The sequence below is a fragment of the Eretmochelys imbricata genome, chromosome 2, assembly GCF_965152235.1.
Source record: "Eretmochelys imbricata isolate rEreImb1 chromosome 2, rEreImb1.hap1, whole genome shotgun sequence".
Classification (NCBI taxonomy): domain Eukaryota; kingdom Metazoa; phylum Chordata; order Testudines; family Cheloniidae; genus Eretmochelys; species Eretmochelys imbricata.
Window position 1 is genome coordinate 229,101,860 of NC_135573.1, and position 72,089 is coordinate 229,173,948.

Below are 72,089 nucleotides of genomic sequence, written 5' to 3' on the forward strand. Positions count from 1 at the left end.
TTTCAGGTGGTAGAATGTGTCGGTCTTAAATAAAATAGCCCACTTTTAATCAAAACAGGACACCTTGGGGAATCCATCACAAAACACAGAAGACTGGCGGGCACAGATTTGGGGCAACAGAACACTATTGATAGACTGCGTTGTGGCAATCATGGATGGTGCTGCCAATCCTTCATGTATGCAGCAATGCACCCTTCAGAAGTTGACCATGTGGAAGAAAAAGCTGGAGTTGACCCGAACCTTTGGTACTGTACATGTAGGCAAAGCAGTCAATCCTCCCTCTAACTCTCATGGACTCTCTGGGAATAATGTGCATATCTGGGGAACAGCACCCGGTTGCAGAAAAGGCAGTTTTGCCCTGAAACTTAAACGGAAGTGTTTTATCTTTGAGGAATCTGACGTACCTTTTTAGTCTGAGTCACATCTACCAAACTGCAGCTTCACAATGCCCTTCCCATGAAGTTGGAGAATCTGGTTGTATTCTTTGGGCATCGCGTGGAAACCCGGCTTGGGCAGTTGGTTGTCATAATAGTGGTGACTGATTGGCATCTCCTCTGTGGTTTTAGAGAAAGGCCAGAAGCCATACAACTTCACATTCTCACACAGTTCAATAGCAGCACTAGCAATCATAAAACCAGAAGATAATCGGTATGCTTTCACGCCCTTAGTTCTCCAGAACTGGGCTAGACTTTTCAGGTACCTGGGATGAAAAAATATCGCCCTCTGTTTTGCTCTGAACTCTTGTAGAGTGTGGTATACTTTGAAAGAAGCAGCTGTGTTGCTTTTGAAGGAAAACGCTGGCAATAAAAGGAAAGCATTTCCATAACTTGCAATGTTCTCCAGAAAGGTCACCTTCTTTTCATTCAGCTTGTTGTATCTGTCAAATAAAATGACTAGTGAACTTATCAGTTTTAGAGGGAAAAAATGCTTGAATTCAATATTCAACAATTTATTATTGCAGGCCAGATTTTCACAACTGCTTGAGCATGTAATCTGTGAGCACTATTACTACATGTACAGATTAAATGGCAGTAACTGTAAATGATATGATCACAGTTTTGCATGTGCTATTATGAAAATCTGGCCTTATATGAATTATTTAATAATCACAAATTCACTATGCAATTTACTTAATTTCACAGGAGTTGCCATACCAAATCAGACCTGTGGTCCACCTAGTCCAGAATCATGTCTTCAAAGGAAGGTGCGAGAAACCCCACACATTTAAAAATGTGCACATTAGTATATACCATAAAAATCTTTATGCAAAGTAGTCACTACACGTGTGATAGCTGCTTTACAAATGTAGGCTGCAACCATGCAAAGACTTGTGCATGTGCCTAACTTTAAGTATGTGAATAGTCCTCATGGAGTTAAAGTTAAGCACACGCTTAAGTCTTTGCAGAATCAGAACCGTAGCTGCTTTTTAAATACTACTGGACTGATTTTCCAGGCTGATGACACCCAAAGCTCTCACTGACTCAGCACTTTTGAACATCAGACCATACTTCTAATGAATTGCCAGATCTCATGTCAAACTGTTGAGCCCTCCAAAATTCTGCAATATAAGAAAAATGGTCAAAGTGATTTTGCTTTGGGACTTTGTTTCAGCCCTGCAATAGTTTTTACATCTGTACTGTAAATGCCTTGAAAACACAGTTCATAACAGAATGGCTGATATAACTTCAACTACAGTGTTGTGAGAAGAGCCCCACACTTAGCTTGCTAATTAGAAGGGATTAAAATTAGAGCAGTTCTCTAGACAACCCTTTCCCTCTCCTCCTTCTAAGGCACTTACAGCTTTCCCTGAAAAATACAATCATTGAAATGGCCAAATCCCAAAGTCCTGACTCATTTTTACTGAGTCCTTATGAAGGCTGATGCTGTTAACTTCAGTCGAGATTTGCCTGAATAAAAACCGGAGTAAAAAACTTAGTGGAACATCATGATTAAGCCCAAGAGCAATAAATAGCTTCGATAGCCACCAACGAAACTACCTTCTTATGCTAAACCTCTGCTTTTGCTTTTACTTGCAACCCCACTGAAGTCAATGGGCAAAATTCACTGCTGGTATAAGCCACTAATACAGCTCCATTTACATCAGTAAGGGTTGCGAGCGCATCAAAGCGGAATTTATTCCAAAGACTCCAGCTATCTCCTTGATTCAATGACAAACTTCTTTCAGAGAGACAAGATGGGGAGGTAATAGCTTTTACTGGACCAACTTCTGATGCTGAGACACACAGAAGCTGGTCCAATAAAAGATATTACCTCACCCACCTTCTCTCTTTCTAATATCCTGGGACCGACATGGCTACAACAAAACTTCAGTTTTCTGTGTATTCAATTGTTTTCGTCTCACTTTTAAGCTAGAGTCAATTTTGTCTGGTTGGTCTGTTTGAGGAATACAGAGAAGACAAACTGTAAGATGCTGTAAGATTATTAAGCAATAAATATCAACATACCACACTGATTCATTTGGCAGATAAGCACTAGCTAGAACAGCTAATGGCCCAATGTGAAACTGAAGGTTATACAATAATTAGCAAGTTCTAATCAGACTTTTGTTGTTGTTTTCTTCCCAAGAAGTGGAAGCAAGCAAAAACACTTTGGAGGAAAAAAAAGGGAGATCTACTTTGGGTTGGATTCTTTAGTGTTCAGACAATGCATTACAGAAATTTAGGCCCCAATTCAGGAAAGCACTTGAGCATATTCTTAATGATAAGTCCCACTGATGGGCCCTAAATGATAGTCAATAAGCAATAAGCTCAGTTTTTTGCTTAAGGGCTTTCCTAAATCATGGCTAGAATGCCAGCTTTAGAGAATGAACTTGAGATGAGAAATGCTGCTGTTGCTTCTGGTTAGGAACATGTGGTGGGTGCAAACAAAGGCACTGCTCATCTCTGTATTGTCGACTCATTTCTGTCCAAAAGGACTTGTTTAATGGGCTGCCATTCGCTTGTATGGCTTTTACCTGGGAATTAAGGATCACTAATGAAGTAATCAGAATGCATTGCCCACCGTGATAGCTTCCCAAAGGGTTTAAAAACAAAATCTAAAGCATGTCCAACAATTAAACAACATTTCACAGGAACAAAAATTGGGGTGATACTTACTTCTGTGCTATGATACTTGGATTAACAGTCACGAGATTTGTTTTATTGCCAACATCTTTGCTAACACTTCCTGTGGTTGGGGGAAGGTTACACCTGAGATTTAGAAACAGTTATTTAAACAGAACCCCAGCACAAATGCCCTGCTGTTATTCTATGCAAATTCCTCGACTGCACCATAACATTTATACGTCACCTCCCTCTAAGCACCCGATAAATAAATATTAATGAACCCTTACTACATGCCTGAAAATAAGTATTTAACCGGTTTTACAGATGAGTACACTGAGGTACAGAGTGTCACATTTTCTCCAAATTACACAAGTCAGTAGCCAAGCTAACAAAAACCCAAGAAGTCCCACCTCCCAGTTCCCCTGCTCTAACCACTAGACTATATCCTGCCACTGTGTCCTTCCAAGATAAAGTAATGCAGCTCCTCTAAAGGTTTTCTGTAGTTTTGACTAAAAACAGTGAGATTAATACTAAAGATGCAATTGGCATAGTGATATTATTGCCTGCATCAAAGATGAAAATGGAAAAGTGTCCAACTACTAATGCATTCCAACTACTGATTCAGTAGTAAATACTCAATTTCTATTAAAGGTAAAAAAAAAGTTTTAGTCTGAATTATGTTTACCAACACTTATGTTCTTTAAAAACCTGCTACATTTAGGTTTAGCATCACTTCTATTCAAGCCAATCATCTAAACTAGACATGGCAAGGCTTCTCTTTTGTTTTGTTTACAAGCACAGATGTAAGTCAAAAATAAGAAAGGTGACAAAATCCAGTGGAGATGGGTGTGGACTCAGAGGTCTGCCTGCAAGGTTGTTGCTCATTCACATATTGGAAAGTTTCTGGTGGAGAACAAAGCGGAATTTTACTTCCACAACCTGGAGTGAGACTCAAAAGGAATCTCTGCCACCCAAGCTCAGACCCACGGTGTCAGGTGGGCTCGAGAGCCCAAGCTGCCACCCAAGCTGCAACATCCACACTGCTATTTTTTGTGTACTAGCTCAAGCCTCACTAGCCCAGGTCTATCAGTTGCTCTCAGCTGCAGGATAGACATACCCTTAGGCACCTCAGGAGGCAGTTAAGTGCCTATAGGGATTTTCAAAAGTGCCGAGGTGCCCAACTCCCATTGGGAGTTTGAGAAGCTATTTAGGTGCCTACCTTTAAAACCCTTTCCACTCAGCATTGCAAGGCCTAAAAATCTTAAAAAACCTAAGCCCAAGGCCCCAATCCTGCAAAACATGTAACCATCTGCTTGACTTTATACCTGTGAGTAGTCCCCTGAATGTCAATTGGTAACATTTTTAAAAGTACCCAAAAAGTGACTTAGGCTCCTACAACCAGTTTTCAAAGATATCCGAAAAATGCCAGTAAGGGCCTAGGGGATTTTCAAAAGTGCTCAAGAAGGTTAAGGTGCCTAGCATGAAGACTAAGGCAAGGGTAAGCATGTAACATTTAATGCTAGCTTGGGTCACAATAAAAAAATCTCTTCTCCTGATCAAAAGAAAAATACCCCTCAACCCTAAATGATGCTCAATAAGCAAAAATTGGAGTTTCTCAGAGGCTCAACCCCCAAACTAGAACACATCCAGGTTCATACAGACTCAGATTTTATTGGCAGAAGGGACCATTGTGATCATCTAGTCTGACCTGCACATCGCAGGCCACAGAACCTGACCCACCCACTCCTGTAATAGACCCCTAACCTCAGGCTGAGTCACTGAAGACCTCAAATCATGATTTAAAGACTTCAAGTTACAGAGAATCCACCATTTCCATGACCTGTGCCCCATGCTGCAGAGGAAGATGAAACCCCCCCAGGATCTCTGCCAATCTGATCTGGGGAAAAATTCCTTCCCCACCCCAAATGTGGTGACCAGTTAAACCTGAGCATGCCGGCAAGACCCAGTAGTTAGACACTTGGGAAAGAATTGCTGACATTCCCTGAAATCGCAGGTGTGTGAATACATGTGCACTTTTCTCTGCTTCTGCTCTGTTCTTATACGCACTCAGAGTAGCGAAATTTACAGAGCAGAACATGATGCGTGGCTATTGTGTTGAAAAATGGGGCAGACAGGCTGAGAGGATGGGGATGGTGGGCATGTGCATGCCAACTAACCATAGCACAGCCATTTGGTTTACTTTTTGGCCTACCAATCTTGACAGTCCCTTCAAGCACTCTAATCCCAATAGTGTTTAGGAGCTCTTACCTAAATACAAAGTCAGACTTATCGATTTCAGCTCCGCAGCTGGAGTTTTTCAGAATGCCCCCATTTCCAACCACTGCACAGTGCTTAAAAGGATAGTCCAAAAGGGGTGGGGACTGAAAAGAACAAAAAGAGCATGAACAGAGTTTGGGGTGGGGTGTTTTTTTTTTTTTTTGGCAGTTCTAGTATATGGAATCAGAACGAGAACTACTTGCAGGCTAATGCCAGTAAATTGCAGAGAACGCACACAGAATGCGGTACATGTCTGCCACAGTCAGAGGTAACAGAGAGGTGCAATGAGCAAGAATGGACTGTGAGCTGCTATCTTTGCTTTCAACAGTTTGGGGAAGTCACTTTGCATTGTTAAAATTGAAAAAAAAAAAGATAAAAACTTGCTTTGTTTGTTTCTTTCCTCAGAACATATTTGATATATGTTTACCATATAACACTCCTGTTATGGACAGTATCCCCTCAGGGACACAGGGTATGTCTACACTGCAATGTAAGCCCAGGGTTAGCGGGACTCAGGGTTAGTGGGACTCGAGTCTACTGACCTGTTAAGGAATCCTGGGTTTAAGCATCTACACTGTTTTTAAAACTATGTTAAGACTTTTCTAACCCATGCTTCAAATTGGGGCTCTGGCATCCACACAGCTACACACAGACCTGAGCCAAACCAACCATATCCCAGAGTCACAAGTGCTGCTCTAGCCCTCTGACCGTGATGGACTGTGGGAAAAAAACTTTACTGCCCACCCTTCCTATTACAGGAAGTCTGAACAGCCTGAGCCTGTCGAGCAGTCATTGTGGTTTGTGCATTCCTAATGACTGGAGCCAGTGGCATGGAGGAGACGCCTTCTGAAGAACTTCTCTTGCTTGTACTTTCACTTTTGTGACTGGCAAAGCATCCATGAGGCACTGGTGGACATTTCAGCAGCATTTTCTGTCCCACCAAAGGTACCGGACGGATTTCCTGATGGAGTAGCAGGAGGAGTACCCTGGCATCGCAGACTCACACTGGCTGCTGCTTGGTACAACTGGCATAGCCACTGATGCCCCATATGTAGACCAGAGCTTCTGGCACAGGGCCATGAGCACATTGTCATGAATACCTGGGAGGACCAGCAGTGGGTCCAAAACTTTTGCATGAAGCAAGCTACATTTCTGGAGCTTTGTGAATAGCTTACCCCAACCCTCCTGTGTAAAGAGACAACTGAAGTCATCCTTGCTGGTCCAGACGCAGGTTTCTATAACTGTCTGGAAGCTGGCTATTCCAGACTGCTACAGGTCTGTTGCCAACCAGCTTGGGGTTGGAAAGTTGACTGTGGGTAAAGTGGTAGCAGAGATCTCTGAGGCAATCAGGTGTGGGGCTCTTTGGTGGAGGAGAGGGTTTCAGCGAGGAAGCAGACACTTGGAAAGCGGCTCCTGGAACAGGAGCGGCAGCTAAGGGAGGACAGAGCTCAGAAAATGGTTTCAGCAATTCCTCCTGCCGTTGCTCCAGGCTTCCATCCCTCTTCTTCTGGTACTGGACCTGCTGGTCTGCTGTGTCAAGAACATTGATCATAATGTATCATGGAAATGCTTTGTTTGGAATGGCCCGTGAGCAATTCCTGATGAACAGCAGGCAGTAGAGGTGGAGTGGCCTGAAACAGGACAAGAAACAGAGGGATGCTGTCTAAAGTAGCTCAGTGGAGGAGCACAGAATTAATTCTTGTGGAATCACAAGGACATAAAACAATACATTTCAAAACTGAACCGACATGTATTGTGAAGGGGATGCTTCAGTCCATATTCTCTCTGGCCACAGCCTGGTTATTTGCAGTTACAGCACCATGGTTAAAATTACAACCGTTTTCTGTTTTATAAACATTTTATAACAAGTGGCATATGGAGCACATATGTGGGGGAGGATAGTGCCCTTGCTGCAAAGGCTTCCCCATCATTTCAGGCCTTTCACACTTTGGAGGACATAAAACTCCACTTGTGGTGCCCTATTGCCACAGGGAGACGTTATTCCAAGCTGCTGGTGGGAAACCTGCAGTGTATGCAGCAGAAGTAGTCAAATCTACAGTGACGGAACAGCACATCTGTGAGTGGAGTGGGCTAGTCAGCTACTGAGGTCGCCTTTCGCACAGTGTAACTGCATATCTGGAGTTCCTGCTTCAGGAAAAAAGTTATCAGTAACCAGGACTGGGTCTGAATCCACGAGGGAACTAACAGGATGCTGTGTTAGCTCACACATGGCTGTGCCCAGTTATTGCTGCATGCAAGCATGCGGAACTCCACAGCCTTCTGCCTCCCTGCACCCACCACAGTTCTGGACAAAAACTGACACCCCACTTGCACTTGGGAGAAATAATTTGGTGACCCACAGACTGCATTGACTACCTATGACTGAAATGGACTAGATTTGGAAATAGAAAACTTTTTTTTTTCCCTCCCCCCACAGACAGTTTTCACTGTTTCCAGGTGGCTCCACAGAGCAAGGAGGAATGATTACGGAATGGCAAATTTCAAGCCCTTACTACTGAAAGGAAAAACATGCATGACCCTGACAAACATCTGTGACGACAGTGGAAATACCCTTTACAGCTGTTTATGACTGTCTGTTTGAAATTCCCAGTCTCCGTTTTGAACTCCACCTGATTGGAGGGGGCGGGGGAGAGAAAGGGACACCAAGGCGCTGTGATACAATCCATCATTAGTGAACACACACTGGTAGCCAGGGCTGATCATAACTTGGGCATTGCTTCTAGAGCAGAAATCCCTCCCAATACTGTAATAAACTGTAAATCAGAGTCATAAACTTACCAGGCTCAAGGGTGGCTTCTGTCTCCACCAGGTTTGCTGTAGACTCAGCAGTGGACTGTTCTCAGAGGGGGAGAAATCAAACAGCTCTTCTGAGTTGGGACCTTGAATTTGCTGTTGATCCTGATACACAGCCTCCTCTGGGATTGGTTTCATAAACAGTCACTTTATGCACCTCTCTTGAAGCCTGCTGCTGGCTCTCATCAGTCCCCATCCTGGATTCAGGGGCCAGCAGGGCACCATCCCAGCTCACCAGGTTATCATTCATGGTTGGCTCCATGCTGGGTGCAGTGCCACGCACACGGTCAAACTCCTCATAAGACATCCATGATGTTAGCAAGTTGCCCGAGGTGTGGTTCTTGTCTCTGGTCTTCCAGTACTTGCTTTTAAGCCTCTTACTACGCTCCCTGCACTGAGCACCCATCTAAAGCTGCCAGTTTTTTTTAAAGCTATCCGCTGGTACACATGGTCATTCCTGGTACATTTGCTGAAGTTCACCGTTTTACTGGCCTTGCACCAGAGATTCACCAAAATTGCGCTGTGCTCCCGTGACCACAAAGCAGCACGATTTACAAAAGTCTTGCCCTGCTCAGTCTCCATTGCAAACCCAGGAGGCTCTGACAGTGTGCTGGGAGCTTGGTGTTCAGAAGAGAAGGGGTTAACGCTGACCTGAGCTGCTACCATACGCCAAGTGGGGTGACTTCCATTTTCAATAGAGTCGACTGGAAATTGTTGAGATAGCAAGGACTAAGGAGGTTGGCCCATAGAATTGTGGGACACTTCTGGTGGACTCCCAGGACAAGACTGAAGCAAGGCTGCAGCTACACTGCAAAGCAATAGAGCTTGAACCTGGGGTCCTGGCTTGACTTGTGCTCAGACCCTGCAGCCCTGAGGGTCCTGGGACCCTAGGTCCATGCAGTTGCAGTGTAGATGCAAGGGTGGTGTGTTATATTTGATCCTGAGCTTAAGCATGGAACTGCAGTGCAGATATACCCTTAGTGGGACCATGTATCTAGGGAGACCTCCAGGAACTGCTACTGCCAGGGGGAAACTCAGGTGCCTAATGTTATCCTTCCCCTTTTCTCAAACTGGCTATGTGTGCTGGGAGGGAGAAGGAGAGAAACAGGAGAGGGTGCCATACAGGAAAGCAAGAAAGTGTGTGAAAGCTGGTAAATGCCAGTCCCTACAGAAATTTCTCTCAAGACAACACAATAAAAGGGCTTTGTCTGGAGAACAAAGGCACCTCTTTGATGTTGGAGAAAGAATTTGTTTTTTGTCACTCAGTTTCACTGCAGAAACACATTGTATTTGCAGGAGACAGACCCAAGGCTAAACTAGTCTGGCTGGGATAGCCAGTGCATGTATCTCTCTGATATCTGCGGATATGTACAAGGCTTGATTATCCTCTCACTTACCCTAGTTTTACACCACTGTAACTATCTACTTTAATGGAATTACTCCTGATTTACATCAGTGCGAGAGGAGGATCAGGTCCATAGTACTTGAGCATACATAAGGAAGAAGGTGAAGAGGTGTCAAGAGGAACCATTTGTCAGATACACTCAGGAAGGGAGAGGCACATGTGATCCAATGGGCAATGTTCCTTTCTGTGCTCCATCCACAGAGGATGAGTGTCTCTAACAGTCTCTTTAGCTCAACCTGTAACATAGTCATGTTTTCAGTTCTAGAGAGGTCTGGTTCAGTTCCTGAGATCTGTCACACAGTAACCGGGATTAGCATGGAATAAAAGAATACAAACCACCTATTGAAGACTGAAACTTTTCATAATCACCTGAAACTAGGTGTGAGAAGAGCAATGTTAATTTGCACAATGTCTATGGACTGAAGGCCCTGATCTGTTGCCCCTGGACTGGAAGTACTGCCGAGGCACATCTGGCTGCTGAGAGAGGTTGCAATTTGCAGTGTTCTGCAGTAACCCCTGTGGGCTGAGCTACCAGTGGAGTTCATAGATACTAACGGTACGTCTACACTGCATCTGGCAGCGAGCCTCCCAGGCCAGGTCCACTACCAGGACTTGTGCAAGCGTGCTAAAAATAGCTGCATAGACACTGTGGCTTGGGCTCTGAAGTCTGTGGGGGCTGAGTGGGCTTGAGAGCCTACGCTCCAGCCCAAGCTGCAACCTCTACTTAAATGCATTGGTGCAAGCCCTGCTAGTACAAACCTGTGGACCTGTGCTGTGAGGCTCTTTTCCTGGTTCAGTGTAGACATATCCTAATGGGAGTTCCAGCCAGCCCCTCTCCTTTGCACAAGAAAGTTATCAAGAAATAAGGAGAGAGTGTGGGAGTGTGTGTGGTGGGTCCATCCTCTGAAGAGCCAAATAAAACAGCTCTAGTTCTGAAAGATAAAGAAACTGTTCTTACCTCAGGCAGCATCCGAAAAATGTCCTCTGTGATGAGGAGAGTCTTTTTATTGTCCACCTCATAACTCATGTTACTTCCCAGCGCAGTATTGTTTTGAGAAGCAATAAAGTTGTGAACAGCATCACAGCAGGAAGCTAGTTCTAACCTGCAAAAGACCAGTGTAGCTAATGAACGATAAGGAGGTGGCAGAGAACTAGAAAATAAAGTCTGTTTTTAATTAATTTAGTTACCAATAAAGCTGTGTGAACCTTTCAGAATGACTTTTGTACTGGTTACAAAACAAGTCAGGGGAAAACAGCTCAGCTTTGTCAACAACGATTTTATGGTTTGTGGCAAACCCAGGAAGCCCTTCTCTTTCCTTGTTTTTCCACCCTCCACCTTTCAGGAAAATAGGCCACAATCACGCTTATTATTGTTATAAATTAGTACTACAGAAGCACTGCGGCCCCATCAGAGACCATGGCCCCACTGTGCAAGGTGCTGTACAAACATATAATAAGAGTTCGTCTCTGCCCTGAAGAGTTAATCAGATTTCAGCAAAAATGTAAGAGGTGGGTGTAACAATCAGAAGGGATGGAGAGAGAGGATATGGGAACAGTGAAAGGAGACACCTGGTTACGTAGCTCAGCTATGAGAGCAGCTAGATGGTTGAGCTAGTTAATGAATGATTAATGTCTTCCACCACTCAGCACAGTTCTGCTGTGCAAGATTTAGCAGATGTTAAATGAATTAGAAGATACAAATAAATAAGATAGATATCTTTGTGTGTGTGTGTGTGTGTGTGTGTGTGTGTGTGTGTGTGAGAGAAATAGAAAGATAAGCCAACACAGTCCGCAAAAAACATCTAATCAATAGGGCAGCCTCCATTTAAATGCCTTCTAGAAGAATGGTCTCTTGATTGTCCAACTCATAACTCAAGGGGCATGTGTAAATGCTAAGCAATATTATTTTGAAAAGCAGTAAAGTTGTGAACAGCACCATCAGGACTCTGAAATCTGCCATTGATCCTGCTGCCCTTTGTCTTATTCTGGGATCTGATACACCTCACAATGCATCATGTCCATGATACCGGGGAATCATTTTGGCCCAGAACTTCAAAAGATACTTCGGAGCCTAATTCCCACCGAGGGTCTGGGCCTTTATCTCTAAACACTTTCACCTCACACTTCCAGATTGTCAGCCTGTGGTCAGCAGTGATAGCCTTGGAATGTCAGACTGAAGGACTAGCGGATGCTGCACCTGGACACAACGTGGGCATCTCCCAAGCAGTAGAGGCAGCATTGATGTTTGTTGCTGACTGAGAAGGAACTTGGGCAGGAAGCGCAGATTTTAAAGCCTGGGGTCTTCAGCACAGTCCCGTACCCCATGCATGCGTACGAGAGGGGGGGTGTTTATAAGTAAACAGATTCCCCCAAAAGTCTCAAATCAACTCTAAATAATTACTAAAATGAGTAAAAAACTATGTAAAAACAGTAAAACAGCTAAATACTATAAAAAAAAGCTACACACAATTACACTCTTTTTAAAAGGTGCATCACATGCAAGAGAACACTAGTAGTTCCTGCATGATCCAGGTCAGAGTGAAAAGGAACTGGAGACGTGGTCGGTCTGCTCCACCCTTTATCGCCTCGGACGAAACCATGAGGCGAGACAAGGGCGCATTCATGAATCAACGGACGCTACTTTCAAGTTCTCCAGCTCTGGACGCATGGTGCGCATGCGTCATCCTTCAATGGAATACTATAGGGACCATCACTCAAAGGAGAATTAGGTGAACAGTTCTCTGGTGTGCTCTTAGAGCACCACTACCCTTACTCAGAGCAGATAGTATGGTTACAAAATAGTCTGATATTGTCTAAAAAGGAGTTATTAATCCTAGTAGAGATTCTCTACAAGACCTTGTGCGCTGCTTAAGCCTGACTTAGCCCTATGTTCATGGTCTAAGCAGTGAAAGGGGCTTTATTGGCCTCTCTGCAACAGGGTGATTTGGTTTTTTGAAAACAGTTTATAATTGGAAATTTGAGACACTTATCTAGAGTTGGACCGTTGGATCAATATAATTAACTGTATTCTCTAAGGGAAATTATGAACACAATTAAATATTTTGCTGCTTTTAAAATAATTATTTTGTATTTTTAAATTGAAAGACCAGCTGATACATTTACTTTTAAAAGTCTGATTTTTCTTACGTTATCTGTGAATTGTTGCTAGCTGCTGACCCCCAACAAAATGATGGTTGCAGTTATCTACAACCTACCTGGATGCAGATTATCTTTCTGTGGAGAAAGCAGGAAGTGGGAGGGGGAAAACCAGGACATGTGAGGAGGCAGTGCCCTCACAAACAGAACTGTAGCTCAGGGAAGGACAGGGTCCTGATGAGGAACAAGAAAGAAAGTAAGTTGCCAGGAAAAGGGCCACATGTAGGGAAAGATATGGAAGGGAGGGCCAGAGGCCCAGAGTGGGTGCACAAAAATGATGGATAAGACCGAAGTGGCTGTGAGGGAGAAGACATATGAGAACTCCATGGAAGGAAAAGTCTCTCAGTGGCAAAGCTGAAGGGTACAGCGACCAATATGGAGACGAACCAGTGTGCAGTTAGCACTCAGACTCTGGGGAAAAAAGATATTGGGAGAGTCTGCAAGGCAAAAGCTACATGAAAAGTTGTTAGCAACAGAGCAAGCATTACAAGTAGCCATAGAGACATGCAATTTCAGAAGGAGAAACTCAGAAACAACATGGAAGAGAGGGGTAAACTATTTCTCATGGTAGGTGACCTGGAGCAGGATGACCTGTGGAGCCAGCTCCAGCAGCTCCAGAGGAGAAGGCATCCATACCTCTGAGGGATGTAGTCTTTAAGGGGAGGGTGTGTGACTGGGTGTCCACCCCACCAAGGCCTAAAGGGGTATATTAGGCCAATTAACCTATAGGCTGCATCTGCAGTGCTAAGGCCTGATTGCTGATGAAGGATAAAAGTCTGCAGCTTGAATTCCATTGGCACAAATGAATAAAGCCTAAAATCACTAAAGCAAAGAAATTGTGAAGCTGCATCTTGCTCAAAAGAAATGTGTAGGTATGAAAAACAATTATAGCTGTGGAGGTACCCAGCTGGGTTCTGTAGCTTGTTGTACTAACAATATACCTCTTACATGAAAAATCTTTGAAGAATGTTAATGTAGTAGTTAATATTCAGGTTACCTAGGGAACCTGAGACTAAAAACTCTAGATAGAGAAGCCTGTGGGGCAGAAGCAATCCACCCTACAGTAGTTTCCAAAGCTTTAGGAATGAGCCTTCTGGGAAAAAGCAAGGCTCTTTCACCCATCTTTTTAACGTTTGCTGTTTCACTGTAATATCCAAGAAGAGTGAAGTCTTGGTTTGGTTAGAACAAGCGTAGATTGATGTAAATCTGTAAAAGCAGGAAGAATTCAGGTGGTCTTTAAAGCGGAGAGGTTAAGAGTTAGGCTAGTGGAGTTGCCATGCTTATGTTTTAATTGATGATAAAGAACAAGGGGAATAAGGCTGAATTTTGAGATGAATGGTCTCATGGGAAAATATTTCTGATCAAAATTCATGTAGTACCAAGTATTGGAAACAGTAGAAGTTTAGACACACTTTTCCTTATTTCCTCAGTCACTTGTCATCTGCATTCCATTCAGCTGTGGTAAAACTATATCACAAGATACTACAGCTGTTGGTATCTCTCTGCCATAGCGAGCTGGAAGACAGAATAAGAAGTAGGAACAGCTGTGGGGATGGATGATATACCCAAGCATGTGACACAATATGCCCCCCATTGGATGCACAAAGGCAATAACCAGAAGACAAGTGCCAGGTGTGCCGTGCACTCCAGTGGACAGTTTGAAGTTGGTGGAAGTGTTTTTAGCACAGTGTAGACAGACACCCTGAAATGGAGAGAAAGAACACAACACTTATTTACCTATGAGGCCTGGGCAAAAATTCATCATACAAAGGTAGGTAGGTAGATAGGTAGGTAGGTGTGTGTGTGTGTGTGTGTGTGTGTGTGTGTGTGTGTGTGGATTTGTTTAGTGGCAGTCATTGACTTTGAGAGATGTGAGGGAAGGACAATTCATCACACAGCTGTCGGAACACTGACCACTGGTTGAGAACGAGGACAGTCCCACACAAAGCTGCAGGTAAAAGTCACCACTGAGCTCTATACAGTATGAGCACTCACTGGGACAATGCTGAAGGAGAACATTTGGACAGGGGGGAAAGACAAGAGTAGTAGCAAGAAAACTCATTGTGCCTGTCAGTTTTACACAAGCTGAGGCAGGTAGTGGATAGCCAGCTTATACCCTGTGTTCAGATCTGCAGCATAGAATTGCCAGCTGTTACCTTTTGGCCAACCACTTAAGTAAATATTTCTCCCTTCGATCCATACCTGTTCCTTGTATTAATTCACTGCCCCGCCCCCTTGTTTGTCTTTGGGTCCGCTAGGCTGGAGTCATCTGTGGAAGGCAGTAGAGCTATGATACTAGGAGAGATGCTTGCTCAACATTAGGCAGGGCTGTTTTCTAGCAACAGAGGAATTGTCGTACTGGAACCGAGCAGTGATTTATCTACTCTAGTACCAGTCTCTGACAGCCGCCAGTACTAGATGCTTCAGAGGAAGGTGCAACGAAGCTCAGAGCTCAGTTATGGAATAAGCTATGCATGGGGGAAGCTTTTTTCAAATCTCATTAACTCAAGAGTAGTTTATGCCTGGAAGCATAAAGATTTACATCTCTTATAAAAATGTATTTTATTTTATCTATTCTATTCTTCAAAGCTGCAGGGAAGTGAAGTGATCCTGTACAATACTAAACATGCCTGTGAGGTTGGTAAGCACTATTTCCATTTTACAGATGGGCAAACACAGACACAGAGAAGTTCAGTAGTTCGCCTGTGGATACTGTGGTCTGGCCATTAAAGGACTCCAGTGGATTAGGCACGTGAATGGCAATTTTAATCCTCCTCCTAACAGTAAGTAGCTGCATGACCTCATTCATGTCAATACCTCTCTAAACTGAGTTTCATCATCTGTGAAATGGGTGTGACTCTATTTACCTAGCTCATAGGGAGGCAGAACGGAGCAGTATTTGTAACATACGACACAAGTGTCATGTACTATTCTGATAGAAGCAGAACTCAGTAGTTCCTTGCTCCCAGCCCTGTGCTCAGTGCATTGGGCCAGTAGCCTATAAAGCAGGAACATGTGGACAAACAGAAATATTAATTTAGACGTAGAAATAGACAAATGTGAATTTATAAGCAAAAAGCAGAACTTTGACTTTTCATATGCTTCAGCATGAAAAATTTCCACTGTCCCCAAATTCTGTGAAACGTCTAAACACCAGAGTGCAACTCCTTTCCTATCCAACATTACACAATGTGGTGCTATTCCTCCCCTTCCTGGCTCAAAAAACATTTCAATAATCTCTTAGAGCTCTGTTCCCCACACAACTCTGCCAGTACATCATCATTTCTAAGCTGCTATTCTAGTTCCAGGTCTCTTGCTCAGTGATTGATAAATATACCAAAAAGTGTGTGGTGGGCTTTTAAGGTGCACACATTTAGTTAGGAAGCAATGTACTGAATCTTAAAGGAAAGCATATTTCCTCTGATGTGCTAAGGGATCAGAACTTCTGCAAGATTCTGAAGTGCTGGAAGAGCAGGATATCTATAAAATTTTAATATCCGGCTTCTTGAAAAGAATAGAAAGGAGAAGAGATTGAGATAAAGAGAGAGAGTTACTTGAACACATACACCCCACGCATGATAATCATCCAGCCACCAAAACAAGTTAACTTATAGGTCAGTGATCACATTATATATAAATTAGATGGGGGAAGGGAACTTATTTCCTAAGCTTTTAGGAATTAATACAACTGTTACAGTAAAAGTCAATGGGCCCAAATTTCAGTAAGCCTACCCTAACCTAGCACTAGGGTAGAAGGCCATATAATTACCTTAAGTTTCCTAGAAGGCTAGTGCATCCCAGAGTTTGCACCTCTGCATACTTCTGCCCTGATCTTTGCAAGCATGACAAAACTTGTGAGCCTTTTCTGCTCATTGTACATACTTCTGGTCAGGAGAAAAAAAAAAAAAAAAAGACTGCTAGAGCAACAGTGAGGATGCTCATAGACTCCTCTTATGCTGTAACAAAATGACTGGATAGAAGGTACCATGCTAGATTCTTCTGGAACTTATTCCATTTAAGGGCTAGAACAGGTGTGGAACGGGAGGTTCTGGTGGAGACAAGCCTGGAACAGGGAGAGGTTGCTCTGGGATACATCTGCCTCACTGGCAGGGCAGAAATAGTTTGTAGAGTGGCAATTGGGCCGTTCTGAAGCGGCTCTCTAGGTAGTAGGCCGTAAGAGAAAAGCATCAGAGCACAGCAGCCCTGACTGTGGCTGGGGAAACAGCAGATAACCACAGCCTCCCCTCCAGCCTGTTCTGCAGGCATATTATTCCTGCCCACCCTGAGTTATGACCGAAAGGGTCTGAAATTAGCATGGCTGATTTTGCCTAGAGACGTGAACTTACATAGCTCCTTATTATGCTCTAACATCTTTGTGCCTGAGGGGCCTGATTCAAACCCAGCTAGAATCAATGCAAAGACTCTCACTGGACTTCAGCGGTCTTTGGTCAGGGCCTTAGCACCGTACATTGTATTGGCTCAGCTACAGGAACAGTGTTGGTTAGTTAACCAATGCTTCACGACCAGCCATGGGAGCATACCATTTCAAATTCTCCACAAAAGGATGTTTCCACCCCACACACCCAACAATTTTTCCTTAGCATGATGCAATTGACTTTAGTCAAACTGGATATTAAAATCCCAGAGCTACCTAATTCTAAACAGCTGTAAGGGAGGTCACATTTTTAATCATCTTGCCACATCATTGTAGAATAATGTGATTGAAGAGTTTTTCCTTCTTGAAAAATCAGTATTAGCAGAATGAAGTTGTGCTTCACTGAACCTGAAGTTGTGCATTTCTAACTGTAAGATCTTTGGGGCAGGGATTGTTACTCACTGGCCCTGATTCAGGAGAACACTTGAGCACATGCTTACTTATATGCAGTCTTGAACAGGGATGGATTTAGGCATGGGTTTACTTGGACTCTGGCTACAATGGGAACCCTAATCTAGCATCAATCCTGATGGGGGCCCTCCAAGCATTTCTACAAGAGAAACTATAAATAATAGCTTGGAACCTTGAATTAAGAAATGTATTGCACATTTACAAAGCCTCTCAGATACCAGAGTGGCAGGCACATTAGAGATGTCCAAATAGATATCACTATGCGACCGCTTTTCACTTAAAATTGTCAATTTTCTTTCTGGAGCTGGGAATTCTTTATTTGGCTAATTCTAGTAAATTATCCAATTGTTCACTCCCAAAATGTAGAGAAAATTGGAGAAACTAGATGTGTTTAGCTCTTAGAATATTTCTGTGTAATGTATTGCACTGAGCACAAAGACAGCCCAAGCTCCAGAGAGATAACAGAATCTTACAACCATGTACTATGTACAAGAGGCACTGGTTTATTTGGTATCAATTTCCTGGGGAAGATCTGCACCACACATTTATAAAGCGAGCCCTCAATAGATTGCTTTTTTAAGTTAATAAAATTAAATTACCTAAATTTTGTATATTCTTCTGGTCTTCTTTTCCATGTGCAGTTCTGTATTTTTGTCACTATCTGAAGATAATAATCTTCAGAATACCTTTAAAAAAAAAGTATCAGAGGCTAGGATATATATAATATGTATTTAGTTACAGCTATAAACTCAATTTCTCAAACATTCAAATGATATAGGTATTAATAATTTTTTATAGTGCATATAAACAAATAAATCCCTTTGAGTTTCCATGACCCATTTTACCTCTTTGTAATACTATTATTGTGGCCTATTAAACCATCTTCTTTTATCTCTTTGATACATTATTGAACTTCTATTTTCAGAATTTTTCAATACACCTACAGGTTTAGAACTTGAATATTTTAGGTTCATTGGACCAATCAAAGTGATCTCAACTCAGCAGTCCAAATTAATATATAAATCTCTGCCTGTATTATGCCTGAAAGCCTCTTTTTCTTGTATTCAAATGCTTTAAACTTCAATGATGTTTTCAGAGGTAGCTGTTGCAAACCAAGAAGTAGCCTTGCAATTCTCCTTTTATTCATTTATTTACTTCATAGATTCTTCCAAGATTAATTTTATTATCCAAGACTATCAATATTTAAACATGAAAGTTTGTTTGTAAAAATCTTAAGTAAAAATATCAAATCTGTACTGTATACACCACAGAATCAACACTACCAGAGCATATGGAACCAGAGGTTTTTGCATACGGTAAGGAACCTTTTAAAAAAAGAGATTTAAGTTAGTTCACAGGTGAAATACAGCAGAACATTTTATCAAAAGAAAGAAGAAAAATTCTCCTGTTATGGATCTTTGCTAGGACAGATTCCATTTGTGCTTTTTTTATGTACCTGGAACCTAACGCAGTTGTGTATATTTATTCCCTAAAAACAAATCTGATTTATGGTTTGTGGTTTTTTGGTTTGTTTGTGTGTTTGTAACGTGACTACTAATTTCACAGGACTTATATCTCCAAAGAAAACCTGTACCCAGTGTTTTTAGTGAAAAGGATTATTTTTGGAATCACAAAGGATAATTAGAGTGCCACAGTTTTTATATGCAAACGTTTCTGAAAATTGCATCTTTCCTTTTGTTTGCTTGAGAAAGGAACAGAAGTTGTTTACTGTGTAACGTTAACTTTCTGGTCAGGTTTGCCAGATTTCTAATTACTACCTATTTGCAAATGGAAAAAGAAAATGCAATTATTTAGGGCCCAATCCAAAGACCCACTGAGGTTTGACTTCATTAGGCTTTGGATCAGGTCTTTAAACATACACAGTGTAGCATACATGGTCTCGAAATAAACATTTAAGTGCAATGAAACATGACATGTTTACCAGAGCCCCAACTTATTAGCATATTTTCATATCATTTGCCCTCCATGAACAAATAAAAGGCCACGACCATGACCTTGCAGATATTTAAGCATATGCTTTCTTAGTATGTAATAGTATGGGGAGTGGGAGAGGGGTGGAGAGATGGCATATGCAAAATTAATGGGCTACTTCATTTTCTGCACAAAGAGGGGCAGAGGGGCCAGGAGGAACCTGAGCCAGGTTGATGTCAGAGTCTATACTCCAGAGTCCACAGTGTCTACACTAGGAAAATATATAAGATTTTTCTCTGCACTGGTGCAGTTTCACCATTGGCAGCCAATGATGAAAGCTGTAATGAGGAGGAGATGCTGGTGTCTGTCTATACAACGGAACAACTAGTCTCCTATGGGCAATACTACAGTCACTATAGGTAATTCAGTTTTTATAGTAGCTCATTTCTAGACCTTTTCTGAAGAGAATCCACTTGTGATTGTGTATTGGTTTGTAAGAATGTGAACTAATCAGGAAAGAAAACCCCAAAGGAAGATCTGCTTCTCAGATTCCGTCAAGCAGATTTAAAAAAAAAAAAAAAAAAAAAAAGCCCTAGATTGAAGAAGTCTCCCTCTCGTTTTTAGCTGTGAATGAGAAATCTTCTTGTCTTACTAATTTTTGTTTTTTTTCATTTAGACCAAGAATAAATCCAGTGGATGCTAAAAACAGCCAAACACTAGTTGCACATTTTCAGTTTGCGGTTTTATGGTTTTGCATTCATGTCAATGAGAATTATGTGCAAAAGATGAGCAGACGCTTCATCTTCTATTTAAACCAAACATAGCAGAGAGCAAACCAAACACCTACCTTTTCTTCTTGATCGATGAAGACCAAATGTAGTCCTGCATCTCCTTACATTTTGAAGCCAGTTGAAGTTGGTAAATTGCATTTTTGTGAGTTGTTCTGTTGGGGAAAAAAAAAAAAAAAAAAAGATGAAAATCTTCAAAAGACAGAAAACACTCTTAGCAACCCCACAGTTAATTTGCTGTGACAATGAGATTAATAACTGCCACAGATTCTGGAAAAACATTACCAATGAAGTCTGAATAACTTCTATTGTGAGGTTTCTCTGCAGAAGGGGAGGTGGTTGTTCTCACCAGCAACAAATTTGATTTAACATAATCTCAGTTCATATCAGTTGCCTTGTGCCAATTCCAATGTAAATCAGAAATGTAATTAAAAAAATAAATGGGACTCGGAAGCAGCTTGAGCATTACATTTTGAAGATATATTAAAATATTTTTACAATAAATATTTAACAGAGGGTGGTTTTCCAAAGCTGTTGCTAAAATGCAATACTCAGGAACAGCCTACAGTTCAAAGAAAACTGGGTAACTCGGGGAGGCTACGTAACTGGATGTTAAAACTTTCACCTCTAGGTCGCTAGTTTTAATCTAGTGACCCAAGATTGTTTTCCTCTTTATTTTATAGGGTAAGATGATGTATAAAGAAAATGTAGTCACATGAACAACATTTAGTCATCTTAAATAACTGTTCTCCCTCCCCTCCGCCCCTGAACGTCTAAGTATGCCTCTTGCTCCCATGTTCCTGATAGACGACAGACCCGTTGGTTATTAAGCCTCTCTGGGTACGGCTACACTGCGTTTTAAGACCCACGGCAGTGAGTCTTGGACATAGATGCTGGAACTAGGGGTGCTGGGGATTCACACCATCCTTGGCTTGAAGTGGTTTCCATCATATACAGCGTTTACAGTTCTATTCAATGACTTTCAGCCGCCCCACTATAAAAATCGTTCCAGCACCTATGGTCTCAGAGCCTGGCCCTTCAGATTCAGACTATGGCACTAAAAACAGCTGCGCAGACGTTCGGACTCAGGCTCTGAAAATCACCCCTGGCTTCAGAGCCCAAGTTCCGGCCCATGCCTGAAGGTCTACACAAGCTGCTTTTAGTGCCATAGCTGTAGACCTGGGCTCAGAGACTTGCGGTCGTGGGTTTTCAAATGCAGTATAGACGTACCCTTTGAGAAAAGTATCTTCTATTTCTCTTAGCTTCACTCTGGTATCCATGCAAATAGTATCCTCCTCTCTATCATCTCTTGCAACATTTTTCTTCCCTCTGACATGAGGTTTTTTGCTCCACTGACCATAATTTCTCATTCCTCTTTACTGATTCAGTTCATACACTCAACTGACCAACATTAAGTTAACAGGCTTTTGTAGCCAAACATTTCAACACTGACTCTGTAAATTCACCTTCTGGCATGCTGGGCCCTAAATTATCCCCTTTAATGATACTAAACACATTTGCTAGACCTAGGTGAAGATATTCTTATTCCAGCATAGAAAACCAGTCTAAACAAAAATGACTCTTCTTAAAGAGTTCCCTTCTGTCACAGGAAAGGCCAAGACCCTGTCTCAATAGGCAACTGGAAGGAGAAAGTATCCTCTGTGCTTATTGATACTGTATGAATTAAATTATATGAACACCCTTTTTAACAATCAGGTAGTGTGGGCCAGATCCTTAGTTGTAAATCTGGCCCTTTGAATGCACAATTTGTTCACCCCCTACACCAAAACTCACACTGTGCAAGAGTGGCTTCATTTCTGGAGACTGTGTAGCTCTGACACTCGGAGCATACTTGCACAAATCACGGTTAAAGGTGTGTAGCTTGTGCACAGATGCGGTGTCATTTGTTCATGACTGCTTATGTGAGGGTGCTCTCCTGAGCAACCCAATCCAGCTCTCAGAGTCACAGCAGCCAGACCACTGCAGTGCATACATACTCATATTCCAGTGATTAGGATGTCAAGGGCTTTGTACATTTCAGCCTCAATGCTGATGAGCCAGGAGCGCTGATGCTGTTCCTGGGCCTGTGTCACCATCACTGGGATGTGTAGGGGCCCAATCCTGTCCTTGGGTGCACACCAGGCTCACAGTGAAGTCCCTGGGAGTCCTGCACCCACATATTGAAGTAGAATTTGGCACACAAATACTGAATTAGGAGCCAATCCTGCAGTTCGTATTCGGGCAGGACTTACTCAGGTAAGAATCGCAGACCAGCCCTTACCAGACTAAGCAGGAGCAAACAACCAGTAACAACATTTTGGTACTAGGCTATGACAAGCATTTCCATGACCAGGCAGTAGGACAGAGAGGAAGTAAGAAGCCTTTCCTCCCTCAGGACAGGGCACATAAGGGCTGGGCAGAATTGCCACTGTTTGCTTGGAGACCACAGGAACAACTCACCTAGAAAGCTGCTGTGATGGGGAGAGGGAACATACGGCATGCCCAAGAGGGAAGTCACAGACTGCACTTCTCCCTGGACAGAGAGAGGGCATTCCCCCAGGAGTACATCCAGGGTTCTTCTTGGGGAGCTGCAGCTCTGCACACACTTTATTGGGGGCTGTGGCAAAATGCCACAATCTAGCTCTTAGATGTCCTATATAGCTAAAAAAAAAAACAAGCAAAAAAACCCAAAAAACAAAACAAAACCCACAGACAACAGCTGGTATTACTTGTTATCAGCTCAGTGGCCGATTTTGGATACGGTTTCTTAGGTTAATACTTCTTTTGGAAGAGTGGCATACAGATATAAGGGCATCAGGTTTTCAGGGCACTGAACTCAGTACAGCATGTATATAATTGACAATAAACGTTCTGTCAATACAGTTCTCACACACACACAGGTTTACAAGTGGGTTGAAGGTACAAAAGAACTAAATGAGGTCCCTTTTTTCCTGGCTCTCATAAGAGCTCGGCACACATGTGCTTCAGCAGATTTTGGTTAGCCCAGATTTATAGATGTAGATATTTCTTTAAAAAAAAAAAAAAAAAACAACACAACCAGAATGACACCACGAAAAAATAAGTGAATACACTGTTCTTCTCTTTTGTTTCTGTTCCTGCTCTGGTTGCTAAAAATTACTCTTATATTGCAGGAGTTCAAAGCACAAATGGGGACACAGTCTACGATTAATTACATAAAAACCATCTTGAAAAGAGAAATATTATCAGCCAAATGCATGTTACTGGTGCAAACGGTCATGGCTTATAACCAGAGATATGGGACTGGATGGAAGAGTGAAAATGGATGGAAGAGGAACTGTGCTAAGGACAGATCTTGGAATATTCAATAAAACCTTGTGATTCATCTACTTGCTTGGATGTTATCAACATGAAAGAACACAGTCAGAAGTGTTAGCACACTTACAGCATATGAAGGGGGAAAAGCTGCTTCTCCAGAAAGAATGAAGAGGAAACATACATTGCAACTGGGAGATGTAGTATCCGGCTTGAGTAGACATACATGAGCTAGGTCTGCTCAAGCTAGTGCACTAAAATTAGCAGTGTGGCCATCTCAGCACAGGTGGCAGCTTGGGCTAGCCACTCAGGTAGGTACCCAGGCGGGTCAGGCAGGGTTGTACTCAGGCAGGCTAGCTAATGCCACTACCTATGTAGCCTTGGCCACACTGCTATTTTTAGCACACTAGCTCCATCAAAGCTAGTGCAGGTATGTCTACCTGAGCTGGAAATTAAACCCCCAGCTGCAACGTAGACTTGCCCTGAGTTGTTACTCTACCTCTGTAAGGGAGCACTTTTTAGGAAGACATCCTCAAAAGTCAGCCAAGGAGAACTGAAGACATAGGTGCCACTTGTCATTTCAGTTAAGCTGGTGTAAATCAGAACCTCTTCCCATTTATGTACATGGAGTTTAAGTCTGATCAGCCTAATCAGGCCCATGTCTGATATATACCGACTATTTGTATCCACAGGTACACAAAGCATTAGCCCCAGCAGCCTCGGAGTTCAAAACAGGACAAAAGAGATCTCCAAATACAGAAACACATACAGCCACAGAGGATCCAACAGCAGCTGTTTGTTTTTACACAGAGACCCTCCTCATCACCTGCTGACAGTGGTTTTTCAGAGATACACAAAAGCCAATGGTAATAATCAGTCATACTTTGCATTAGTTGGTTTCCACATAAAGTAAGGCTGGTTCAAAATTACAAACTCAGTTGATACACTATCATTGGCTTGTGGCTAGTACTTAAATGCTTGTTTGAAGCCTGTTCAAACAAGTTCTGAAAGCTGGCCTGCTAGGTTTCCTGTCGAGAAGAAATCACCTTCTGCCAGAAAGAGCCAGTCAGAAAATGGATCTGATATGGCATTATTTCAGGTAGACTGACCATCTGAGGCACATCCCATCATAACAGTAACACATCAGTATGCAAGAACTGATGTTCTTTCAAGGAGTGAACTTCAGCTCTATACAGAACACCAGCATGAGGGCCTGGGCCCTATTTGGTCCCACTTAAGCCTTGAGGCCTTGTGCTGAGCCTCTGCACAGGAGTGATTTTCACATTTGAGTGAGAAGCTACGCACACAAAATCAACTTCAGTTTCCATATTGCTACATTTCCTGGTGCTAGTGGATATACTGCATGAAGTTCATTGGTCCCAGCAAGAGCCTTTTGACTAGATCATTGGCCTGCTTTTAGTTTATAGCACTTGGACCAACAGAAAGAAATTGCCTCTAAATGACAGCATGAAGCTTTTACTTTTTATCCTTATAATCCACACTCACATTAGGCCACCAAAGATACCTCTTCTGCATGTATTTTGTTTATAAAGCATGCATTCAAAGCTCATGGTGCTGTACAAAATTTTAAAACAATGGAAGTCTATAGGTTCCAAAGCCAATTTTAGTATTATTGCTTGTATAGCAGTGACTCACGGAATGGCTAAAATTACTCCTGTTTTGCCATTAGAGATATCTTAATTCCCAAAATAGTAGGGGGTTTACACTGGAATAACTAAGGTCTGCAGGTGGCATTTCAAGATTCTATTGCACTATCCAGAGATGTGCAGATTTCTGACTTGAACAAATAATTTAGCCAGTCAGTAAATGTTTCATGGTGTGACTAACAGAGACGATCTAAAAATTGCTTGGCCTAGTGAATAGACATCTCTGGCTAATACCTAGAACTGTACAAAACCAACTTTTCTGATGAATTGGAAACTAAGCACCAATCAAGCTGGTTTCATCCAGGACTAAAGCCAAGTTCCACAAACGTTTCAACTGAAACTGTGGCTTAGGGCAGAAACCATGCAATATCCAGAGGTTTTAACCTTAAACCAGAGGAAACTTGACCATTTCATCTGAGCTTCCCTTTGAGCTTTTAGGGGTGTTCAAACCTTATATCAAACCTCAAATCTAAATTCAATCATATAACAGTTTTCCTAGAGCTTTCAGACCACATTCTTCCTGCCATTACACTAGGGATGAACTTGACCCCATGTATTTTAAATTATAAACCCATTAGGAGATTAGCATCACATATGCTGTATTTTTTGGTGGTTTCCTCATCCATGTCTCTCTCACAGAAGACAGACAACGGCTGCTTCTTAGGCCTTCTCTACACTACAGGGGAAATTCAATCTAAGCTACACAATTTTAGTTACGTTAAGAGCGTAACTCAAATCGACATAGCTTAGATCTACTTACCGCGGGGACCACACTACGTGATGTTGACGGGAGACACTCTCCCCTTGACTCCCCCTACTCTGCTCAATCTAGTGGAGTACAGGAGTCGACAGGAGAGCGATCTGCGGTCAATTTAGTGGGTCTCCACTAGACCCACTAAATCGACCGCCAATGCATCCATCGCTGCTCATGGATCCCATAGTAAATGTAGACAAGCCCTTAGACTGCAAGGTCTTTAAGGCATGGACTGTCTACACTTTTGTACAATGCCTCGCACCCTAGGAAGCTCATCCTGATAGATTATATTATGTTAGTACCTCGAGACCCCTATAACAAAGATTTAAAACTGAATCAACTATAGTGGAACTAGGCTAAGCCAGTGTTTCCCAACATAGGGGGGTACCTCACTTTCTGCAGGAGGGTGTTGAGCTGATAGGAGGAACAGCAGGGTTGGGAAAAGCTAAATGGATCCTAGATTGCTCAATAAAAGTCTGCTCCTACAACTGTGGATAAAGGCATCCGCCCTCTTCTCTTTTAGGCCCCTAAAATGGCAGACCACAAACGCAGTTTGTGTGTACAGGTCCCTGGCCCAAGCAAGAGCACAGACAGCCTTAGCCCACAGTGGGCATCCTACCTCAGTCAACACGTAGCCTTTGAGTGAGTGGAGGCGGGGGGGAGAGAAGAGAGAAGGTGGGAGACATAAGGCATGGGGGAAGGAAGAAGAAAATCAAGAAGTAAAAAATAAAATTAAGATAATTAATAAATAAATAATAGCAAGGAAAGGACACGAGAGAAAATGGACAGGAAAAAGGAAATCTGGCAGCAAATGTACCATAGCATAGTGTGACAAGAACTGAAGGATGAAGGTATGGGCTGGCCCATCTGCAAATCCACTCCAAGGAAAGGCTTCAATACAAAATGGTTGGAAACAACTGGGATAAACAGTAATGAAACTGGGTGGGAGCCTGTCCCCGCCTCCCTCCACCCCTCTCCAGGAGCCAGGGCCGGGAGCAGGGCCATGGCTATGGGCAGGTCAGGGGCTGGGAATAGAGCTGGAAGCGAGGATGGGAGAGGAGCCATAGCTGAGCTGCGGTGGAGGCTAGTAGCTGGGCCCATAGCTGGGTACAGAGGCAAGGCTGGGGACGGGGCCAGGGCTGCAACTGGGTGGCACTCCCTTTCTGCCTCCCTTGGGGGCTGGCCTGGGCCTGGCAGTGCCCCCTTGAACGTTCCTCCACAATTTGGGGACCTCTGGTCTAACCTGGTCTTTAAAATATCCAATAATGGGGATGCCACAACCTCCCTTGGAAGTTTAGTCCAGTATTTAACTATCCTTGTAGTTAAAAAGAAAGATTTTTCATTATCTAACCTAAATCTCCCTTGCTGAAGATTAAGCCGGTTATTATGGAGGGTGTGAATATGGAGCATAATTGATCAGTCCTCTTTTTAACAGCTCTTAACACATATGGACACATATCAAGTCATCCCTTAGTCTTTTCTCAAGACTAAACAGCATCAGTTGTTTTAGCCTTTCCACATAAGTCAGATTTTCTAAACTTATCATTTCTGTTGCTCTTCTGTAGACTCTCCAATTTGTCCACATCTTTCCTGAAATGTGGAGCCCAGACATGGACACAGTATTCCAGCAGAGGCCTCACCTGTGCCAATTATAGCAGGACAGTTACCTCCTTGGTCTTACATACATCATTCCTGCTAAGACACCCAAGAATATTAGCCTTTTTTGCAATTGCACCAGATGGTTGATTCATATTTGTTAGGATATAGATATTCAGGCCTGTCTGCAAAGGCCTGTACTTTAAGAATTTAGGTGTATTCTTATCGCTTGGCTAGTTCTAGAGGTATAAAAGAAAGAAATCACTGTCTGCCGGCGTAAGGGCCTTCTCTTACTGTGACAGTTTGTGGCCCTGTGCTTAGGCTCAGGCCTTTGGCTAAGCAGCAGAGGCAGCCATAAGCTAGGAAGCTACCGGTCACATCCTCACATTCCAAACTAGTCACATTGAAATAAGGTGCTATTGGGCTGTCAGGCACTATCAGGACAGGATTGTATTCCTATCACCTCCAGAGAAAGGGGAAGTGCCTAGAAAATGTAAAAGGAAACTTAGTTTGATAGCATCCTGTCTGGCAAGAACTCACTTATCAATAGCTGGGATGTGAAACCCTCACTTCTGTATTGTCTTGTCATTATAGTTTCCACTTTGCTATTGTTTGTCTGTATAATCTCTGTCTGGTTCTGTGATTGTTCCTGTCTGCTGTATAATTAATTTTGCTGGGTGTAAACTAATTAAGGTGGTGGGATATAATTGGTTACATAATCATGTTACAATATGTTAGGATTGGTTAGTTAAATTTCAGGAAAATGATTGGTTAAGGTATAGCTAAGCAGAACTCAAGTTTTACTATATAATCTGTAGTCAATGAGGAAGTGAGTGGGTGGGGGTGGGCATGGGGGTAAGGAAGTTGGAATCATGTTTGGCTAAGGGTAGGAATGGGAACAGGGACACAGGTGTAAGGCTCTGTGGTGTCAGAGCTGGGAAGGAGGATACTAAGGAAGAAAACTGGAATCATGCTTGCTGGAAGTTCACCCCAATAAACATCGAATTGTTTGCACCTTTGGACTTCGGGTATTGTTGCTCTCTGTTCATGCGAGAAGGACCAGGGAAGTAAGTGGGTGAAGGAATAAGCCCCCTAACAATATTCAGTTTTTTGTTCACTTAAACCCCCCAGATCTTTTTCAGCAGTACTGCCACCGAGCCAGTTATTCCCCACATTGTATTTGATTTTTGCTTCCTAAGTGTAGTAGTTTCCACTTGTCTTTATGGAATTTCATCTTGTTGATTTCAGAACAATTCTCCAATTGGTCAAGATTATTTTGTAGTCCAACCGTGTCATCCAAAGTGCTTGCAAGCCCTCCAAGCTTTTATAAGCATACTCTCCCCACTCCATTATCCAAATCATTAATGAAAACATTCAACAGTACAATATACATCAGAAAGCCCTGCAGAACACCACTACATATGTCCTTCCAGACTGACCGCAAACCATTGGAAAAGTACAGACTTTCATTAAGTTGTGCTCCCATCGAATAATAATTTCATCTAGACTACATTTCTCTGGTTTGCTTATGAGAATGTCATGTGCATTTTGTCAAACACCTTACTAAAAATCAAGCTAGATCATGCCTACAGTTTCCTCCCATCCACTAGGCCAGTAACCCTATCAAAGAAGAAAATTAGGTTGGTTTGGCATGATTTGATCTTCAAAAAACTATAGTGGTTATTTATCACCCTATTATTCTCTAGGTGATTACATATTGACAGTTTAATAATTTTTTCCCAATATCTTTACAGGTATCAAAGTTAGGCTGACTGGTTTATAACTCCCCAGGTCCTCCTCATTCCCCTTCTCCAATCCTCTGGGACCTCATTCATCCTCCAGGCCTTCTTGAAGATTGTCAGGGTTCCCTCCCCACTCTGAACTCTAGGGTACAGATATGGGGACCCACATAAAAGACCCCCGAAGCTTATTTCTACCAGCTTAGATTAAAACTTCCCCAAGGCACAAACTCTTTGCCCTTGGACGATACGCTGCCACCAAGTGATTTAACAAAGAATCAGGGAAAGGACTACTTGGAGTTCCTATTCCCCCAAAATATCCCCCCGCCCCCCAAGCCCTTACAGCCCCTTTCCTGGGGAGGCTCGAGAATAATATCCTAACCAATTGGTTACCAAGTGATCACAGACCCAAACCCCTGGGTCTCAGGACAGATAATCACTAATGGTTCCGAGATTGGTTTTTTTGTTTTTTTTTTTAAAGTACTGTAGGGAGAATTTCATTTGGCCCTGCTGACTTGAATATATCTAACTTGCCTACGCATTCTTTAACCTCTTCTTTTCCTATTCTAGCTTGTGCTCCTTCCCCCTTATTGTTAATATTATTTGTGTTAAGTGCCTGGCCACACCTTTCTCGTGAAGGCTGAAGCAAACAGGCATTAAACACCTCAGACGTCTTGATATCATCAGTTATTAGCTCTCCTTCCCCCTCCCCGAGTAGTGAACCTACATTTTCCTTCATCTTTCTCTTGCTCTTAACATATTTACAGAGCCTCTTCTTACCACCTTTTATACCCCTTGCTAGGTGTAACTCATTTTGTGCCTCAGCCCTTCTGATTTGCTCCCTGCATGGTTGCACTATTCTTTTGACCTTATCCTTAGCAATCCATCCAGGTTTCCACTTTTTGTAGATTCCTATTTTCAGGTTATTAAAGGAGCTCCTGATGGAGTTGTATTGGCCTCTTACCATTATACCTATCTTTCCTTTGCATCAGGATAGTTTGCTCTTGTGCCTTTAATATTGCCTCTGAGAGCTACAAACTCCTTTATCTCTTGATTTTCTTTTCATGGCAATTTACCCAGCACTTCTCTGAGCCCTGGTCTACACTACAGGGTTAGGTCAAATTTAGCTGCGTTAGGTTGATTTCATAATGAATGCATCGACACAAGCAACCCCATTCCATCAGCCTAAAGGGCTCTTAAAATTGACTTCTGTACTCCTCCCCGGTGAGGGGAGTAGCACTAAAATTGACCTTGCTGGGTTGAAATTGGCGTAGTGCGGATGCAAATCGACCTTACTGGCCTCCAGGAGCTATCCCAGAGTGCTCCAATGTGACTGCTCTGGACAGCACTTTCAACTCCGATGCACTAGCCAAGTACACAGGAAAAGCCCTGGGAACTTTTGAATTTCATGTCCTGTTTGGTCAGTGTGGCGAGCTCAGCAGCACAGGTGACCATACAGTCCCCCCAGAATCGCAAAGGAGCTTCATCCATGAAGCTAATAGGAGACACTGGATCTGACTGCTGTATGGGGAGAAGAATCTGAGCAGGCAGAACTCCGATCAAAAAGAAGAAATGCTAATATTATATATGTGCCAAAAATCGCACAGGGCATGATGGACAGAGGCTACAAAAGGGGACACACATCAGTGCCGCATGAAAGCCAAGGAGCTCAGGCAAGCCTACCAAAAGGCAAACAGTCACTTTGGGTCAGAGCCCCATACATGCAGCTTCTATGATCAGCTGCATGGCGTTCTAGGGGAGGAGAGGACCCAACCACTACCCCACCACTGTGGACACCTGCAAGGGCGGGGAGTGGGCGTCTCACGCAACATGGAGGAGGATTTTGTGGATGAGGAGGAGGAGAATATGCAGCAGGCAAGCGGTGAATCCGTTCTCCCCAGCAGCCAGGACCTTTTCATCACCCTAGAGCCAATATCCTCCCAAGGCGGGATCCCCGATCCTGAAGGAGGAGAAGACCCCTCTGGTAGTGCACATTTGTAACTACAGTACAGGGTTTAAAAGCAATAGTGTTGAATGTTTGATTTTCCCTGAAGACTTGGGATGCATTTGCGGCCAGTACAGCTACTGGATAAGTCTGTTACTGTGTTTGGGGATGGAGTGGGAATCCTCCAGGGACATCTCCATGAAGCTGTCATGGAAGTACTCAGAAAGCCTTTGCAGAAAGTTTCTGGGGAGGGCTCCTTATTTCGTCTTCCATGGTAGGACACTTTACCACACCAAGCCAGTAGCAAGTACTCTGGAATCATTGCAGCACAAAGCATGGCAGCAAATGGTCCTGGGTTTTGGTCACATTCAGTCTATATCTTTCTGTGTTAGCCTCAGGAGAGTGATATCATTCATGGTCACCTGGTTGAAATAGGGGAATTTTTGTAAGGGAACAATAAAAGGACCCCATTCATGCTGGGCTGTTTGCACTTGGCTAAATGGGATCATCCCTGAGAATAGCCACGCAGCGGGGGGAGGGGTGAAGGGATCATGCCATGCGGAGGGGTGGCAGGGAGACGTATGCTACACATCCACCTGAAAACCGCAGCCCCTCCTTTTAAATGGCAAACTCAGCTGGCATTGCTTGCTATGGGAAAGGAGGGTGCTGCAGTTTGAAAAAAAATTCCCACATGTTATGAAGGCGTTGGAGCCAAACCCGCGTACCCTTTGGCTTACCATGGCTGCCTGGAAACCGAATTCTGTTGCCCAGCTGTGTGTAATGTGTCACCATACCGGCAGGCGCTCAATATAAAAGGCAAAATATGACCTTGTACCTAAAGCACATGTGCTGTCTGCTGTGAATTGCTTGTTTCACTGTGAAAGAGTCTCCCTTTTGTTCTCAGAAATGTATCATCTTAAATTTTACTCTCCCTTTTTATCCCCCCCGCAGGTACAAATGTTTCTATGCTCTCCCATCATCACCATCCCTGAGGTTATCGCAGATTAGAAGGTGAAAAAACCACACTCACAATGACATGTTTTCCGAGCTCATGCAGTCCTCCTGCACTGATAGGGCACAGCTGAATGCATGGAGGCATTCAGTGGCAGAGTCCAGGAGAGCATTAAGTGAGCACGATGAGAAGAGGCAGCACACAATGCTGAGGCTAATGGGAGAGCAAACAGACTTGCTCAGGCGTCTGGTGGAGCTGCAGGAAAGCCAACAAGAGCACAGACCGGCACTGCATCCACTGTACAACCACCTGCCGACCTCCCCAAGTTCCATATCCTCCTCACCCAGATGCCCAAGAAGATGGGGTGGGAGGCTCCAGGCACCCAGCCACTCCACTCCACAGGATGGCCCAAGCAACAGAAGGCTGTCATTCAAACAGTTTTGATTTGTAGCATGGCTACAATAAGCAATGTGGCCTTGTCCTTCCCTCCTCCCCCACCCTACTCGGGCTACCTTATCAGTTATCTTTTCCCCTTTCCCCCTCGGGCTTTTTTTTTAAATTAAGAAAGAATGCATGGTTTCAAAACAATAGTGATTTTATTTCCTTTGCCAGCTGTGATCGAAGAGGGGGAGGGTGGTTGGCTTACAGGGAATTAAAATCAACAAAGGGGGTGGGTTTGCAGCAAGGAGAAACACACACAGCTGTCACACCTTAGCTGGGCCAGTCATGAAACTGGTTTTCAAAGCCTCTGATGCGCAGCACGCCTACCTGTGCTCTTCTAATGGCCCTGGTGTCTGGCTGTTCAAAATTGGCAGCCAGGCAATTTGCCTCAACCTCCCACCCCCACCATAAACCTCTTCCCCTTACTCTCACAGATATTATGAAGCACATAGCAAGCAGTAATAACAATGGGAATATTGGTTGTGCTGAGGTCTAACCTAGTCAGCAAACAGTGCCAGCGACCTTTTAAACATCCAAAGGCACATTCTACCACCATTCTTCACTTGCTCAGCCTATAGTTGAGCTGCTCCTTACTACTGTCCAGGCTGCCTGTGTATGGCTTCAAGAGCCATGGGAGCAAGGGGTAGGCTGGGTCTCCAAGGATAACTATTGGCATTTCAACATCCCCAGCAGTAATTTTCTGGTCTGGGAAGTAAGTCCTTTCTTACAGCTGCTCAAAACAACCCAGAGTTCCTAAAGATGAGAGCGTCATGCACCTTTGCCAGCCATCCCACGTTGATGTCAGTCCCTTGTGATCCACCAGTGCTTGCAGCACCATTGAGAAGTACCCCTTGCTGTTTACATACTGGTTGGCAAGGTGGTCCAGTGCCAAGATAGGGATATGCGTTCCGTCTATCGCCCACCACAGTTAGGGAACTCCATTGCACCAAAGCCATCCACTATGACCTGCACATTTCCCAGAGTCACTACCCTTGATAACAGATCATCAGTGATTACATTGGCTACTTGGATCACAGCAGTCCCCACAGTGGACTTGCCCACTCCAGATTGATTATTGACTGACCGGTAGCAGTCAGGTGTTGCAATCTTCCACAGGGCTATCGCCACTCACTTCTCAACGGTCAGGGCAGTCTCATCTTGGTATTCCTGCATGCCAGGGCAGGGAAAAGCAACTCAGAGTTCCAGGGAAGTGGCCGTACGCATGCGAAAGTTTCACAGCCACTGGGAATCATCCCATACCTGCAAGACTATGCGGTCCCACCAGTCTATGCTTGTTTGCCAGGCCCAGAATTGGCATTCCACTGTATCAACCAGCCCCACTGCTGCCACGTAGTCCCAATTGCCACATCCCATGCTTTCAGGAACATCTGTGTCCATGTCCTCCTCACAGTCGTCCTCGTGCTGCCGTCTCTTAGCCAGGTTCTGCACATACTGCAGTATAATGCGTGAGGTGTTTACAATGCTCGCAACAGCAGCGGTGAGCTGAGTGGGCTCCATGTTTGCCATGCTATGGTGTCTGCACAGGTAACCCAGGAAAAAAAGGCGCAAAATGATTGTCCGCAGTTGCTTTCGCAGAGGGAGGGATGGAGGGGAGACTGAAGACATCCACCCTTGACAATGTTTTTGCCCCATCAGGCATTGGAAGCTTAACCCAGAATTCCAATGGGCAGCAGAGACTGCGGGAACTGTGGGATAGCTTCCCACAGTGCACTGCTCCAGGAGTCGATGCTAGCCACGGTAGTGAGGACGCACTCCGCTGACTTAATATGCTTAGTGGGGACATAGAAATCAACTTTATACAGTCGATTGTGTAAAAATCAACTTCTATAAAAATTTACCTAATTTCATAGTGTAGACATATCCTTAGTTTGTTAAAGTCTGCTTTTTTGAAATCCATTGTCCTTATTCTGCTGCTCTCACTCCTTCCTTTTCTTAGCATCATGAAATCTATCATTTCATGATCAGTTTCAAGCTAGTTGCCTTCCACCTTCAGATTCACGAACTACTCCTCCCTGTTGGACAAAAATAAGTCTAAAATGGCTGCCTTCGTAGTTACTTCCTCCACCTTCTGAAACAAGAAGTTGTCCCCAATACGGTTCCAAAAAAACTTACTGGACATTTTGTGTTTTGCCGTATTACTTTGTCAGATATCTGGATAGTTAAAGTCCCTCATTACTACAGGTCATGTGTTTTGCAATTCCGTTATCCAGAAATGCTTCATCCACCTCTTCCTCTTGGTTTGGTGGTCTATAGTAGACCTCTGCCAGGATGTCACCCCTGTTTTTCTCCACTTTTATCTTCACTCAGATTTTCCACTGGTCTGCTTCTTACCTCCTTCTGAACCTCAGAATGAGCATATATATTCTTGATGCACAATGCAATATCTCCTCCCTTTTTTCCCCTTTCTGTCTTCCTTGAAGAAGCTGTACTCCTCTATACCAGTATTTCTCCAACCAAGTCGCTGTGATGCCAATTAAGTCATAATTTATCTTATGTACTAATACTTCCACTCCTTCACATTTCTTCCCCAAAATGCAAGGAGTATGGGGAATAAACAGACACCACTCACACCACGTGGATCCTCCTGCCACATTCCCAACAAGTTAAGACCACGGTCAAGACTCCTAGCTGACCAGGTCCCCCCCAGGTGCAGGCAGAGGAATAGTTAGCAGTAGCATTGGCAATGTGCCATTTTTCTCCCATTGCAGGTTCTCCCTTGTAGAGTACCAAGTTAAGGGGGAGAAAATAACCCACACTCTCTCCATCTGCAGGGAGCTCAGCTGGCTAACTCCTTTAGTCTCCCATTTGCCTTCATCTTATCAGCAACTGGCAACATCTGTGCTTTTTAAGGCCAGTCCCCCCCTGCCCCCCCCCACACACACACAGCTGGAATGGGTGACTCACCCCTTCTCACTCAGCCCCTGCTGATCAGTGGCCTAACCAAAAAATTCCACAGCTCTCACTTCAAACAGGCCTACTCAAAATCAGATGCTCACCCACCTAACTGCAGGGCAACCTAACCCAAACAGCCAGCAACTAAGCCTAGATTTCACATACACCAAACACAGCAAACCAGCCCCGTGTCCTACCAAACTCAATGGCATGTTCCTAGTCTCTCCCCTACCCAGGTCTGTATAGCACAGAGACTTATTAACTAGATGTAGTTATTTATTCCCCTAAATCAATCAATAGCAATAAGAGAAGTGCTCCTGAGATAGTCAGCTGGTGAGTAACTCCCTTAGTCTCTCAGGTGCCTTTGTCTTCATATTACTGTATATGTGCCTCTTTCTACTAGATTTGACTACTAAAAACTGGCAGCCTGTTTGTGAATATTCGTGTGTCTTATCTTCTCCCTAGTAGACACATTTAATTTTGAATCTTTCACAGTGTGTTAGTTGGGGATATTAGAAACCAATAATCCACTCTTCCATAATAAGGGTGTTATTAAACTGTTAACTCTGCCACCAATTTAAGTGAATTTGATAATGAGAATACATTGATGTTTTTAAGGTTCATGACACTTTGATTAATAAGGCAATACACGATCTAAATGCTTTGTGAAATGGACTGTAAAAACACTTTATCAAACCACAGGAACAACTATTTGCCTTAGAATATTAATAATGGTAACTGTGTGAGAAGCTGATCTTTCACTCCTTTCTCAAGCAAAATTCCCATGAAACTTTAGCTTGGATAAGTAATGTTACAGCAGGTCCTAAATAGCCTTTAACTCAATGGCACTTTGAAATTTGGTAGTCTTTCTGTTGCATATGAACCAGTGTCATATTTAGTATCAATATTTTCTCTTTATAAAATCCATAAACTAGTCAGAGAACATGGCAAACAATATTCGCAGTCTGCTAGACTAGTGAAGAGAATATAATAAGGTAATAATACTGAAATGGTGTTATAGCAATACACACTCGACAGAATGACAGACAACAATTTCACTTTGGCTAGGTAGACTGGAAGAGGCTGAGAAACCCCTCGGTGTCAGAACATAAATGTGTCCTGGCAGTAGCTTACAATAGAGCTTCTATTCATTTAGACATAGCAGATACACTAAGTATGTCCTGGAAATACACTTCATGTGTTTCTGCACATATCATTGAAGGGGGAAGTTACAGAACATTAAGACAGCAGAAAAATTAGTCAGCAAGGGTGGGAGCTCTACTTATCTAAACTGCAGCTTATTATTTCTATTACTAGGTTACAATTCATAACCTTGGTAATCAGCCTATCCCACCCTCCACCCCACTGATACAATAGTTTGACAGAAGAACGTACTGGATTCTATAGCATAGTTCATTATTATCACAATATAGTTATTTATTCCCTAGTCATGCAAAACAATCCGTTATTGTAGAAGGAAAAAAAAAATGGAGAAAACAAGGCTGTGATATGATGTATTAATTAATTCTAACTTATCCTCACTGCAAACCTACTTTCTCCTTACTCACAGCTCTTTTAACACCTTCACCAATTATCCGACCAACCCAACAATGCAGGTCAGGTTTGTAACAAAACAGACTTTTCTGTCAAAAAGATAACGATGCTCAAGAAAATATTAAAAGGTGCTTTAAAATTTGTGCCACGTAGCAAGTGGTGGCTGGCCAGCTCTTTGCTGCCCTGTTATCATTTCTATTAACCTAAATCTCTGCATTAGTTGGGGTTTTGAGAAAGCTGTCTTCCCCTCCTCCTGCCTGGGCTGATCTTATTTATCTGCTTCTTATTCTAGTTGGTCTTTAAAGCAAGATTGCTGCTACCAAGAAGGGAAGAGGTTGGTGTGAGACAGTGGGTGTGGGGAAGGGATGTCTGATTAATAGCAATGGAATGATAACTTTAATAATGGAGAATCATAAGAAAGGTTTCCCTGATGTTCTTCTAACAGTGAGATGTATTAGGCTCTGAAATAATCTCCCAAGAGAAGTGGCAGAATCCCCATTGCTTAAGACTGCAAAAACTAGACCAGGGAAAGCACTAGAAAATGTCCTGTAGGGAATAATTCTGCATTTTTTAGGGAGATTGACTAAGTGAACTAATAGGTCTTTTCCATATCTACCTTCTATACTAGGGTTGGCCAAAAAACTTACGGGCCCTCCGAGCCACATATGACAATCTTCAGAAGTTTGTGCCTGCTGGGGCTTGGAGCTTCAGCCCTGTGGGAGATACCAACCAGGACTCAGGGATTCAACCCTGCTCCTGCTGAAGCCCTGACAGGTGTGCCCCACTGGGCAGCAGCCCTGAGACCCCCCCCTGCAACCCTGCTGGACAGAAGCCCCTACCCCACCACCCTGCTGCACGAGCTCCCCCGCACCCCTGGGTAGGTGAAGGATGGGGGTCGGGGGGAGATGTGGAGGGAACCATGAGCTGCACTTTAGTGGTAAAAGAGCCACATGTGGCTCACTAGCCACAGTTTGGCCACCCCTGTATAAAGTGGGGTGGGAAGGTGAGTCCACAGTAACAGAGTACACTGGCCCTTTAAAACTGAGGAGGGGAGTCTCCAGGGACTATACTGCAAAGACAGTTGTTGTGAATCTCCCCCAGAGACAGTGATAATCCGCATGGCTGCTTTGGGCTGTGCCTGCTGCATTTCTGCGAAGAGTCTGGATTCCCAGCAGGAATATGTGCAAGGAACAAACCCCAGGGAGAGGTCGTGTTCTGTTTTTGGGGTTTGATTCAATACTTTAGTTTGGTTGCCTTTTGGACTTTGCCACCAGACTTCCAGGGAGGAGTTCTCCAGAAGTATGCCGAGGAAAGAGACACATGCCACTTCGGGGAAGGGCCATAATGTTTGTTTTTAGAAGAACTCCATCATCATGACAGGTTTCAGAGTAACAGCCGTGTTAGTCTGTATTCGCAAAAAGAAAAGGAGTACTTGTGGCACCTTAGAGACTAACCAATTTATTTGAGCATGAGCTTTCGTGAGCTACAGCTCACTTCATCAGATGCATACCGTGGAAACTGCAACAGACTTTATATATACACAGAGAATATGAAACAATACCTCCTCCCACCCCACTGTCCTGCTGGTAATAGCTTATCTAAAGTAATTACCAGGTTAGGCCATTTCCAGCACAAATCCAGGTTCTCTCACCCTCCACCCCCCCCACACAAATTCACTCTCCTGCTGGTGATAGCCCATCCAAAGTGACAACTCTTTACACATTGTGCATGATAATCAAGTTAGGCCATTTCCTGCACAAATCCAGGTTCTCTCACTCCCTCACCCCCCTCCAAAAACCCACCCCCATACACACACAAACTCACTCTCCTGCTGGTAATAGCTCATCCAAACTGACCACTCTCCAAGTTTAAATCCAAGTTAAACCAGAACATCTGGGGGGGGGGGGGAGGGAAAAAACAAGAGGAAATAGGCTACCTTGCATAATGACTTAGCCACTCCCAGTCTCTATTTAAGCCTAAATTAATAGTATCCAATTTGCAAATGAATTCCAATTCAGCAGTTTCTCGCTGGAGTCTGGATTTGAAGTTTTTTTGTTTTAAGATAGCGACCTTCATGTCTGTGATTGCGTGACCAGAGAGATTGAAGTGTTCTCCGACTGGTTTATGAATGTTATAATTCTTGACATCTGATTTGTGTCCATTTATTCTTTTATGTAGAGACTGTCCAGTTTGACCAATGTGAATGGCAGAGGGGCATTGCTGGCACATGATGGCATAAATCACATTGGTGGATGTGCAGGTGAACGAGCCTCTGATAGTGTGGCTGATGTTATTAGGCCCTGTGATGGTGTCCCCTGAATAGATATGTGGGCATAATTGGCAACGGGCTTTGTTGCAAGGATAAGTTCCTGGGTTAGTGGTTCTGTTGTGTGGTATGTGGTTGTTGGTGAGTATTTGCTTCAGGTTGCGGGGCTGTCTGTAGGCAAGGACTGGCCTGTCTCCCAAGATTTGTGAGAGTGTTGGGTCATCCTTTAGGATAGGTTGTAGATCCTTAATAATGCGTTGGAGGGGTTTTAGTTGGGGGCTGAAGGTGACGGCTAGTGGCGTTCTGTTATTTTCTTTGTTAGGCCTGTCCTGTAGTAGGTAACTTCTGGGAACTCTTCTGGCTCTATCAGTCGGTTTCTTTACTTCCATCTTTACACCATCACAGGGCCTAATAACATCAGCCACACTATCAGAGGCTCGTTCACCTGCACATCCACCAATGTGATTTATGCCATCATGTGCCAGCAATGCCCCTCTGCCATGTACATTGGTCAAACTGGACAGTCTCTACGTAAAAGAATAAATGGACACAAATCAGATGTCAAGAATTATAACATTCATAAACCAGTCGGAGAACACTTCAATCTCTCTGGTCACGCAATCACAGACATGAAGGTCGCTATCTTAAAACAAAAAAACTTCAAATCCAGACTCCAGCGAGAAACTGCTGAATTGGAATTCATTTGCAAATTGGATACTATTAATTTAGGCTTAAATAGAGACTGGGAGTGGCTAAGTCATTATGCAAGGTAGCCTATTTCCTCTTGTTTTTTCCTATTCCCCCCCCCCCCCCCCCAAGATGTTCTGGTTTAACTTGGATTTAAACTTGGAGAGTGGTCAGTTTGGACGAGCTATTACCAGCAGGAGAGTGAGTTTGTGTGTGTATGGGGGTGGGTTTTTGGAGGAGGGTGAGGGAGTGAGAGAACCTGGATTTGTGCAGGAAATGGCCTAACTTGATTATCATGCACAATGTGTAAAGAGTTGTCACTTTGGATGGGCTATCACCAGCAGGAGAGTGAATTTGTGTGGGGGGGTGGAGGGTGAGAAAACCTGGATTTGTGCTGGAAATGGCCTAACCTGGTGATTACTTTAGATAAGCTATTACCAGCAGGACAGTGGGGTGGGAGGAGGTATTGTTTCATATTCTCTGTGTATATATAAAGTCTGTTGCAGTTTCCACGGTATGCATCTGATGAAGTGAGCTGTAGCTCACGAAAGCTCATGCTCAAATAAATTGGTTAGTCTCTAAGGTGCCACAAGTACTCCTTTTCCATCATCATGGCCCTCTAGGAACCAGCAGTTGGCTGCATCCAGCATCCATGAGGTCCCTAACAATGATCTGACTATCAACACTTGCGTTACAACTGAGATTAAAAACCTGTCACTGATCTTCCCACATGTCTCCTGTCCCCTCTATTTCTTTGCTCTGGTTGTGACTGTGCTAATAGCAGGTTAAAATAGACTAGATTCCCATTTGCTGAAGCACTCCGAGTCTGCCATCACTTCGAATTCAATGTGACTCCATTGCTTAGCACACAGAGCTGAGTGGCAGGAAAGCACAACACAGAAACTAGCAGGGAAGAGGAAGAAAGCAACATAAGGAGTTAAGAGGGGGGAAAAAGAAAACAAAAACGCAACAGAGTACATAAAGTGGAGAAGAGATAGAAGCAACAAATACATAAACCTCAACAGAGCAGAGAACATACTGAGAAACCACTTACTAGTAATTGAGAGCAGGAAGGAATGAGAAAGCAGACAGAGAGGGAAAGAACACAGAAAAGGGAAACAGATGACAAGAACACAAAAGGTGTTCACACAGACTGACCATATGCTCCACATTGTCAGCATTGCATATTTTGTTGCATCTAAACTTTAAAAAACTTAAGACATTTGGAACATCTAAATTCGGGGGGGGGGGGGAGATGAGGGAGGGGGGTTCCTTGGCAAGAAATACTGAATGAATAGTAGGACTATCCCCATTTGTATTGACTGGGGGAAAAGCATTTGTAGTTTGAACCAAAAATTTCAGTTAGACTCTTTGGGTGGAATCCTGGCCCCACTAAAGTCAATGGGAGTTTTGCCTTCAATAGGCAAATAGTTCTGACTTCAATAGGGCCAAAATTTCACACTTCAAGCTTAAAAAGGCAATTGCTAAACTCTCTCTAAATCATTGTGTGGCTCTTTAGTCACTGTACCTGTTGATTTATTTTTTTAATATATATATGCGCTAATTAGAACACCTGTAATGTTAATATGGATAAATTAAGTAAAAAAAAAAAAATCATGAAAAAAAATTCTAGATAGTACCAGCTTTTGAATGACTAATAGATCAATTCTGCTACCCTTACCCATGGTGAGTAGTACCTTATGCTGTGAGCAGTCTGGAATGACACCAAGTGACAAAATATGGTTCTTGGTTATAAAAACCATTCAAGCCCTGCACTTATTAAATGACTTCCCCCATCCCCCACAGTTTATTTTATTGACTATACCCTTATCAAGCATTGTGATATAAATTAAGGGGCATGATAACAAGGATCCACAAAATGATTCAGAAAGAGCATGGCACTTGGGACTAAACCACGAGACTACGTTTGGAAGAAGATGCTACTCAGTGTGAGTAAGGGATTTCAGAATCTGGCTCTAAGCTTATGTATTTTAAAGGAGAAATCCACATTATGAACAAAGTGTGTGAAGATGATTTAAAAAAAAATTAAATGAACAACCCTCAGACAGACCCACATTTTTGAAGAAAAAAAAACATGCTCAGAACAAATTATAAAGCACTCTTTGCTTTGCTACACAAAACCAGCCACAGATTGAGATTTGATGATAGCTAGTATGGAGTAGTCCTTTTATTACACTGCAAGCCAATTTTCTTGTTCTAATATGCTTTAAACATCTTTCGATCAAGACCTTATAAAAGCAAATGGTAACTGTAGGGAATTATTTCTGTATAGAGCAGTAATACCACAATCATAAATAATATGAATACTAAATAAGAAATAAATAGCCTGTACCTGTTCTCGGTTTGAGTCGCAAGCTGGACAGATGTTAAAGGGGACCTGAGTTTTCTCAACCCTTTAGGTGTGATATCAGTAGCTGATTTTGTCTCCTCCTCCCAGCTCCTAGTAAGCAAGAAGGAAAATAAAGTTGTCAAACACTGTAATGAAACGTTACCGTGCGTGAACCGTTCCCCCTCCATGAATCATTAATACACTGCAAAGCCTCAGAGCCAAAATAGCTCAGGAAAAGCCGAGCGAAGGCTGTTCTGCTGTTGTTGTGGCTAGTGTATAAAGGGGATGATGAAGTCAGACTCCTTTTTTCCCCCGGCTGCATTTCAGAGGCTCGAGTATCTGCTCTCTGGAATCCCACCTCCTCCTGGCATGGAGCCCACCTTCCAGCCAGGTATCAATATCATCCCCGCTGCTGCCTGCTTCCAGCCAAAGCCAAACTCTGCCCCACCTACACCTGGGAGCTGGCTTTCAACGCCCGGATTCTTTTGGATTCACCCCGCTGTAAGCCTCTCTACCTGGTGCTGAGGGACCCGTCTGCCGTGAGCCAAAGGAGGCACAAGAAGAGAAGCAGGCTGCTGAGCATAGCGATTAAGGCGATGACTGCCCGCATCTTGTGACTGCTCGGAGCAGCTGCACGGCGAGTCTGAGCGGGAGCAGCGCCCGCTGCAGCTAAGCCGGCCCCATAGTATTTAAGGGAGGCGGTGATAGCAACCACAGGGTCTCTCTGCTCCGCCCCACCCAGTTCCGGTGTGTGGGGCCCAGTGCCGCCACCGAGCTCAGCCCACCCGCCTGAAGCAGCCTCCTTTCTCCCCCGCAGTCACCAGGGGCTGCACCGCAGACCCGCTGGGGGTAACAGTGAGCGGCGGCGTCCTGTCCCTGCCCTGCTTCAGCTCCCCTGGGCAAGCATCAGTCCCCCTCTCGGGAGGGGTGGTAGCTCCCAGGCAGGGGTCCGTGCACCTGCCAGCATGGGGAGCTGGGGTAGGGGGATGCCAGGTAGCCACAGCAAAAGGCCAAGCTGTCAGGGCACCTTCCTACAGGGCACTGGCAGGGTAGGAGAGCTGCCCCTGGCAACCTGAGTGCCGGGCTTGCATGTCTCGCTGCCCTCTTCCAGCATGGCGAGGAGAAGGGCAACTTGCACCTAAGGGTGCTTCATGTCAGGTGCTGGGTAGTAACATGAAAGGACGCTAAAGGCCTGGCCTCCTCCCAGGTGCCCCCTCAGGGCAGTCCTGCAAGTGGCCCCTCCCCTCAGTCTCTCTTCAGTCTTCAAACAAATTCAGGGTATATAAACAGCCCTTTGTGCAGGGCTAGTTTATTAGCAAAATGCTCACTACCATCGACCAGAATGCCCCCAGCACACTCCAAATGGTGTATTCAGCCCACCAGTCCAATACCAAACACAATGCCAGCATCTCTCACCACACCTCTCCCCAACCCCGCTAGCTGAGGTATTTCTCTACCCTGCTTCCTTCTGGGGTAGGATTCCAGCCCTTGCCTGGAGACAACAGCTGGCCCACCCAATCTTTCTTCCTTCACTGATCTCAGCTCTCTGGCCTGGCAGAGTTTGTGACTCCCTGACTGCCTTCCACTTTCACCAGCCTGAGCTGGCTCCACTGCCCCACCCAGTTAATTCTCACCCCTCCCTCCTTCAGGGGTATCCCTTTCCTGGAGCTCTCAGCCGAGCTCTGCTCTTTGTCTCAGCTCTCTTTACTCTCATTTGTAATCCCCAGAGTCAGCCCCACCCTCCTCATTGTACCAAACAAGGGCGCTCCTGGTGTGGAAGAGGAGAACTGAGCCCAATTTCATGTATTGGGCCAGCTTCTCAATTACAGATGCCATGTGTCTAAAATTAAAGCGGTTCTTCATTAAAATAACTTTACAGAAGTGCTTTAACTGCTACTAGGGCTTAAGTCATTGACATGCAAACTTATTTCCTGGTACCCTCCTGCAACCTGATGTTCTTCTCCCCAGGTTCCATGCGGATTGTTATTAGGGCTGTCAAGCGATTAAAAACAATTAATCGCACTGTTAAAGAATAGATTACCATTTATTTAAATATTTTTGGATGTTTTCTACATTTTCAAATATATTGATTTAAATTACCACACAGAATACAAAGTGTACGGCATTCACTTTCTATTTTTATCTCTTTACCATGAAAATTGAACTTACAAATGTAGAATTTTGTACAAAAAATAACTGCACTCAAAAACAAAAACAATGTAAAACTTTAGCATCTACAAGTCCACTCAGTCCTACTTCTTGTTCAGCTCGTCACTCAGACAAACAAGTTTGTTTACATTTGCAACAGGTGTTTGCACTGTTGTAGCTAAAGATTCATATGCCCCTTCATGCTTCAACCACCCTTCCAAAGGGCATGCGTCCATGCTGATGACAAGTTCTACTTGATAATGACCCAAAACAGTGTGGATTGATGCATGTTCATTTTCATCACCTGAGTCAGATGCCACCAGCAGAAGGTTGATTTTCTTTTTTGGTGGTTCAGTTCTGTAGTTTCTGAATTGGAGTGTTGTTCTTTTAAGACTTCTGAAAACATGCCCCACCTCATCCCTCTCAGATTTTGAAAGACAATTCAGATTCTTAAACCTTGGGTTGAGTGCTGTAGCTATCTTTAGAAATCTAATATTGGTACCTTCTTTCACTTCAGATTTGACAAAACACAAAGTGTTCTTAAAACAAACATGTGCTGGGTCATCATCCAAGATTGCTATAACATGAAATATATGGCAAAATGCGGGTAAAACAGAGCAGGAGACATACAATTCTCCCCCAAGGAGTTCAGTCACAAATTTAATTAATGCTTTTTTTTTATTTTTTTTTTAAATGATCATCATCAGCATGGAAGCATGTCCTTTGGAATGGTGGCTGAAACATAAAGGGGCATATGAATGTTTAGCATATCTGGCACGTAAATACTACAACAGTGCCATGCGAACACCTGTTCTCACTTTCAGGTGACATTGTAAATAAGAAGTGGGCAGCATTATGTTCCTAAATGTAAACAAACTTGTTTGTCTTAGTGATTGACTGAACAAGAAGTAGGACTGTGTCGACTTGTAGGCGCTAAAGTTTTACGTTGTTTTTGGGTTTTAAGTGCAGTTATGTAATCAAAAAAAATTCTACATTTGTAAGTTGCACTCTCACAATAATGAGATTGCACTACAGTACTTGTATGAGGTGAATTGAAAACAAGAAATAGTATAATTTTTACAGTGCAAATATTTGTAATAAAAATATAAAGTGAGCACTGTACACGTTGTATTCTGTGTTGTAATTGAAATCAATATATTTGAAAATGTAGAAAAAATCTGAAAATGTTTAATAAATTGCAACTGGTATTCTATTCTTTAACAGTGCAATTAAGAGTGATTAATCACGATTAATTTTTTTGAGTTAATTGTGTGAGTTAACTGCAATTGACAGCCCTAATTATTATCTTTTTCATTTTAACTGTTGTTGTGTATTTTGTGCAGGCATTTGGTGACTTGTGGAGGCCAGAAGTTACTAGTAGGTAGCCCACTGTTACGGTGTCGTTTTCGACCGGAAAGTCTGGTCGAAAAGGGGACCTGACAGTGTTCGGTCAGACCTACAGACCAGACACTCAAAGTCCAGTTACTGTGGGCGGGGGAGGCAGGGAGGTGCCAGGTCATCACGCATGCCAGCTCCCACTGCAGCCTCCTACCTGTGTCGGGCAGCTGTAGCTCCCAGCCCCAGCTCCACAGGTGAGTCCCTCCTGACCCGGGCAGGGGGATAGGAGAGGAAAAGCAGAGAGCGATAGGGGGAGGAGCCTTGGGAGGAAGAGGTGGGGTAGGGCCTCCGGGGAGTTGGGGGGAAGAGGTGGGGCAAGGGATGTTCCTGCACCCTTGCTGGAGTGTCCGTTCTTTAAATATTACCAAGTTGGCAACCCTACCCATCGTAGTGACATGTCCTTTACTGCCAACCCATTGTGGCCTGTTAGGCCTCTTTGTCCTTCAAGCGTGCAGGTCTCCCATTTCTTGTTTGTGTTATTGCTGTTGCTAGGAGATTTACTTCCATCCTGTAGCCTTTTATTTTATTTAAAGGGAATTTTGTAATGTGGTATTATACCACCATGGGTATATGATTATATATGACATAACATGTTAGCTAATCATAATGTAACCCCCAAGGATATTACCTAGACTCCTGGGGCTCTGTCTGCTGGCAGCTCAGGGAGAGGCACGCTGTCCCGGGTAGGGAGGGGGAGCCAAGGCAGACTCAGAGTCTGCCCGGCAACCAATAGGTAGTGAAATGCCCTTCCCAGGGAGTTCAGGAAAGGGGAGAAGCCATTTCTGAGTCAGTTTGGAGCCAGCCAGGGCAAGAGCAGGACTGGCTGTGTGGGGAGCTGGTGAGTCCCAGGCCTGCATTCAGGGTTCCCCCTGAGAACTGGCCTCTAGGGACCTGAAAGCAAGATCCCTCAGCTGGGCTTGTTCTTCTCCACTAACGATTCCCAGTTTGTAGAGTTTTGCTAGGAAACTTCCCCAGCTAGGCTGAGTTGGCCCTCCAGCTCCCCAGGTGAGACCAGCCACCACATGGTCAGCGCTGCTCTGTCTGCTAATCCAGGGCTGCTGCCTGCTCTGTGTGTGTGTGTATGTGTATATGTGTATATACACGCTGGGCTAGGAAACTATAGTTTGGATTTTAGTACAGTTGTGTAATCTGCACCTTGAGTCCTGCACCCCTTTGTGAAGAGGGGAAATCCTGGGACTGAAGCAGCCTGACTCCTGCCTGAAGAGGATCCCTGCCAGCAGAGATCAGCCCCTCTGCTGTGACTGAGGAGTCCAGAGTCATCTCTGAACCTGAGGATCATTCATGGAGTTTGGGAGTGCACCATCTTTTAGTCAGTCAGGGAATTTGTTTTGGGGACCCCCTACTCCCTGAACTGTGTCCTCAAGCCAGGGAGTAAGGGTTTGGGGATTTTTATAACCTGCTGCATATTAAGCCTGTGGACTGAAATTCCACTTGTGAGTCCTTTGGGCTGTACCGAACCCAGTCAGCCACACTGCTAAACCACTGCAGAGAAAAACTTTGTGGTTATAGTTCATTAAGGGCCCCAACAAATTACAGTTACCAATGGGACACTAATTTTACATTTAAAACATCAAGTCATGTGGCTGGGGAAAGTCACGGGTATTATCAGTGTGAGCACCGGTGACCCTAAACATAGTGTTTTACCCTGTAATGTTATATTTGTTTCTTGTTTAATATAATTATTTGTTGAATATATTATATGTGTTTGTGTTATTTCTTGGAAGTCTCCAACTATCTGGCAAGTAAGTGTGGTTGGAATTTTCCTCCCAAGCTGCCCTGGTGACCCTGCCAGGAAGGAGCAAGCAGGGTGGAGGCACTGCCAAATAAATTCATAGGGAAAAATAAAGAAAATACACCCTGCTGAGTGGGTGGCAGGATCCAGAAGAACCCAGACCTGTCCGTCAGAACCTGTAAGCAGATTGGCATTAAAGACGGTAACCGGGTGGAGAGGGGGCGCTACATTGGAGGCATTGCTGGGATCCCATCTTTTAAACTCAGACCTTATATACACCCCTGCTGCCTTCCTGGGAAATTAAGTATCTGTAATTTCTCAGTATGGATTACCAGAAGAGGCTTGTAACTTGGTGTGAGCTGGAGGGAGCTGACCCTGAACTCCACTTCCCACTCACTGATGTACCCACTGAATGGGAAGTTTGGCAATCTCATCTTCAATTTGTCTGTGTCAGAGAGTGGGGAACCTGTGTGGTTCAGAGTCAGATGCAAGCAAAAGGGGAAGCTACTTTATCCCTCCTTGTAGAGAGCAAGATTATACTGTCTACTGTATTGACCCTCCATGTAATTCTGCCAGATGGAGAGAAGGAAGCATGAAAGGTGACCATACAAGCACAATCATGTTTTCCCTCCCCATCTCCCCCACCATCTGAAACTATCAAATTTCAGTTCAAATTGGGGGACTTCCTTAGGCAGTAGGGGAAGACCATGACTGAAATAAGGACTGTTTTGGGAAGTAGTCCTATGCCTCCTTGCAGTTCTACAGACCAAATAATTTTTGCTATGGGACAAGCAATAGGGGAGTCCATAAAGACAGCATATGGATCGGGCCCTTACAGAAACTTAAAGTTCTCTTCAGGCATTAAACCAGTGCCTGTAGGGGAAGATGACTGACATTTGGAGGCATCAACTAAATCAGATGCAGGAATGGCAGTGTAGTGAGGCTGAAAAGAGGAAACGTGGCAGAAAGCCTGCAAGGACCTGCAGGCTATGTAATCTGTGCATTAAAAGCCATCAAGCTGATTGCCACTGTTGATGACTATTGGCGATGGAGGATGCCTTTGGGAGCCTAGAGACAGGGGAAGACCTCTACTTTCAATTTCGGTCCTGTTGCCAACAGCCAGGTAAAAAAATCTTCCTAACTTCATAGATTGGAACCATCCCTTCAACTGTGCATCTGCCGTAAAGGCACTGAGAGGAGCCAGGAACACAGAGTACGACTAGAACAGGTCATATGAAGTGCCATTTATGACAACTTTATAATTATGAAATTGAAACTTGTAGACTGATTGGACAGTCCTCCAGAATTCCATCAATTGCTGCGAGAAGTCCGGGGGGCGGGGGGGGAGAAAAAACAACAAACAAACAAACAAACTTAGAGAGAGGAATAAGAACACAGCGAGCAGGACCATTGCTTCTAACAAACTGAAGAATGACCCTTTTCTGTCCACCACCGAGGACCTCCAACAACGGCTTAAAACCCTGACAGCACAGCTCACTGAATTTATGACAAGGTGCCTCAGGGGTCACCTAGCGAAATTCTTCCACCAACTTTGATGGAAAGGAAGTACCCTCCTTTTCACCCAGGGAGGGGGGACCCCAACAGAGAAGCGCTAAAGAAAATCTTGGCGACTCTCCCAAGGAGCAAGAAATTCTGCTACTGATGTGGTGAGGATGGGCACATTTCCACACAGTGTGACAACCCAAGAAACGAAGAGAAGGTAACACAACGAAAAAGGGAGCTACAGGGAAACTCCAAAGGATCCCAGTAATGGAGCATACTGGGAGCCATTACAGTCAAAGCTCCACTACGTTGTGTTAAGAACAGCCTTCCTGAAGCCTATTCCCAGAGGGATTGATAGGCCCAGCAGCGGTAGTTAATGTGATGGTAGAAGGGATTCCTTGTAGGGCCCTTGCTGGACAGTGGATCTCAGGTCACCATCATTACTAGAGAATTCCATTGACAATTTCTGCCTCAAGTGAAGATCTATCCTCTAGAGGAATTGGCAATATGGGGCTTCAGCAATGCTAGTTACCCGTACGATGGCTATGAACTAGTGACTCTAAATTTTCCTGCAGAACTGGCTGGATGTCTCCAGGATTGAGATACTCTGGCTTTGATTTGTCCTGAGATGCAAAATTCTGATGGCATTCCCATATTGATTAAAACCAACAGCAACATGTTCCAGTCATTGGCCACTGTTTGTGGTCATTTGGGCCAGAAGACCCCAAGCATGGTTCACCCTCCATGGCAAGAGCTGACTCTGGGCTCATCCGTGACACATTGTGACCAGGATAGCTCTGCCAATAAGTCACTAGGAAAAGTTGTAAAAGTATCCAAAGCTGTTTTGTCCATACCCCCACATAGTGAGATTGACTTGAAAGAAAAACTTAAGCAGCACAGTAGTAGCCTTCCTCATACAGTGATGATGGAGAACCTTTCTGAACCATCAGACCACTATGGAGGTTTATTGTCCTTACTACAGATGGAGAAAGCTGGCAATAAAACCAACCATCCCATAGCCATCAGGAAAGAAATGGTGTTGGCACAATTTTATAGGGTAGAAAGTCTCGTGAGCCCTGCAACTGCTGCCAGAAAGCCCTGTAAGGCATTGGATTCTGATCTTTTTGATTTTGGTGATTCTCCTGCATCTCCCAGTTGGAAAAACTGGTTGAAAAAAATAGCTAAGTAAAAGACCTAATATGTTTTCCACTGAGGAATGGGATGTGCCATTAATGTGGAACACACCATTCATTTGGCAGATGACAGGCCTTTCAGGGAGAGGTCCCGAAGACTGGCACCTGCAAACATTGAGAATGTGAAAAAGCATATCCAAGAACTATTGGAAGCAGAAATAATTTCTGAATCCCATAGCCCCTATGCATCCATGCATCCCCCATTGTGGTGGTGCAGACTGTGCGCATGTGTGTTGACTATCACATACTGATTAAAAGAACCATCCCAGATCAATACATTGTACCCAGGGTAGATGATGCCTTAGCTTGCCTAGCAAGAAGCAGATGGTTCTCTGTCTTAGATTTACAAAGTGGCTACTACCAGATCCCAATGAGCTCTGAAGAAAAAAAGAAGAGAGCTTTCATTTGCCCTTTGGGATTCTACCAGTTTGAGAGGATGCCCCAAGGTATCTCAGGAGCTCCCGCTACATTCCAGTGTTTGATGGAGAAAACAGTGGGGGGATATACATTTGTTAGAAGTGCTGGTGTATTTGGATGACTTAATTGTTTTGGGGAAAACTCTGGAAGAGCATGAACCTTGACTAACAAAAGTGTTAGACCGCCTGGAAGCTAGTGGGTTAAAACTGTCACTTGATAAATGTCAATTTTGTCAAAACCGAGTAAAATATATAGGCCATGTTGTGTCAGCAGAAGGTGTGGCAGCTGACTCCAAGAAGATTAAGGCATTAACCACCTGGCCTATACCCAAAGACCTGAAAGCCTTACAATCTTTCCTAGGCTTCTGTGGATGTTACTGCTGATTTGTAAAAAAATTACTCCTCCATTGTGAGACCGTTCACCAATTTGACAATGGGATACCGCCGCAGCCCCCCACCCCCCAACGTGGAAGAAATCACCCCAGCATAAGCTTGTGAGTCCTCCTGAGAGGTATTTCAAGGTAAATGAACCCTCTGGTGACCCTTGAACTGAGAAATGCAACAACACATTCCATGCCCTTATTAAAAAACTCACCACTGCACCAGTGTTAACCTTTGTAGACCCTACCAAGCCCTATGAACTGCACGCAGATGCTAGTCTTGATGGATTAGGAGCACTTCTCTATCAAAATTATGAGAATCAATGAAATCCCGTGGCCTTTGTCAGTCGAGGGCTGGCTGCATCTGAAAGACACTATCCCATGCACAAACTTACGTTTTTAGCTCTCGAATGGGCTGTTGGGAACAAACTTCATAGTTATTTATATGAAGCAATCTTTGTAGTAAAAACAGATAACAACCCACTTACTTATGTGAAGACCACAGCTAAACTAGATGCTACTGGTCAGCAATGAATGGCTGCGTTGGCTGCTTATGACTAAGCTGCAGTACTGTTCGGGTCACACCAATGCAAATGCAGATGCATTTTCCCGTCGCCCTCATAACCCACTCGAGGAAAAGTCTGAGTGGATAAAAATGTCTTCTCCTGCTATTCGTGCCACCTGCAAGACCATAATAAAAAAAACTGCAGTCCCCTTCTGTAAATGAGGAAAAATATGCTGACACACTGGGGTTATCTGATAAGGCTATACCTACAATTTATGCAAACCTCGTTGGGCTAAAACTTTTGAATTGCCCCAGTTAACTCCATCTGAATTGAGAAGAGCTCAGTGAAAAAATTCAAACATTGGTCCCGTGATGGAAGCTGTGGAAAAGGGTGAAAAACCCATCTCCAAGGCTAACTTTCCCCCCCGACACAATTCTTCTCTTAAAAGAGTGGGATCGTTTAGTAATCAACAAAGGCTTGTTATTCCAAACCATCCAGACTATAAGGGGCCAGGTGTGAAAACTGGTCTTACATCAAGAATACCAGGAGACGGTGTTGAAGTCTTTGCACAATGACCATGGTCACTTGGGGGTTGTCATAAATATAAAGGCAAGGGTAAACACCTTTAAAATCCCTCCTGGCCAGAGGAAAAACCCTTTCACCTGTAAAGGGTTAAGAAGCTAGGATAACTTCACTGGCACTTGACCAAAATGACCAATGAGGAGACAAGATACTTTCAAAGCTGGGGGCGGGGGAGAGAAACAAAGGCTCTCTCTCTGTCTGTGTGATGCTTTTGCCGGGAACAGAAGAGGAATGGAGTCTTAGAACTTAGTAAGTAATCTAGCTAGATATGCATTAGATTCTGTTTTGTTTAAATGGCTGATAAAATAAGCTGTGCTGAATGGAATGTATATTCCTGTGTCTTTTTGTAACATAAAGTTTTGCCTAGAGCGATTCTCTTTGTTTTGAATCGGATTACCCTGTAAGGTATTTACCATCCTGATTTTACAGAGGTGATTCTTTTACTTTTTCTTCTATTAAAATTCTTCTTTTAAGAACCGGATTGCTTTTACATTGTTCTTAAGATCCAAGGGTTTGGGTCTGTGTTCACCTATGCAAATTGGTGAGGATTTTTATCAAGCCTTCCCCAGGAAAGGGGGTGTAGGGTTTGGGGAGGATTTTGGGGGGAAAGACGTTTCCAAGCAGGCTCTTTCCTTGTTATATATTTGTTAGACGCTTGGTGGTGGCAGCAATAAAGTCCAAGGGCAAAAGGTAAAATAGTTTGTACCTTGGGGAAGTTTTAACCTAAGCTGGTAAAAATAAGCTTAGGGGGTTTTCATGCAGGTCCCCACATATGTACCCTAGAGTTCAGAGTGGGGAAGGAACCTTCATAGGGGTATACAAGACTTTGGAATTGGTCAGAGACTGGTTTTATTGGCCCAAAATGACAGGAACTGTGGAAAACCACTGGAAACAGTGCTCTTGGTGTGTTAAGCGAAAGGCAGCGTCTATGGTGATCATCACTACAAATGCACCCATGCAATTGGTGTGCATGGACTTTTTGTCACTGGAGCCTGATTAAAAAAAAACAACCAAGAATCCCCCTCTCACCCCCAACTTCAGTATACTGGTAGTTACTAACCATTTTACAAGGTGTTCCCAAGCATATCCCACAAAAGACCAAAAAGCCAGTACAGTGGCCAAAATTTTATGGGATAAATTCTTTATACATTATGGTTTCCCTGCCCAAATCCATTCTGACCAGGGAAGAGATTTTAAAAGCAGACTAATTCACAAACTAACAAAACCCCTGGAAATAGGGAAGTCCAGAACCACTCCTTACCATCCTCAGGGAGATCCACAACCTGAGAAATTCAACCGGACTTTGCTACAAATGTTGGAAACTGCATCCATCCCAAAAGACCAGATGGAGTGAGCAGGTCATTTACCTTGTGCATGCCTATAGCGAGGTGACGACTCACCGGTGCGGCACCTCCTCCTGGTTATCTTGGGAATTAGTTCTTTCCAGCCTCAGAGCTCCCTTTTCAGGTCAGTGTCTTGCCTGCCGCTGGCCCCCGTGTCCTCTTCTGGACCCCAGTGCCCTTTACCTCGGGTGCTGCCCCACAATACCCCACCACGCTCTGGGTCTCCCCTCCTGGGGGAACCCCTAAACCTCTCACCCACCTTGCCTCAGTGGCTACTGCCAGTTGTCATCTAGCCCCCTCTCACTGGGGCAAACTGCAGTCTGTCATTGCCATTCATCATTGGCAAGGAGGTTGGACCAGCTGCCTCTGCTTATTCCCGGGCTGTATCCCTGTAGCCCCAGTACCTTTGATAGGCCTTCATCCTGGAGAATTTACCAGGCTGGAGCGCCCCAGCTCCCTTTTCCAGCACTGCTCCATCTCAGGTACCCTCCTCTCCCAGGCAGCCAGGTCCTTCTCTCTCCTGCTAGAGAGACACTCTCTCAGTTCCTTCTCACAGCCCTTTTATAGGGCCAGCTGTGGCCTGATTGGCGCATGGCCCCAGCTGTGGCTGCTTCCTCAATCAGCCTCGCCTTTCACAGTCTCTGAGAGAGTGTATTGCAATGGTCCTACATTGCCTGGTTGTATTGGAAAACCCGGGAAGCGGGTGGGGTTGTGCCCACCCACTGCTAAAGGCCCCTCCCCCAGCCTAGCGGGAGGGACCACTGGACCCAGGGACCAACTGATTACAGGGGACAACTAATGAAAAACAGGGACGGGAGTGAGGGTCAAAGGTTCAAATTAAGGATGCCGGATGAGGACACCGAGCAGAGAACCCCGGACAGCGCCCACTGTTCCTCAAAGCTGTCGAGGGAGCTAGCGGACGCTGCCCAGTAGAACTCTGCTCGGATGCGTGAAACTAGGGAGGAACGAAAATAGGCCCCACAGTTGCAGAGCACCCCCTCGTCCAACATCCTCCTCCTGGTATTGTAGATGGAGACTTTGGCCAGAGCCAGGATGAGGTTGACGAGGAGGTCTCGTGACTTCGTGGGGCCACGGATAGGGTGTGCAAAAAGGAACAAGTGTGGGGAAAAGTGCAGCCAGAACCTCAACAAGAGGTTCTGGAGGAGCCGGAATAGGGGCTGCAACCTGGCGCATTCGAGATAGTCATGCACCAGGTTCTCCCTCACGCCACAAAAGGGACAGGCCTCAGGTGTAGGGGTGAACCGCGCCAGGTGCATGCCCGTGCTCACAGCTCCATGAAGGAGCCGTCAACTAATGTCCCTGGCGGGCCGTGGGACCAAGGTGGAATAAAGGCTGGCCCACCGGGGCTCCTCACTCTCTTTAGGTGGAAGATAGTCCCGCCATTTGGTGTCGGGGTGGGACACGAGGGTGAGGAAATGTAACATATGGAGCATGAGAGTGTACAGATGGTTTCTGGGCGCGGTTCGAAACTGGACCGGCTGCAGGGTGTGCAGCCGGCTCGGGGGGTGGGAACAGGGAGGCCGGGGGGGGCTCGCAGAACAGGGGCCCGAGAAAAATGTCCGGAGGGCCAGGGGTGAGAGGTGGGCGGGGAACGCCCTCTCACAGGGCTCACCATAGGAAAGCGAGAGAATCGGTGACAAGGCGGCTGTCACCTCCTGGAGTACGCGCCTAGGGGTCGGAAGGGTGGAAAGCCCCATGCGTCGTCTGAGCACGGGGCTCCACCCAATCCCCACTGTCGTAGTCCAGGAGGTCTCCGACTCTGGTGGTTTCTGCCAGGACCAACCTCCGACACACCGCGGGAGACTCCGCCACCTGCACACGGAGATCGAGGTTGTGTAGCAGGGGCTCCGCGAGGAGGTCCTCTCCCTCGGTGGCCACAAATGACCTGGTCGCCGAAAAAAGCTTCCAGGTCCGGAGGAGGTCCTGGTAGAAGACCGGCAGCTCGGAGAGGTCTCGTGGAAGGCCTCTCAGATGGAGAATAAAGAGCTGCCAGTCTTAGCGGAGCCCTCGGAGGTGGCGGAGGAAGGCATGCACCAACGTACTCCACGCCGGACTACCTGCACTATAAAGGAGCCTCTGCAGGGCCTGGAGGCGGAAGACATGGTTGCCTGGTAGGGACTTCTTCCTGTTTGTTTTTCCTTTGCCATTGGTCTCTTATCTGTCTTTACTGCTGCCTCTGCCTTCCCATTGCTTTGGGGGTACCCAGGAGAAGAAGTCTTGTGTTCTATTTCCCATTTGGTGCTGGGTCATTTGAATTTTGCTGCAGTATACTGTGGTCCATTGTCTGGGCATAGTTTGTCAGGTATGCTAAACCTTGCAAAAAGAAGCCTTCAGTTTCCTGATCACAGTTCTTGCCTGAGTGTCCTCCAGATAGTCCACCTTCCAGAAATTAGAGTAGTAATCATAGGACTGGAAGGTATCTCAAGAGGTCATCTAGTCCAGTCCCCTGCACTCATGGCAGGACTACGTATTATCTAGACCATCCCTGACAGGTGTTTGTCTAACCTGCTCTTAAAAATCTCCAATGATGGAGATTCCACAACCTCCTTAGGCAATTTATTCCAGTGTTTAACCCCCCTCACAGTTAGGAAGTTTTTCCTAATGTCCAACCTAAACCTCCCTTGCTGCAATTTAAGCCCATTGCTTCTTCACCTATCCTCAGAGGTTAAGAAGAATAATTTTTCTCCCTTTTCCTTGTAACAATCTTTTATGTTCTTAATAACTGTTATCATGTCCCATCTCAGTCTTCTCTTCTCCAGACTAAACAAACCCAATTTTTTCAATCTTCCCTCATATATCATGTTTTCTAGACCTTTAATCTACTGAGCACATGTAATTCTTGTCATGAACAGTGAACAGATCTGTTCTGAACTTTTTCCAGTGTTGGGCTGGGATTTCATGGGGCTGTAGAGCCTCCTAAATTTGTTGTTGATCACTGTAGTCTCTGCATACCTCACACTGTTTCATGTATGCTCTCAGTTGGGCAATCCTGCCTGACTAGTACATACACTTCTTGGCTCATCTCAGGATTGCCTCTATATCTAGTTGTGAAGCATGGATCTGTCTCATGATGTCAACTCTTAAATCTGGGGAATTTCTGCTCAGTCCACTTTAAACAAAATCCCATCTTGCACACACAGCTCATCCCTCATGTGATGGTAGGGGCTAACCTCCTGTGGCACTTGCTCCTAGCAGTCTGGTCAGCTCTGGAGTATGAATCGTTTTACTGCCTGTTGTGTCCCGTCTTGTTCAGTGCTTTGTTGGATTGCCTGGCACCTCCCATCAGAGATGCCAAGGCATTGTTGCATGTTGATAGACGCTATTTCCTGTTCCACAGACCCATCTGTGTTGTACTCGGGAAGGTATGCCCTGCTCAGTGTATCTGCCACCAGCAGAAAGAGACTATCTGGGCAGTATCTTACGCCCATATCATGGTGCTGCAGTCTCAGTAGCACACATAATAGTGTCTTGGGTGCACTCAGCAGTGGCTTGTTCATGGCTTCTAATGGCTTGTGATCAGACTGCACATCCACCCTGCGCCCAGAGGTGAACGGACGGAATCATTCCAGGCCAAAGACCACAGTCAGTAGCTCTTTTTCTAGTTAAGCATTTCCCCTTTCTGTGCCTGTCAAGGGCTTTACTAGAAAATGCTATGAGCTGCCGGCGACACATCAGTGCTGCTCCTAAGCTTCCTTCTGAGCATTACACGGTAGCTCTAGCTGCTCCATAGGGCATATTTAGGACTGGTGCCTTGCTTATGTTTTTTTTTACTCTTTCAAATGCCTATTCTTAGGTCTCTGACTATTCCCATGCTGCTTCATGGGGTGTTAACTGTCTGAGAGGTTTACAGGCTGCTAACAGGTATGTGCAGAATATGGAAAGATAGTTACCCATCCCTGGACTCTCTTCACATCCTTTGGTCTGGGCATTTCCTTAATATCTCTCAGTTTATCAAGATCCTGCCAGAGTCCCTCAAAAGTCAACAGATGTCCAGCGTAGGGAACCTTAGGTCTCCTCAGCTTCCGCTTGCCTGCATTCAGCCTAATATTCTGCTCCCAACACCTGGTTAGCAGTTGTCACAACTTGATATCATGGTCCTGGATTGTCTCTTCCTTGCCATCATTTTAACAGGGTGGTATTTTTTTTTTTTTGAAGCAAAAGATGTTTTTATTTGCATAACACACTTACAAAGTAAAAACAGCAGCATATGCAATGTGTAACACAGCAACCAATCACAATTGTTTTCTCATTAGCTTCAGGGGAGGGAAGTGTTCAAGCTTGCCCGGGCCCAGAATGGGTGGCTTCCTCGACTCTCATGCTCTTCCACCCTTCTGAGTTACCTGGTGGCCCAGAGTGAGGGGGCTTCATCAACTCTCGTGGTCTTCCACCCCCTCGAGTTACCTGGCGCCACGCCTGAGTGTCACCAACAATTCCCTCCACTAAAGCACCCAAGAAGAGGGGCAGGCTGTGGGGTGGACAATCTGGGGGGAGGAGGGGGGTCACGTGCACCCATGTGTGAAAAGACCCCTCTAGGATGGTGGTGTCTGCAGCAGCAATGGCTGGGGCTGGGGTCCCTTACTCTCTCCCCCAATCAAAGGGTCAGACAAAGGGACCCGGACGGGGACACCAAGCAGAGAACCTCGGACAGCGCCCGCTGCTCCTCAAAAGCATCAAGGGAGTCGGTGGATGCCACCCAGAGGAACTCCACCTGGATACATGAACGGACCGAGGATCGGAAAATGGCCCCACAGTCACAGGAAACTCCATCAGCCAAACAGGGTGGTATTTCCCCTAAAGGCCAACAGCCCTGAGGCCAGCCAGCCCTGTTTGATTATCAGACCCATCTGGGAAGGATTCAGAGAGTTCAATTGGGAAGAAAGTTATAGGAGGCAGGTTGACTCCTATGGCAGGCTGGGGGATAGTGTGAGGAGAAAGGCCTTGGGAACCCTGCAGAAGACCCTGGCCCAGGTTAAAAGACTGGGTTTATATGTGAAGCTTATGCTGAACAACTTTATTATGTTTGAAGAATAAACTGTGTCCTGAAGGAAGGGCCTGAACAGACTTTGGGTGTGGTTTTAGGGCTTCTTATGTAAGGACGAGTGAAATAGGCCACCAGGCCTACAATCTCCTCCTACAATTTGTCATCAGCTACAATTGTGATGCCTGAAGTCCCTCTAATGCCTGGCACAGTACTCAAAGACTTACCAGCTGTTCAGTGTTTCAGGTAATTATTCCTGGCAACAGCATCTCATTATCTTATCATCCTTTTTCCTCATGAGAGAGTAAAAAAGGCTTTACCTTCCTTTTTTCATCTTCATTCCCTATACTCAGCTCTGTATACAGACTCAATTCTTACTTCTGTGCTTGTGCAAGGTTCTTTGTCTGGCAATCTAGCATATGATTTCTGGTGGTCTGAGTCCCTCCCTATTGCCTGTTTGCTCTGCTTATAGGTACTGTTTATTTGCCTGTTAATCACACTCACTACCTTGCCGTGAGTCTCTGACCACTGCCACAATGTTTTGTGTACCACATACTGGGTAATACCAGGAAGACTCCATGCTTGTAATACTAAATTACTTCTCTATTAAGAGAACTATTTACAGAGGTGCTGCAGCTGGCATTGAAGCCATGTGCAAACAGAGTGACGTCTTGTTGCTCCTCTAAACTTTTCCCTTCTGCAACCTATGCTCCTCCCTTCAAGTTCCATGCAGGTTGCTCAAGAAAATATCTCTGGGGCAGATACAACACCAGTTCCATTCCTGGTATCTTCCTATGGGTTGGGACACAGAGATGGCCCCTCATCTGCCCACTTCCCCTGCTCTTCCTCACATCTGTGATCATCCTCCACATGCTCCCCTCCCACATAGTTGCTAACCCCAATTCCATCCCTCCACCACTTAACTATCACTCCTCTATTCCTGCTCAGAATGACTTCAAATTGCACCTCCCTTCAGTGAGCTGGGAGTGTTTTGGAAGATGGAGAGTGACGCCTGTGGGGCGCTCAGAGGATGAGATTGGGATTAGAGAGGGGCTATGGTTGGGAGTAGAGTACTCCTTAGAGACCTCTAGGTGTTGGATCATATTAAAGAAGTTCTGTATTAAAATCACAAACAAGTTTGATTCCCCATAGTTTAAATTCCAGGGTATTACTAATTAAGAGGTCTCTTGGTTTTTGGAACTGTTTCTCTCCCTCTATGTGTGAAACTTGCAAGCTGCTAATTGCGTTAGTACATTCTATGGCAGAGTCTGTTCTCAAAGCAATTCTTTGTAATAACAACTACTCACACAGAGAGACTCAAAGTAATACTCTGTAACAACAGAAACAGCACCCAGAGACTCCCCGCCCTTTTGTTGTATTCATCTCGCTTTGTTAACAATTGTGATTAAAATAGAGATAGAGGATGGATGTGGATGGATGTTTGGTGGGGATAATAACTGAATGATCAGGGAGGTGCCAGCCTAAAAATGCAGTGTCCATCGGCTGAAGAAGGCGTCAAGTGGAAATAACCAGAGGACCTCCGGAGGGCAGACAGGAATCCACCCAACAGCCTCAAGAATGGGAGAACCAAAGAACAAGATAACATCTAGCAGCACGGAGCCATCAGGAATGTGCTATCTGCTGATTGATTCAGCAACAGCATGATGAAGCAATTCCCATAGACTGACATAGGAAGAAATTCCTATAAAAATGGACTCTAGAAAGTGAGAACTTTGGGGTCTGATTCTGCAAACCAACTTCCAGGAGCATCAGATGAGCATCTGACAAGGTCCTGCTCCCGCCTCATGTCCAGACCACCTGGCCAGTGGCTTGGCATGAGCAACTCTAAGGCTGGTAACTATGATAACAACCTTGCAGAACCTGTGTGTGTGTGTGTGTGTGTGTGTGTGTATATGAATGAATGTGTGAATAAATATGAGATTGAATGGAATGTTATAGCTATAACTAACTGCTTACTATGATAACAACCTTGCAGAACCTGTGTGTGTGTGTTTGTAGGAATGAATATGTGAATAAATATGAGATTGAATGGAATCTTATAGCTATAACTAATTGCTTACTATGATTCTTTCTGTATTCACAATAAATGTGGTATTTTGCCTTTTCCCCTTTAATAAGATCCTGCTGGTTTTTATTTTATTGGTATAACATTTGTACATGTCTCCTGCACTCTCTGCCCCCTTGTTATGAAGAGAGGGCCACAGAGGGTGCAGGGTGAGGGAAGACTTGTATCTAAAGATGTCTCGGGTGTGGTGACACCAGCTGTGCTCCTGGCAGCTTCTCCATTCAGCGAATCCCCTGTAGTTCCCTGGCACAGAGTTCTACTCTGATGAACCACAGGACCTTTGTCAAGACAAGAAGGAGAAGAACCATGTCCTTGGAGCCAGGAGCATTGGGATGGGACATAGAAAGCAGGGGTTTTTGCTGGTGGTCTCACCTGGTTCTGCAGTGCCTGCTTGGCATCAGGCACTAGATTTCAGCATGCACAGTCCAATGGATTCAGTTCTCTTTCTTTCTGGCCTGTAAGTGTTTTGCTACAGCATGGCACAAAGTATTAGACTTGTGGAGCTCTGATGAATTCTTATTTGTAGGCTGCTGTAAACCAAGAACCTCTTGTCCAAATCATTTCAAATGTCCAGAAAATGTCTGCATCAGCCCCAGACCTCTCCTGCCACTTATGAGGATGACCGACTTTTCTTCTTTGTAGATTTGAGAGAGAGAGCCCAAAGCAGGCTTATAATTCAACTGTAACTATGGAGAAACTACCATGACTTCATGATAAATACTGGTATATAGTATAGTAGCTGGGCATGAAATAGTCACAGCAAATGTGGAACAGCTGGAATTTTGAGACATTTTTGTTGGGAGTTTGAAATAGATCCCCTTTTTTATACTTAATATAACAGCAATGGACACTGTATAAAAATCTAGGGCGAGGTCCTACAACTGCACCCTTGTAATGGCATATAGAGTACACCTGTGATATTATTGACATGAACTGTGACCATATAGATCATTGTTGCAACTAAGGTCCTATAGTTGCACCAAATCTTGTACAAAGGAGGTCAAGTAAGGTGTCTATGGAAAGGTTGTAATTTGCTGGTTATGATTACGCTGTCTGTATGTGTGTATCATTTTTGTATTTGAAGTTATGAATTGGCTGTGTATTTGTATCTCAATGTGTTTGATTCTAAGTAGCATCAGTGAAGCATTTGGTCAGTTTCTTGAGAAAGGACTATTCGGAGTAAGTGCCCAATCAAGAAACACTTAAATGACAATGGACTTTGGGAGACACCAATCCACGTCTGAGCTTTCCTGGGAACATTTACACTAACATGTAAACAATGGCATCTGCCTGCAAAAAGCTGAATTCATGGACATGTGACTTGCCCAGGTGGCTACAAATTCCATCTTGTTGCTGTGATTTTGCACAGAAGAACAAAGGAGTTTCCACACACAAGAGAGAGAATATAAAAGGCCCTGGAAGCCTCTCCATTTTGTCTTCAGCTGGCTCAAGAAATGGCCTCTCCACCCCAAAGAGATGCCTGAAATAAACTGGAACAAAGGACTGTAATTACAGGGGTGTGAGTGATTGCTGGACCCAGGCCATAAACCGCAACATTGGTCTGAAAAGGATTGGGCTCAGACTAGGAAGGATTCTAGTCTGTGAAAGAAGCTTATTGGAACTCTCTGAGGGTAAGATTTACTTGTGTTCAGTTTCCTACTATATTAGGCTTAGACTTGCATGTTTTATTTTATTTTGCTTGGTAACTTACTTCGTTCTGTCTGTTATTACTTGGAGCCACTTAAATCCTACTTTTTATATTTAATAAAATCACTCGCTTATTAATTAACCCAGAGTAAATAATTAATACCTGGGAGAGAGATATGCACAGCTGTTTGCTCCATCAGTGTTATAGATGGTGGACAATGTATGAGTTTACCTTATATAAGCTTTATACAAAGTAAAACAGATTCGTTTGGGGTTTAGGCTCCCAAAAAGACTGAATACTGGGTGCTGGGAAAGTCCCTGTTAACTGAGAAGCCCCTGGACTTAGTGAATCTTAGTTTCAGTGAACTGCAGTTTCAGTGTGGTCCAACCTCTGGGTCTGTGCTGAAGCTGACTGGAGTGTTTAGCTCAGCAAGATAGGAGTGGAGGGAAAGCTTCTCTGTCAGGGGGATTTGTTCTCAGTGGTATCCCAGCCCATCTAGTGACAGTCTTGAGGGAGTTTCTGTGACCGAACCAGTCACAATACCTTCCTATTTTTTTTTCTAGGTAGTTGTGTGCCCACTTATTAGCATTTTTGGTGCAATCCTGTTTTTTTCAGGGAAGAAGGCTGACCTTCAAATAATATTTTATTAAATTTTCTTTCCTATCCTCACTGTAATATTTTCACCCTGCAATGCCACTCTTCCCAGGTCTTCTTAAATATTTCTGGCAACTAATACATGAGAAAAATAAGTGAAGGCATCAGTATTTTCAGTCTCAGTCTAGCTTTCAGCATTCAGTCTATAATATTGATAGAGAACTGTTTTTTACTTCTGCCATTTTTACCAGGTCGATTAGCTAGTCTATGCATCATTTTAAGGTTCTGTGAAGAGAGACAAGATTATGAATTGTGTCTGCATCAGCATTTATATAATGTTTTACATCTTCAAAACACTGTGCACACATTCAAATATTAATTCTCACAATGCCTCTATAAGGTAGGTGTGGCACTTCTGGGGGTTACTCGAGGTGTCCAGGGTGAATCACTAGGACCTATTTACAGAGTGAGGGAGCCTTGTCTGTGTCCATTAGGGGAAACCCTCCCCAGCTGGCTGCTGGCAACACAAGCACTCTGCACGGGGCTCCACAAGCCTTGCTCTGTCCAAATGCAGGGCTAACAATTTACACACCCTGCTTTGTTGCACTCAATTGCCCAGTCCTATCTTCTGGATGCCTGCAATGCACACTGATTAGCTGCCTCTGTGGAAGCACAGTGTGCTGCTTTCACCTCAGTTCAACACTCTTCTTAGCACAAGGCACTTGGATGTGTCTGCAGTAAAACCAAATTGAAATTTATTTAAGAGAGCTTGAGATAGAGATTCAAATAAAAGCACATATAAGGGTTGGGAAACATAAGGTTACAAGTAAAAGAAAAATAAAATGCAATCTATAGCCTATACTTATTAGACAGGAAAGTAACTTGTTAATAAGGTTTTTCTCTCCCAGTGGTCAGTCCTTACAGTATGTGTCCACTACTTCAGGAAGCTGGAATTCACCTTTCATGAGACATGTTCCCTCCCCCAACCCTCCACTCCCGACAGAGCCTCTCCTTTGTAATGGCTAAAATCTTGTGCCTTTTCTTCTTCTCTGCTACAGTTAGAGACTGTTGTCTCTCACCCCCTGGGTCCCCTGTACAGAGACTCCTCTTGTGGTTCTTTTGTCTTTGCAAATCCTCAGGCCTGCAGTGGTCCAGACAGTAAACACAGGTGTCAATACTGATTGAGTTCTCCCTGAGGTCCGCATCATCTCAGGTAACCAGTTTCACTTCAACAGTTTTGAAACCTAATATTCTACGTATCTCTCAAACTATTTCCCATACAAATCTAAGCAGGGTCTGAATGAATGCTCTCCTTACAGCTAGCTGGGAGGGGGAGAGACTTTGGGTGTGTTTATGTAAATACAGTTTGCTCCTGCTCTGTTTAGATATTCAGCAGATAGAGCACTGTCAAAGAGATAAACTTTGGCTGGTGGTGGGTTACAAATCACCTTCATACTGAATGCAGGGATAGTGAAATATGGTTACCAATGTTGTAATTCTTGTAAGAATACAAGGAAGCAGGACTGTGCTTAAACTGTCCTAAATGAGAGGGTCACCCACAGTTGAAAGAACCTTGTTAAGCCAGGGGCTTGAATGCCAGAGCTCTGTGAAAGTAAGAGGAGTGGGGACAGGTGTCCCAGCTAGGAAGTTACAAACCTGCTCCAAGGGTTCTCTCTAGATTGGTTTAACCTGCTCCTCCCCACTGTTCAAAGAAAGAACTAAATAGGTGTCATTAGGAGCCACTATTGTTATTTTAAAGGTTCAGTCACTGAGAGCTGAGATCACTTGAGATGGGGCAGTGTTTCTGCCCAGCCTGCAAAGAGCTGAAAATCACAGAGACTGATGTGCCGCGGTCGAGGCAGGTGGCAGCGGAAGATGATTGACTGATGAACAAGTAGCTGGTGAGGTGGAGACCCAAGCAAGTGGCCAGCAGGGCAGCTGGCGGAGAGGCGCAGTGAGAGGCCGGTGAGTGCCTGAGCAGCGGAGCGACCAAGGTGCCTCCTTACCTCCACCCAGGGTGGGAGGCGAACTCTGCAGCTGCACCTTTGAACTCTGGGTCTGCATTGACCAAGGACAGCAACTGTGAGTGGGGTGCAGAGAAGGGACGGGCACATTAAAGGGACTTTTGGGTTGCTGGACTTAAGAACCTGAGGGGAAAAGGATATTGCCCAACTTACTTGGGGGTGGGTCTTTTGCTTCTGGTTTATGTTTATGAACCCTGTTTGCAGTGTTTTCGCAAATTAATGCAAATTTTACTTCCCTCCTTTTATTAAAAGTTTCTTTTCTACACTCAGACTGTTCTTGCAAGAGGGGAAATATTGCCTTTCAGAGGCACTCAGGGGTGGTGTGTAATTTTCCCAGGTTACTGGGTGGGGGCTGGAGCCGGTTCTGTGTTGTATCAATGGAAAGGAACCCCTAGATATTGAACCCAGCCCTGGTTGCTGCTGGCTCTGCCTGGCAGAAGGGTTACATAAACATCTCACAATAACCGTAAGAATTAGCTAGTTCTTAGCTTTTGGCAGAGACCACGCACATCCCCTTCAGTGAAATGTTGAGAAGATAGTCAGATGCAGGGTACTTTAAAAAACACCCCAAAGAGCTGTTTCCTCCTGTGACTGGCTCACTACTGCTGAGTGGCTTCTCATTCCTGACCAGTTGCAGAGTCCTGCTTTATAATACAAACTGAGCTGTACTGGGCACAGTGGAGGAACCAATGAGCAGACATGTATATACTTCCTTATTGGGGAAAAGGTGTAGGGTGCCTAAGCTTTGATCTTTGTAGAAAGTTGTCTTATTTTTATACTTCCACTATTTTTGAGCTTCCTATAACGATGCTGTCTTAATATTTTGAAGCTTTTGCCTCTTTAAGCTTTCAATTGGAAGTTGATTAAAATCCTCAAGGTGTGAAAGCCAGAGTATGCCAGGGAAGATGAAAGTAGATGGGATCTAGCAGCCATATTAGCTTTGGATGAGAAGGAATAAACTTGGCTTAACCTAAAGCTGTATTGTCTGTCTGGGTTGTGTTGTACAACCAATACAGGACTCTTCAACACTTTGGAAAGCTTGGTTAACAGCCATTGAGAGAGCAAAATTTTTGTGACTGTGTTGGGGCCAACTATCATAAATGGACACATTTTAAAATCCACTGAAAAGAAATGTTCTAATGAGACTGATATTACCTTATATGTATTGCTAATTATGGGCCTGAACCTTCCTGGGTATGCCTCTGTCACAGTAAGTACTATCCCTGTTTTACTGATAGCAACAGAGCAGAGAGGTCAAGTTACTTTCCTAAAATGGGAGTCAATGGCCAAGCCAAGATTAGGACTCAGGAGTTTCTAGCTTCCAGTTTTATAGCTGTCCCTTAGCCCATGCTGGGTCTTCATTAAAGTTGACTGTGACACAGTAATCTAGGGGAACAGCTCTCAAAATGTGGCCTGCTGGTGGTATGCAGAGAACTGGTTGGTCACATGGTACTGGCTCTCCTCTGTATTCCCAGCTGCTAAATCACATTATAAAGCAGTTTAAAAATACATTAAATATTTTCCTAATATTGCTTTTCCATGTAAGCAATTCTGTAGTTGCCACAGGGACAATATATATAAGTAGATGGTTGGAGCAATTGGGACTAAAGTCCCTGAGACATGCTTTCTATTAAGATGTAGCCCACCCTGTGACAAAGCCTGAGAACCGCTGGTGTGAGGTGTATGTTTATGAGACTTAGTATTAGGATATTGCCAGTCTAGTTCATTACTGCAAGTGTATTGTTTTGGTGTGTGGATGGGTGGGTGATGGTGGTTTTTTTTTTTTTTACAAATACCCAGTTGGAACCAAATAGATTTCATTGTACTGAGAGCACCAAGGGACTTGGTATAATGGGCAATAAACAGAAAGTCTATGAGATACTGGCTGCCAAAATTCAGAAAATCCAACTGCCAGAGACCATCAAATGAAGGGGCAAAACACACAAACTCTCAGCCTGGGAACATTTTGGTTTTGCTACAAATTTTCAAGAAACCTGTTTGATCATTTTCCAGTGGCTTATCTGGGCAGGATTTTGTGTCCTAAAACGTAAGAATGAATTTTATTTAAAAAATAATCACTGTTTTATAGTTATTAAGGACCCCAGATCCTGTTGGGTACTGAAGAAATAATATATGTATCCAAATTACTGAGGTTTTCACAGTAGCTCAAATAAGCCCCATTTTGAGAGGCTCATCTGGCACACCAGGTGAAGGCCTAACCCTACCCCGGCTGCTGAGCACCTCCCAAGAGGTGTAAAATAAAAGAGTTGAGGCTGCTCAGCATCTCTGGGGACGTGTTCAGCACTTTGCAAGATATTGCCTCCCTGGTTTTATCCAGCAGCTGTGAATCTCAGAGTGGGTATTGCTTCCCCTGTATGATACAGTATGATCCTCACTGCTGAAAATTGTCTCTGACCCTTAGGTATCAGTTTTGGATATTTGTAGCTGGTCTCTATGCTGGCTGGGAAACTGTGGTCCACCCTAGTACAGAGTCCGGTGTAGGCAATTCAAGCACAGCATGTGGGTGGCAGCCCAGCCCTGACTCTCAGGTGTTTGCAACCCAACTGTGTCCACAGCCTTCCCATTAAAGTCCTCAAACCCGTATGGGACCTGCAGGGACCACAAGCTTGCCAAGCAACACCCCCTTCTGCCAATTGTCGCACCAGGTCCTGAGTCAGGAAGGGAATCTCATCTTTTTGATGGAGAAAAGCAACACTTGAAGACTACTGGCAAAGTCCCTGAGTGTCTCAGTAGGTTTTTAGGCCCAAGCAAAGAGCTCTTTCAACTGTTCATCTAGGATCAAGGGCTGTAGGATAAATATAAAATTAAAGGATTAAAATTAGCTTAAGTTTGGTTAAGGAAATATATATGTCTTGTAAAGAAAGGTCTTAAAAATAATAAGTGTTAAGGCCAGAAGCAATAAAGTAGGGAGGATGTCTGGCTCAAATAATAACTAATGAGATAGGGGAAGTTTCTAAAAAGAAGGCACCTGATAGGGGTGACTGCAGATGGTGTTAAACAAAGATAATCAGTTTTAAAATGTGCCAACATGGCCCTTCTCCAACCCACACAGTTAAAGCCAGTGTCAACCCAGGTTCGGTGGGAAAACTGTTGAACAACAAGAATGAGGGGAGCAAGGGCCTTGGGGGGAAAAAAGGAGTTAGTAAGTCCTATCTGGATTAAGACAGGAAATGATGGTGAACTGTCTCCGATTATTAGCTGAAGTCAGTAATTAGCAGTGATGTCCTTTGTTTGTTAAAGGACGTATAAAGTCAGCTCTTAAAGGTTCATTGCTAATACCTGCCTGACCATGCTGGAGGTGATCAATAGGTAGGGCCCTACCAAATTCATGGTCCATTTTGGTCAATTTCATGGTCATAGGATTTTAAAATATAAATTTCATGATTTCAGCTATTTAAATCTGAAATTTCACTGCGTTGTAATTTTAGGGGTCCTGACCCTAAAAGGAGTTGTGGGGAGATCGCAAGGTTATGTGTGTGTGTGTGGGGGGGGGCTTGTGGTACTGCTACCCTTACTTCTGCACTGCTGCTGGCAGCAGTGTTGCCTTCAGAGCTGGGCAGCTGGAGAGCAGTGGCTGCTGGCTGGGATCCCAGCTCTGAAGGCAGAACTTCCACCAGCAGCAGCACAGAAGAAACGATGGCATAGGATGGTATTGCCACCCTTACTTCTGACTGCAGAGCTGGACCCTTAGTCAGCAGCCGCCACTCCCCAGCCACCCAGCTCTGAAGGCAGCAGCACAGAAGTACGCGTGGCATGGTATAGTACTGTCACCTTACTTCTGCTGCTGCCTTCAGAGCTGGACACCCGGCCAACAACCACTGCTCTCAAGCTCCCAGCTCTGAAGGCAGCGCAGAAGTAAGGGTGGCAATACTGTGACACCCCCCCCCTTAAAATAACTTGCGACCCCCACCCCTGTTTGCAACTCCCTTTTGGGTCAGGACCTCCAATTTGAGAAACACTGGTCTCCCCTGTGAAATCTGTATAGTATAGGGTAAAAGCACACAAAAGACCAGATTTCATGGGGAGAGACCAGATTTCACAGTCCGTGAAGCTTTTTTTATGCCTGTGAATTTGGTAGGACTGTACCAATAGGGGGTCTAAGTACCTCTGAGTTTAGCCCATTTGTAAGTATCTTGATCAAATGCATACTGTTTGAGTGTGGTAAATTGCTTATTATTTAGGCTTTTTAGGTATGTTTATACAAACTTCATAAAGGACTTCGGATTTAACAATGGAATTTATGGTGAAAATAGTGTTTGGTGGTTTCCCTTATTAATAATTTCAAATATTATTAATAACTCCTCTAGGGGCCATAAATCCAATCTAGCTGCTTATAATATTTTTGGTGATACTCTTCTGGTCATCAGAGCAGGTCTGCACCTCCACTAGGGTGGCTCTCCTCATCTGGGCTGACAGGATCCCTCACTTCTAGTGCTCAGGGAAGCTATACACGTTAAATGTGGATTCCAGCCCTGCCTGGAAAGCTGGTCAGGTCATCCTCTGTAAACCTGGGTAACCGTAGGGACCTGAGGTGGTATGTCAAAATCATTGGGGCTGAGCAGGGTGGCAGGAGGTGGGCTGGGTTGGAAGGGGTTGTGGGAAAGTCTGTCTCATTGAAAGATGTTCCTGGTGCCGCAGACATGGTCCCCAGGGATCCCTCCCTAAAAACTCTCCAAATCCTATTCATAATGCCACTTGTCAGGCTGGGGATTCCCAGAGTTGGGAAAGGGGCCCAGGTCCCAGCTGCACACCTCTGCACTGACCCTCCCTCCATGGTGGAAACAGAGTTAAGCAGGGTGTTTGCTCCAGGTGTTAACAATAGAATGACACCTTTATCTAACCCAGGCAACGCCAGGAACAGACCTAGGTGAGAATCTCTAGTAGGGTTACAGAGTGTACAGCAAAACAGCCCACCCCACTCTCTTCTAGACACACAGAGACGCTCTGCCCCACACCAGTGTAATCCCACCCCTGCCTTTGGGTCAGTCGAACCTGAGCATGCATTCTGATGCTGGTGTGCAGTGACCCCAGAACAGTGGGTCTTGTTCCGTGGTCTCTCTCAGCTGTCCTGTCAGCTCCGGGCTGAGTGTTTATTCAAGCCCCCTTTTGCTAGCAGCTTGGTCTCCTCCAAGCAGCTCCCTCTGTGTTCTAGCTCAGGATTCATGCTTCCTGCACCTGCTTCTTCCTTTGTTTCCTCTCCTCTGTGCCAGTTTTTCTGGGCTGGTCCCCGTGCTGCTCCCCCCAATCCTGTCTGCTTGTTCACTCAAACCCTCCCAAGGGTCAAAGTTAATTCTGTGTTCTTGTTTTGGAGTGGCAACCAGCCAATTAGGTTTGTGCAGAGTAGCAGGGAGGAGGGGGAAATGGGGAGAAAGGAAGGGACAAATTTTCTGCCCTTCTCCACAGATACAGTACGGTCTTCATTGAATTACGGCTGAAAATTGACTCTGATCTCTATATTTCAGTTTTGCAGATTTGTACCTACTTCCAGTATAATTGGCTAGTTAACATCCTCCAGTGCCATCCCCATAGTGATCCTGCACTGTAGCAGACCCTACTTCTCCACGCCCAGCCAGGCACCCTCCAGCTTAAGTGAACTTGAGGCCTTGTGAGTCCCAAGTTCCATGAAGGTTCAGAGGAGTGTTCTGAAGAGGGAGGGTCAGCCATGGTGAGTGGAAGCTATTAAGCTATGGGAGAAGAGTTGAGTCCATGCCCTCATCCCATTCAAATGCACTCAGTGTGATTTCTTCATTGAACCTCAAATCCTTCCCCTGCGCAACCCCTCCCCCATCCCAAACCAAGTTAAGAAGAAAAGAAAAAAGTTCCTGGTTGGGAAATGTGGTCTCCCCAAGTGCCTGGGAATGAGTAGTTAATTACTAGACTTTCGCTACACACCTCACAAATCTGCAGTATTGTTAACACACATTCACAGCATCCACTGCAAGAATTCAAAACAAGTTTTGATGCATACCGTGAATGTAAATTAAGAATGACACAAACACTCATCCAAATCCTAATGGGCTAGTGACAGAGTGTCAAACACAGAGGCAATTATTAAAATATGGGGTGGGGGGAGCATATTAATCCTAAAAAAACATATTCAGACAACATTTACTGGTCATAGCTCCATGTGCAGCTTTGTCTGAAGAGCACTGCACATCTGAACTGGGAAACTAACAAAAGCTGGGGCGGTTTAGCCACACAGTGGGGTCAATGATTGCACTAATTCCCTCAAGCGTAGCAAGGCCCTTAATACAGTTCTCCTCCACGCCACCCCTACCTCAGTGTTGTGGGTCAGACTATGCTCATCTCCAAGTCTGTAGGAAAAAAATAAATTTAGGATCATATACTAGCCTCGATTTGCATGCAAACCATTCGCTGATCTGGATGGGACTATGAACTATGAGTGGCCCTTCAATATTTTACTCTGATGGATTGCAGTGGGCAGCCAGCATCATTTGTGTTCATGGGATCCTGAAGCCCACATGATGGGGGGTGGGAAGTCTTCTAAGTAAACAGATGAATGGAAGTGTCCACTGCTGTTGGTACACTGTCCAGTTTCACAAAGAAAAAGTGGGGCCCTTGGATTAATGGTCTGTTCTGAGATGTAATGATCACCTGCAAGTGCCATTGACTTCAATGTGAGTTGTGGGCCCTCTGTGCCCAGCCCCCTATGGGACCCTTAGGGCTAGTAGAAGTGATGAAACAGCCCAGTATCCTTTCTCTGTTGGTGCTCTTCTAGTTTCCTCTTGTTGTAATTCATTTAGGCCAAAAAAATAAAGCAAGAATGCAAGTTGATGACACATAGAGGTCAGGGTACCTTGTCAGTATTAGAGTGAAATGACAGCTATAATACACCTCATCATTAGTGCATGTGGCTGTTGAATCTGTAACAAGGAAAAATGAGCCTTTCTCTTTGTACTGAACAAAATGAATTAAATGCTTTCATCAAAAAGTTAAAAACGGAACAAACATAATTGCCAAGACTTCAGACTAATTCTGTCATCTGCACAGGAATGAACTCCACCTTCTACTCCTCTTAGTTCAAAAGGACAAG

The 72,089-nt window shown here is 44.4% G+C and overlaps 1 protein-coding gene across 1 annotated transcript; it reads right to left on the reverse strand.

Moving 5' to 3' along the window:
* Nucleotides 1-408: 408 nt before the first annotated feature.
* ST8SIA6 (ST8 alpha-N-acetyl-neuraminide alpha-2,8-sialyltransferase 6) lies at nt 409-43,051 on the reverse strand. The gene is made up of 8 exons (XM_077809434.1): nt 42,957-43,051; nt 42,445-42,552; nt 20,343-20,438; nt 18,163-18,249; nt 10,520-10,664; nt 5,334-5,446; nt 3,117-3,209; nt 409-877 (listed from the first exon to the last, which is right to left on the reverse strand). Exons 1-8 carry the CDS (start codon nt 43,049-43,051, stop codon nt 409-411), a joined length of 1,206 nt encoding a protein of 401 aa, XP_077665560.1.
* Nucleotides 43,052-72,089: the final 29,038 nt, after the last annotated feature.

Coding starts and splice junctions, on each gene's coding strand:
- ST8SIA6 (XM_077809434.1), bottom strand. CDS start 43,051: ATGCGGGCAGTCATCGCCTTAATCGCTATGCTCAGCAGCCTGCTTCTC. Junction 20,439..42,444: donor GCGACTCAAACCGAGAACAG/GTACAGGCTATT, acceptor TTTCCCCAACAG/AACAACTCACAAAAATGCAA. Junction 18,250..20,342: donor TCATCGATCAAGAAGAAAAG/GTAGGTGTTTGG, acceptor TTTTTTTTAAAG/GTATTCTGAAGATTATTATC.